At 44.9% G+C, this 72,089-nt stretch overlaps 1 protein-coding gene across 2 annotated transcripts; it reads right to left on the bottom strand.

The window, feature by feature from the left end:
- Positions 1-17,766: 17,766 nt before the first annotated feature.
- On the bottom strand, positions 17,767-61,004 carry Kdr (kinase insert domain receptor). Of its 2 annotated transcripts, XM_041671538.1 has the most exons (30): positions 60,690-61,004; positions 56,861-56,954; positions 54,795-54,991; positions 51,374-51,504; positions 50,969-51,137; positions 50,262-50,401; positions 49,398-49,575; positions 47,974-48,088; positions 47,724-47,887; positions 45,942-46,098; positions 44,887-44,998; positions 43,873-43,981; positions 42,720-43,061; positions 40,246-40,392; positions 39,526-39,657; positions 37,000-37,106; positions 36,440-36,575; positions 35,982-36,086; positions 34,836-34,949; positions 34,247-34,335; positions 33,520-33,673; positions 31,655-31,752; positions 29,146-29,268; positions 28,895-29,006; positions 28,538-28,637; positions 28,027-28,132; positions 26,536-26,687; positions 21,807-21,906; positions 21,258-21,343; positions 17,767-19,537 (listed from the first exon to the last, which is right to left on the bottom strand). In XM_041671538.1, exons 1-30 carry the CDS (start codon positions 60,754-60,756, stop codon positions 19,342-19,344), a joined length of 4,032 nt encoding a protein of 1,343 aa, XP_041527472.1. In that variant the 5' UTR covers positions 60,757-61,004; the 3' UTR covers positions 17,767-19,341. The 2 variants fall into 2 exon arrangements, with proteins under 2 accessions (XP_041527472.1, XP_041527474.1); XM_041671540.1 differs by lacking the exon at positions 21,258-21,343.
- Positions 61,005-72,089: the final 11,085 nt, after the last annotated feature.

Raw genomic sequence — 72,089 nt, 5'->3', positions numbered from 1 at the left:
CAAAATGGCAGCCTACAGAATGGGAAAAAAATCTTCACCAAGCCATGTCAGGCAGAGGACTAATCTCCAAAATATACAAAGAACTCAAGAAATTGGTCTTCAAAAGAACAAACAATCCAATAAAACAATGGGATACAGACCTAAACAGAGAACTCTCAACAGAGGAATCTAAAATGGCTGAAAGACACTTAAGAAAATATTCGACATCCTTAGCCATCAGAGAAATGCAAATCAAAACAACTCTGAGATTTCCATCTTATACCTGTAAGAATGGCCAAGACCAAAAACACTGATGACAGCTTATGCTGGACAGGTTGTAGGGTAAAGGGAACATTCCCGCATTGCTGATGGGATTGCAAGCTGGTACAGCCCCTTTGGATATCAATGTGGTGACTTCTCAGAAAATTAGGAAACAACCTTCCTCAAAACCCAGTCATACCACTTTTGGGTATATATCCAAAGGATGCTCAATCATACCACAAGGACATGGCCTCAACTATGTTCATTGCAGCTTTGTTTGTCATAGCCAGAACCTGGAAACAACCTAAATGCCCCTAGAGCAAAGAATGGATAAGGAAAATGTGGTACATTTACCCAATGGAGTACAACACAGTAGAAAAAAATAATGACGTCTTAAAATTTGCAGGCAAATAGATGAACCTAGAAAACCTAGATACTGAGTGAAGTATCCCAGACCCAGAAAGACAAATATTATTTTACTCACTCATAAGTGGCTTTTAGACATAAAGCAAAGAAAAACCAGCCTACAATTTACAATCCCAGATAACCTAGACAGCAAATAGCACCCTAAGAGAGACATACATTGATCTAACCTAAATTGGAAGTAGAAAAAGACAAGATATCCTAAGTAAATTTGGAGCACAGGGATCGTGGGAGGGGAAGGGGATAGGAAGGGGGAGGAGTAGAGAAAAATATTTAACTCAATAAAACAATTTTTTTAATAAAGAGAAGACAAATTTAGAGGTCAAACTAAGTGAGCTGGCCTAATTAGGATGCTAAAGAAGAGTAAATTAAATTCAAGATAAATAGAATAAAAGAATATAGGTGTGTGGAAATTTAAGGAGATAGAAAATAGATGTTAACATGTAAAAAAGAATTGAGAAAGTCAAGTGCTGGTTCTCCAGAAAGATTAATAAACTTTGAAAATTTTACAGCATATCATTTGGCAGAGTCAAAGCATTTCTCCTGCAGCGCATACCAAACCCCGTTCTAGACCAACTGTGGCTCTCTTTCATTTACTGAGGGAGTGGAAGTGGGACATGCAGTTTGGCTGTATTTCAGAAAGCTACGCTTGCAGTTATGCCTTACACAACAATTCAAGTTCTGAGTATTTACCCAAAGAAATGAAAACATTTATTTACTGAAGACACAGATAAGAGGGCTTGTGTGCGTTTATTTACATTAACTCCTGGATGACAGAATCTGGGTGTTCCTCAAAAGGAAAATGAATTAACAGAGTATGTCATAGTCACAATATGGAATAAGACAAGGACAATCCAAATTAACTGAAATAGTCAATGATACAGAGCAGCTCCAAATTCTTTCATTTTTTTTAAAAAATATTTATTTTATGTGTATGGGTGATTTACCTATATGTATGCACATGCATCTCACATTTTCCAGATATCCATGGAGGTCCAAAAAGGGCATCAGATCCCGTGGATCTAGATGGTTATAGTTATGGATATCTAGTTATAGATGGTTGTGAGCCACCACGTGGATGTTGAAAACCAAATACAGGGTCCTCTGCAAAAGTATCAAGTGCTCCTAACTGTCGTGCCATCCCTCCAGCGCCGCTAGAGAGAGACTTTAAAAACATAATATTTAATTTTTAACAGGCTCCATAGGGAGAGAACGTATTACAATATCACTCAGGATTACAGAACTAGGAAAACCAATCCACAGTGGAAAACGGGAATAATAAGGCTGCTTTTGGTGAGTTAGGGAACTGGCAGAGATTGATGGGGAGGGTATAAACAACTCTCCAAGCTTTGCAGGGCCACCCTGTTATCTTAAAAGTGACTTGGGTCCAAGAAGAACAAACCAGTTTATAAAGCAATGGGGAAAATGTCAGTGGATGGGTAGAGGGATGAACGCATGCATACACGGCAACAGGGAGGCACTAGGGTGGTACACAGGTGTCCAGTGAAAAAGTCTCAACTACACTGCAGCTTGAACCTTTTCATATTTAAATTTTAAAAACAGTTTTAAACCAAAGATTATCTAGGAGATAGGGGTGAGGGTAAACAGAATGGGTAGCTGGGGTCGAGGGCGGGGGGTTGTGAGGCAGATGGAATGGTAGCTGGCAGGAGCCGGGAGAGCAGCTCCCTTTTCTTCTCCGAGTCTCGCTTTATAGACAGAAGAACGTGCTTCCATAACAATTGAGTAAACACATATGCTAGGAGAGTGGAATTTACAGGATATCTATATTAAGTGGTTCCCGACCCTTCCAGAATACATCGGAAATGTCCAGGATCCTGAAGGTGCAGGAGGCTTCCTTGCCTAAATTTGCAAAAACCTGTTCACCGCTAGTGGCTTATTTAGAAGTGAACAAGAGGCACCCGCCCCTCGCCCCAAATACAGTGAGCATTCGCTTCCCAGAACACCTGAGATGGGAGCTGTCTGGAGATGACAAGGTCTGCAAATGGACCTCTGAAAGGAGCTTTCTGTTCTGAAAGAGTCCGAGCAGAGTTGCCTGCAAAGCCTAGAGGGCTCAAGGGAGCCATCCTGAACTCTAAGTTTGGTGAAGCCAGAATTCTGCCCGGGCGCTTGTGTTGGTCCCCATTTTATCTGAATGTGTAGTTCTGCGTCTAGCACAAATCAAAGCCCTTTAAAGTATTTTAGGGGGCAAATAAATAAATGTATGGTAAACCCCTCTATAAAATAAAGAGTAATTTTTAGTTACATGATCTACCCCCATCCCTTCTACTCTGGATGAATGGTAACACTTCCTTTGTAGGCTTTTATTAAATAAAGAATCTTCATTATTCCTCTAAACGGTTAGTCTTTCTTCCTACTAGGACACACAAAAAGAATAGCAACTGCTACTGCTACTGCCATTTGTCAAGGAAACACTCATCTAGGGCCAGTGCTAAGACTCTTGTCACCAATCCCTGCAATGCTCCCAAGCAGGTAAGGATAAGATGGGACAAGCAATGTTCAGCCAGGATGCTTCTTCCCCAGAGGAAGTCCTGCTGGAAACTGGTGTGTGCCGCCAACATGAAGCAGAGCAGAACGTACATTACTCCGTGGCGGGTGACACCTAATAAGTTCAGAAAAGCTGTTCTCAAGATAGGTAGCTTTTCCCCAAGTGCATATATGGTGAGGCTACTCTTGGCAGCCACCCCCTGCGCCTTGGTGTGTGAGCATGTGCAGCGACTGCCCGAACAATTACCAGGAGGAAGGAAGCACATCCTCTCTGACCCCTGGCCTCCCCCTTCCTACCCTCTTGTCAATACAAGCCCTTCCCGATCCGAAGGCCCTTTCTTCTTCCAGAAGAAATAGTGGCCCCGGGATTATTATTATTATTCTACTCAGTCAGTTTCATGGCTGTTTGTTTTTTTGCTTTATTTTGTTTAGATACCTCTACGATGAGACCATCACTGCTGGAGTTTGTTGCTCCATGCCCTTCCTCAGTGGGCTCTCCAGACTGTTCCTCTTCCCAAGGAAGTTGTTTTTAAACATTGGACATCAGTGTCCCTGCCCTGATCATGACCATCCCTAAACAACGGCCCAAGAATAACACCAATGTGAGGATATAGGGACCACAGGCCTGGGAGGAGGCTTTTCCTAAGGTTCAGGGGTGACCTGAAACCTGTCTGTAGTACAGTCCACAGTTCTCTCCCAGTGTCCCTCCTCCTCATACCAAAAACTTCCTATCCAAACTTAGATCCTTGCTTAGATCACAGCTACCATTGTGTGGGTCCGATGAAGATAAACGGTTACAGGTAGACTTTCATGCATGATAAACTAGGCTTCCCACCCAGCTGTCACAGGCCGTATCAGTACACACAATTGGTAAAAATTCCTCTGTTATGATCTTTTGCAAATGAGATATATCTTAACTTGAATAGCACATAGATCTATATGTACAGCCAAAATAACAACTACAAAGTTCATTCCCATCTTTACGCCCCAATCTCAAAAGATATTGATGGTATTTGCTCTGGTTTGGCCTTGGGGTTTTCTGGGCAGAGCTATGGACAAGGGCTCCTCCCTCCCCACCACCTCACTAGCGTTCTTTGTGGTTTGTCATCTTGAGACAGCTAATCCAAGTAGTTTTAATTTACACTTCCCTGAGGGCTGGTGATGTGGGATTTCCCTCTGTATGCTGTGGTTGCCATTGATGAATAAAGAAACTGCTTTGGGCCTATGGCAGGGCAGAACAGAGCTAGATGGGGGAAACTAAACTGAATGCTGGGAGAAAGAAGGTGTAGTCAAGAGAAGTTATGTAGCCCCACCGGAGACAGATGCCAGAGAGAACTTTACCCTGTAAGCCCCAGCCACGTGGCGATACACAGATTAATGGAGATAAGTTAGTTTAGGATATAAGAGTTAGCCAGAAATACACTTAAGCTATTGACCAAACAGTATTGCAATTAATACAGATTTTTGGGTGATTATTTTGGGAGTCTGGGCAGCTGAGAAACGAACAAGCTGACACCCCCTACAGGCTGGTGATTCGCAACATTTAAGAAAAACTGTTAACTGGCCATTTGTATTTCTTCTGAGACTTGTCTATTCATTTCATCAAGCTATTCATTGATCAGTAGTTTTATGATCTTGGTATTTGATTTTTGCAGTTTTTAATTTATTTTTGCTATCATACCCCATCTGGGGGACAGCGGGCAAAGATGCTCTCCCCCATCTGGGGGTCATTTACTCATTCCGCTGATAGTTGCCCCTATTTTGCAGGAATTTTTCAATTCAATTGTCCTGTTTATTGTTTCTTGGGACTGTGCCCCGTGCTGTTGGTGTCCTATTCAGGACTCTTGTCCTATAACCTCAGGCATACCCCTACGCTTTTGAAAGTTTTGATGTCTCTGTTTTTAGGATAACAGGTTTTATTCACTTGGAATAGCATTGCATGCAATGGCAGTCTCAATATCTATGTCGATTCTTCTGCAGCAGGGTACCTGGTTTTGCCAGCACAGTTTGTTGACTAGGCTGTCTGAGCAGTTGGAGAACACCATCTCTTTGCTGCTCCAAGAGCCCCAAATAAAAATGACAAGGTTCACACTGACCCTACCACTGTCTCCAGCCACCTCTGAAGGAGTACAGCGGGGTGGGAAGATGACCGAGCACCCTCCAGACACAAGCCCTTCCTAGCCACAGCTTTGACGACTGATACTTTCTCTCAGCTGCAAATAAAACATAACACACTGTCCCTGAAAAGTTTAAGGTTGTTGTGGGAAGGTGGCCGAGCAGCCACAATCCTGACGCCTTCTGTGCCCTTAGACAGCCAGCAAGTTAATAACTGCAATGGTTTATCTCAGCGTCCCCTGTTGCCTTGGGTGCTTAACTCCGCTGCAATGTTCATCAGCTTCTGCCAGTAGGGCAACAGGGAGCCTTTATCGGGTAATGCAAAGATCACTTGGGGACTTTGTTCTGCTGAGTGGAAAGCTACCCCTAAGTGCCTCACACAGCTTCTACGGGGACATCTCTTGAGGGCCCTGGGAATGAGTGCCATGGCATTTAGACTACTGCCCATGCCTGCTCCACTCCAAGACACGTTTTTAAAATTTTAATGCTGGGCTGTCTTAAATCACACAAAATGACAATTGATAAGATATGGAGCTAGCTGCCTTTCTCCAACACAGCCTGGCTGAGTTGGGTACCGCCTGCCCCAGCCCTGCCTGCTCTCTGCTGGGCTCTTCATTGGCTGCACCAAATGTCATCATCCTATGTGTTAGATCAAGATGGTCAAGCTGCACCTTTGTGCAGACCCAAAGCCATGATTTGGAGCCAAATTCTCACGGGTTGACAACCTCGGCAGGTTTCAGAAGCTCAGGAGCCTGGCAGGAGCTTTTAATTATCCTGTGGGAGAATCTCTGTTGTTTAAGAGAAGTCATTAAAACTGCTTCTTAGAATGATTCATGTTGTCCAAGTTTTCTGTCGCATGCCAATGACCAGAACTGGCCTCTGCAAAAGAACTGTGATGTCCCCGTTTTCATCTGCAGTCCAGGCAAGCCGAAGGTGAAGAGTGGTCCTTTTTAGGGTTCATATTTCTGATTACAGGATGCCAGAAGGGGTCCAGAAGAGGAAGAAGAAAGTGTCAGCTGGAACAAAGTTAGTGTGCTGGCCGGCCACCCGGAAACGTGCTGTGCTGTACAAGCTTGCCTGGTGAGCCTTTCTACCGACAGACATGCTGGCTCGTGCCAAAGGAAGAGCCGTCAAAAGAAGGGAGTCAAACATCCCCAGGGTTCACTTGCAACCATCTCTCTATGATTCCAGTTTAACCCTTGATAGTGACCAGAGGGAGGTTGGGAGCGAAAGGGGAATGGGAATATCATCAAACTTTGTTATATACATATATGAAAATGTCACAGTGAGGCCCATCATTTTATTAATATGTAAATACATACATTCTGTCCTGACCTGGTAAGAGAAAGGAGAGGGGGTACTTTATAAAACAAATCCAAAGATCAGATTACAAGGGGTTCTTACCGCCAGTCACCAGTTCTAGCATCAGTCATCAGTTTGCTTGTTTTTTTTATTTTGTTTTGTTTTGTTTTTCCTTTACAAACAGTTCCCAAGCAGGGTTGAAGAGATAGTTCAGCGGTTAAGAGCACTGCTGCCCTGGCAGAGGACCTGGGTTTTGTTCTCAGCAATCACATGGTGGCTCACAAACACCTGTGATCGCAGTTCTGTAGGGTCAGGCATCCTCTTCTGGCCTCCCTGGGCACTGCATGCACATGATACACAGATATACATGCAGGCAGAACACTCATACACGTGAATACAATAAAAATAAATGATTTTTAGGGTTCCCAAGCTACTTACCATTTATATATATATATATATATATATATATATATATATATATATACATACACACACACATATATATATATGTGTGTGTGTGTGTGTGTGTGTGTGTGTGTGTGTGTGTGTTTCAAAAGATCAAGCAAGAGAGTAAATAGATGAGGTTTTGGAAATCTCTGCCAAATAGTCTTCATAGTTGATTCTTGTGGATCCTGATGCCAGTGTGAGCCCGAGGAATGAGCGACGTGATTGATAAGAGCTCAGTTAGTTTGATGAGCATAAATTCTAGAATCGGCATCTAGAGTCTAAACTGAATCCAATATCTAGGAACTCCAACTTTTGATGGATAATGAACCTGCCTAAATCTCCGTTTTCCTATCTGTACATGGACAATAGCCAAGTTTATAGAGTTCTTCCATCAAAGGTCAGCTGTACTGAGCACTACCCTGGATGCTTAGTTCTGGTCCTAGGACAGAGTGATCGCTAACAATAGTGATTGTTTTTGTCCTTGTTATTAACATAAAATTAGTGGAAGCAATTTCGAAGCACCATCGGCATGTAAGATGAGGGAGGGCCTTTGAGTATCTTTCCTTCTGGCAGACTTTAATTGTCTTGTGAAACTACACCTTTCACTGACTTGCTTATCACCCACTTGGCAGTTTTTAAGAGGGAAAGCCTCCTTTATCAGAATCCCCTGGCCTCCCAGGAAACCCACATCATAATACCAAACCCTGAAGTCCACAGAAAAGACACAGAGCCCCTCACCATATTTAGGCATAATACAACCTGCCAAAGCCTCTCTCGCCATGGAAACAAAAGGGCCAAACACGCTTGGTCCTCCACAGCTGAACCCCCCACCCGCCAGTCCCTGCTTCCTTGAGAGCTCAGTGTTGCTGGAAACACTCCAGGATCCGCTGTCTAATCCATCACCGGGTGCCACTCTAACAATCTAGCAGGAAAAGATACCTGCCCTCCACTTGGTGCCCCTGGGCAGACTCACGGTAATTTATGAGGTCGCAGAACACCCCTTCCTCACGACTTAATAAGCTTAACAGCTAATTCCATCTGTGTAGGGATTACGCTTTACATTGTCCAGCTCTATGGAAACAAACCCGGGCTTCCTCAGAGTCCCCGAAATGGCTTCTTATCTTGGTGAGCGAGATTGTTATCGGCGCCATATGTTCCACGGCCTGGCCAGGTTCCCAATGACCCCAGGAAGGGCTCCTGGGGCCTAATCTGTCTCCAGACTGGAGGACCTAAACAGGGGTCCCAACCTGAAATGAGGGAAGAGGTCACAGCCAAAACTGGGGAATATTCCCTGCCTTCTGTCCGCCATAAACCTGTCAGGGCAGAGGACCACACATCAGCTCTTCCCCAAGTGGCCAGCTCTACCTGGGCCAACCTTCATCACCGTGGAGCTTCAGTCTGAAACTCCAACGGCAGTACGGCACACAGAAACGAAGTGAAGTCTTTGCTTTTCCAGGGGCTCCATGGAAGGATTTTGGTAGCCCTTGTGTTGGAAGAGGGTGGCTTTGGCTTTTTGGCACAAGTCATCTATGCCTTTCTACCCAGAAAGCCTTTATTATTATTATTATTTTATTTTGCCATGTTGGCTGGTGAACCAGCTCACCTCATACATTTTTCTCAAGGGCCGGGAGTTCCCCAGGCTTGGCAGTCACTGAAAGTCCTCTTTCCCTTGGATTCTAGCAATTCAGCCAAGAAACTAGCTTTAAGAGACTCCTGGGGTCGAGGCAGGGTGCAAAGAGCAGGAAATGTCCCCCAGTGTGAGGAGTCTGGATCCGAGGGACATGGCCACTGGGGCCTTCCAGGCTGTGTGTGACTCACAGGTCCACTTTCCTGCTCTCTGCAGACTGGATTCAGCTCTTGGCCAGGGCGTCTCAACTCCTCTTCCTGTCTCCATTCCAACCCTGACCCCCAAACAAAGCCAAAGTCTGGAGTCCACTGTGAAGACTCAAGTGCTGTGTACATAGGTGGGCGTCATGCGGGGAAACAGCTATTATGAAAACAAACCCTGACTTCCCTGCCCTCAGAAGAACTCCGTGCACTCTTACAAGTAGGCACTTTGACCATCTGAGGTGGGAATCGTGGTGATCAGGCACTGAGAGACGACAGGTAAACTTGGCACGATTCCTTTTCATTGATGTGCTCATTGAGTGCTTATGTGCTTATTAAGTATGATGCACCGTAGTAAACACTTAAATGTGTCTGTCCCTCCTTTGATCCTCACGACAGCCTCAGGAGAGGCGTGCCGCTGTTACCTCCGCTTTATGAATGAGGAAGCTGAAGCTAAGAGAATTTGCACGTGATTACACAGCTAGTAAACCATGGAGCCAGGATGCAAACACAGGTCTGTCTCCCTCAAGGCAGATTCTTTGGTCTCTGAGATGCTGCTCTAAAAGGCAGCTTGAAGGTCTCCTAATCCAACTCTTCTTCCTAACTCCTCTCCAACAGCGTTCCTGAACAGTCACCTTTTACTTCAGGGAGTGGATGACCTGGAAGGCACAAGGGAGTCATATGGCCCAGGCGCTGCCTCCGTCATAGCTTCTGTTATCTGACTTTGCCATTTGACAAGACAAAAGAGAGCTAGGAGAGTTCTATAGAAGCTCTTCATACATTAAACGAGGGTCCCTGCAGAGCCCTCCGATCTGCCCTGGTCTATTTCTAGTTTCTCAGTCATTTGTTATATTTCAAGGTCCCGCTAGCCCTTGCTGCCTTTGGACTGCAGCTTTTACTAATTCTTTAACGTGGTTACAGTTATTGAGAGTCACAGTCACAGTCCAAGTGGGTCCAATCAGCTTGGAGACAGTAGGACAGTTCCTGCCTCTCTCCACATGCCCATTGGGTGACATAGTGTGGTTTGAAGGTGACTCCCTGGGCTCTTGTGTTGGAACACGTGGTCCCAGCTGGTGGCTCTGTTTTAGAAGATTGTAGACCTTCAGAAGGTGGAGCTTAGTGGGAAGAAATAGGACCCTGGGGCGCAGCCTATCGACTTACAGCCTGGTTTTGTTTCTGCCCTTTTCTCTCCTTCCTGGTCCGCCAAGATGGGAACAAGCAACTCCATACTCTTCTGCAAGAGCATGGATTGTTTCCACTGCCATGCCTTCCCTGCAATGATGGACCTTTCATCCATGAGCACAGGTAAGTCAGCCTTCCCTTAAGTTGTCAAAGATTTTGTCATTGAAATGGGAAAAGTGACGAATACACATAGCTTAAAAATTCCCCCGCTCCCTAGGAAAAGCCATAATGACAGCCATACCCTAAACACAAGGGACAAAAACTACTCTAAAGATTTCTTGTACTTGCCAGTGCCAAGGAAAGCGTATTGAAATGACAGAAATCAATGTGATGAGGGCCAGTTGGCTCCAATTCTATTCACCAAAGGGCTGATTCTGCCACTGATTCCTGTAGATATTTGCTGGGTGCCTATTATTGTCACACACTGTGTTAGATGGCAGGGAGAAAACCCTGATCAACACAGGCAAAAGCATCCCGCTGTGGTGGAAATGCCGTAACCACTTCTGAGTACAGTGCAGTCATTCTGGCTGCTAGTTTGAATGCTTCAATGTTTGGGCACTGGGGCATTCTTTCAAGATGTGTCAGGTACCACATAGGCATCAATTTGGCATTTCTCGCAACTGGTAAAGAAAACGAAATCAACTTTAATGTTGATGTGATTAGTTTGGGTTTTTCACGGAATTTTAAAGTTAATGAAAAATATCTATTATGATATTCTCCTAAAACTGTATTTTAGTGACTCATTAAAATGATTAACTATATTTATAGGAGATGTAAATCCTTCCCTCATCCTTTGAGAAGCTGCTTCTGTCCTAAAACTGTGCTATAGAAAAGAATGAGAATTCAGTCTTTCCCAAATCTCCCTGAGGACTATGGCAGTGGCATGCAGGTCTTGGTAATAAGCAACAGCTCTCTAACTGGATCTAAGGCCCACAGAACAAGAGAGAAGCTATGGCTGGTAGTAGAAACCTAGCCAACTACTTGGGGCTAGAAAAGTCATGGGACCTTGGGAAAGAACCTGCAGCCACCTCTTTACTAAGCCATCATGATTCCTAGCTACATTCCAAATATTTATCCTTATAACCACAGGTGAGTATAGGTTTCATACCGTGTCAAAAACAAAAACAAAACCAACTTCTTTGAACAGATGACGACCGTTGCAAAAAAAACCCAATTAATCAAAATGCAGAAAACCAGTGAGTTTGGGATACCTAGCCCCAACTGATACATTTACAACACAACCCCTGCTCCTAAGGCTTGGGGATCATTTTGGAAGAGGGAACAGAAATTGAAAGAGTCTAAAGTTGGCTGTGAGATTGTATCTCCAAGAAGCCTCAGAGAAGTCCCAGCTATGAAGTCTTATCAACATGTTGTCTGAACAAGGATGACACAAACAGACATGCTGATATGGTACACAGACTTACCTGCAAGCAAAGCACCCACATATAAAAATTTAAGACAGAATAAAATATAGAAAAAGGAATACAAGAATGTCTAACGTTTCCTAGTTGGCATACAAAACAGTGGGTTTGTTATCGTGTTCATACATTCATACTGTGAACTTGGCTCATATTCTGTCCTCCCCCACTTGCCCTTGTGACATTTTGACACATACCTTTCATATGGTTAGTTGATTCATCATTATAGGGTAAATTGGCTCATCATTTTCCACTAAGAGCAAAGATCCCATCCTGGTTCTTCATGTGTCCCTGAGGTCTTCAGTAGACTGGATTCCTAGTATGGCTTTTTAGTGAGGTTTAAGTCTTAACTGTCAATCTTCACTTGTAACCTGATGATACGCATACCTAATGCAAGGGCTCATGGCCAGGATTTAATGAGCTCATGCATGAGGCTCAATTCCTGGCATATGGTCAATCATCAACATTAGTTCTCTGCCTTTGGAACACTCAAGTCTGAGTAACTGCATAACTGCTTACACGTCTATGAAATAAACAGAATGGAAGTTAAATCCATAATCTACAGTTATTCAAAAGTTCCATTACATCACAATTAAATTTTCTCTAACAGATATGCTCAGTCACAGTTAATACTAACGGACTACTGCATCTCTATTTATTTATTTATTCTCTGTGTACATGCATGTGGTCACAGGTGTGGAGGTCAGTTTGTGAGAGTCAGTTCTCTCCTTCCAACATGTGACCACAAGGATGGAATCCAAGGTCATTAGCTTCACTTGCGGGGCAATCACTGGACAACTTTGCTGTAACTTTTCATGTGAGCATTATTAACAAATTCCGTAAGGTCTTATTTAAGAATGGATTCTGGCATGACACCTTTATCTTGATCCTCTGAGCTCTTTGCTGGTACAAAAGGCGACAGTCACAGACGCTAGGCAGAGTGCTCACATCTGCTAATGAATTGTGTGACAAAATGAACATTCTCTGTCTCTCTCTCTCTCTCTCTCTCTCTCTCTCTCTCTCTCTCCCTCTCAAACAGATCCTCAAGGTAATTTGCCTGACTACACTAGACATGGCAGATGTGGTAGGATCACATTTGAACTGAAGCAAGTTCAAGTCCACTATGGACCCCCAGGTACCTACTGCCTAAAGGACTCCAAAGCAGTGTATGCAGAAATGTGCTTCATTGGGTGAAATAGATGAATGCAGAGAATGTTGCAAGCTCCCTGATAAAATACATTGAAGCAATCAAGGAGAAACTATTATTTGAGACCTTGCCCATCGAGTTCCTAGCAAAACTAATGGCAGCAGTAGAATCTATTTTCTCTGTATTCTGGGTTTTCATCTTCTGGAAAGGCTTTGAATACAGACAGTGTATAAAGGGCAGTGCTGCTTTATCCTAACATCAACAATCCCTACTGGGTTGCTACTCTGCCAACATGGAATTCTTACAGGGTCATCTTGCCTTACAAGTGTAATGCGAATTTGTAGCAGAAGGTGAACCAGGCGAGAGGAAACCCAGTTTTCTCAGCCTTCAGTGAGTGATAAATTTCTTACCTTTGTTTCCTGAGTCTAAAATCAACTCAGGGCAGCTGCAGTGACTGAATTACAGCCCTTAAGAAAACCCTGAACTCAGATTAAAATGAGAATGGAGAACGGCCGAGCCAACAATGAGACACAAGCTACACAAAGAGTTCTTGAACTAAACCGGAGTTCTCTGTGGTGCTGTTCCTAAGCCCCCTACCTGTAGAATATCTGTTTGCACACTCGGTCCTTGGTAAACACTGTGGAACCTTTCATGAGGGTCCTCTGTGTATCCTGCCCCAGCTTATCCTCCTGATCCACACTATGATGTTAGGGTACCATGATGGCTAGTCTTCTCATTGGTGGAATTTAGAATCACTTAGGAGACCAACCTCTGGGCAAGGTCTCCCTAGAGACGGACCCATCTTGCATGAGAGCAGCACCGTCCATGAGGTCCCAGACTGGACAAAAAGGAGAAAGTGGGCTGAGCACCAGCATTCACCTCTCTCTGCTTCCCAGCTGCAGAGCCAATGTGACCAGCTGCCTCTCGTTCCCCTTCCCGGTGGCTGTGTCATCAAACCCCGAACCAAATCCCACTTCCCCCCTCAACTTTCTTCTTCCCAGGTGTTTTGTCACAGCAGTGTGTAAAATAACCGATACAAGGATCTGTTACCTTAATGAGATAGCAAACTGTAGGCATTGCATAGATAGAGTTGAATATAAGCAAACCAACGAAAGATCACTCATTTAAAGTTTGATGTTAAGGGCTGAGTTTGGAGCCTTTTTATTTCAATAAGGAACCTTCTTTTTCATCAGTAGATGCTCCAGGATACTATTAACAGTATCTTTGTTATCCTGGGAAATACTGTGGGTTCTTACTGCTTCTCTTCAATCTAGCCTTGTCTCGGCTTCCCTTTGATCTAGGCTTGTACTTGAGTTTTCGTTCTCAGTTATATTTTCTCCATGCAGTGTGGGATGCCTTCAATCCCCTGTATCAGGATAAGAGATTTCAGCTTAGAGAGAGCTCCCACACAGCACCAGGATCCTATTACACTTCTGCTGCCCCTGTCGGTTCAGAGGACGCCCGAGCTGAGTTTTTGTTTCATGTTCTCTGAGCTACACGCAGTCCCAGATTAAACATTGTTGTTTGTTTGTTTGTTTGTTTGTCTTTGGATTTTTTGAGCAAGATCTCACTTAGCCTTGGTTGACCTCGAACTGGCTTTGTAGATCAGGCTATCCTTGAACTCATAGAGATTCACCGCCTCTGCCTCAGGAGTGCTGGGATTTAAGGCATGGGCCACCAGATTCAACACTGTAAGGAAATCTCCAACAGACAAATCCTGCCCACCTTCCTGGATTCATTCATTCCCCTACTATGGTTAATATAGTCTCTTTAAGCTCATGTGTTAAAAACAACGAATAAATAGCACTCAATCCCCAAAGTCAAATGGGGTGTGATAATTGGAAGGGAGCCATTCAGAGGCAATTGGAATTAGGTGGAATCATGAGATTTGGGCTACCAGGTGGATTAGCAAGAGGTGGGAGAAAGGTGTGGGCCAGCATATTTGCTTTCCCCTACCTGGGATGCATCTCCATAACCTTATCACGCAGCAACAAGGCCGTCACCAGAGGCAGCGCTTTGCTGTTAGGCTTTCCAGCCCCTGCATCATGTAAACCGTGATGTCTGTGGGACATCAGCTGTAGGAACAGAAGACAGATGGAAGGTCCTCTAACGTATCATCTACTAGAAAAAGGGAAAAGACAATAAAATCAAAGCAAACCCAGAGAGGAGGCCAGTTTTCTTGTTCTCCACCATTTATTTATTTATTTATTTGGCAAAGTGTCTAGAATTTGAGCAATCACACAAATAACGTTTAAGAGGACACTGTTACCATCAAGTTCACCCATCCGGTGCTATAAAGTACTTTTTATAAAAAAAGTAAGTTGGAATTAAACATTAAGAAACAAATTGTCTCCATATCTCCTTATATTTAAACTTCAGTAACAAAACCCAGTGACGCTGCTGAGGTTGATGCTTTGAGGTGCGAAGACGCTCAAGGTTCCACACCACAGAGAAGAATCTCAGCCATCACTCAACGTCTTCTAAGGGTATTTACTTGATGTTGCTGGCAGTTTACTGCAACCTTTGTGTTATCAGTAGTTCTGGCGTGAACACTTTCTCCTAACTCCATGCCCTTATCGCTGAGTTGGGCTCCTCCTGGGTTGGTAATTATGTGTCTACCACATCAGCTCCAGAACCTCAGGATGACTTGGTTGGGAAAGAGCTCTAGCTGCTCCTCCTGGATTCTACCACTTTCAAAAACAAACCATTTCATTTCACCTTGTTAATTGCTTTACCATGTTGTTCCTTTACATGGGAGAGATTCATTTAAAAGTGCAATTTTAGTGTGTGTATGTGTGTGTTTGTGTGTGTATGTGTGTATGTGTGACTGTGTATGCATTTGTGTGTGTTTGTGTGTGAATGCGTGTGTATGTCTGTGTGTATTTGTGTGTTTGTGTGTGAATGTGTATGTGTATTTGTGTGTGAATGTGTCTGTGTGTATTTGTGTGTTTTTGTGTGAATGTGTATGTGTATTTGTGTGTGAATGTCTGTGAATGTGTATGCATTTGTGTGTGTTTGTGTGTGTATGTGTGTTTGTGTGTGAATGTCTGTGAATGTGTATGCATTTGTGTGTGTTTGTGTGTGTATGTGTGTTTGTGTGTGAATACGTGTGTATGTCTGTCTGTATGTGTGTGTATATGTGTGTGTGTGTATGTGTGTGTTTGTGTGTGTAGGTATAGGCATATGCCGTGTGTTCAAGTGTCCTCAGAGGCCGGAAGCCATCACGTCTCTATCTGGGAGCTGAAGTTATCAGCCATGGATGCTGTGTCCTCAGACGTTGAGTCGTTTGAGAGACCAGCAGCCCTCTCAGCCACCAAGTAGGTGTCCCTCTGTTCTAAAAGCATGGTTTTATAAAAGCGGACTCTAAGCCCTTATGAGCTGTGCTAGCTGCCCATCCAAGAATGCAGACACGCCCGTTACTCATGGGTGTGGACAGCTATGTAGGGGAAGTGCCTTGTTTTCCCAAAGATTTTCTAGCTTTGCCAACATTTCACCACCAGAGGATACCTGTCTGACTTGGAGGCAGAAAGGGAGATGCTAAGAGATGGGAGAGTTGGGTTAAGTTAGCTGCTTAGAGGTCGTCAGCTATGGCTCTGACCTTTCTCTTTCCATTACAAAGGACAAAATAGTGCGTGTTGATGGGGAAGCCCAACAGGGACCAGAAATGAACCTCCCACTTTCTCTCTTCTCCTGTGATGTTGTGGAGTAGACTCGCAGCTGCAGGAGGGATACGGGCAAGAAGGGGGCTGGTGGGCAGAGGAACGGAAGCTGAGCACACAGGGAACATGGTGAGGACATGAAGGAAGGAGGGCAGAAGCCCTTGGAGGTACAGGCAGAGTCTCATTTCAACATACCAAATGTCTCCAATTAAAGTCTGGAACCTAAGACCATGTGAGAAACACTCTCAAACATGACAGCGATTTTCTTTAATAGCAGGACAGGAGAGGAGAAAGAGAGCAGCTAAGACAGAACACGCGGAAGACAGCGAGGAGGCAGAGGCCACAGCTCGCCTGCACCTAATCATCCTGCACAGGGCGGGAAAAGTGCTGTCCACAGAGTGCGGAGTTCCACTGGAATCCAAACTCCTGACATCAGACACAGTGCCAGGAGCCACCTGTGTGAAATGAAACTTCCCCCACCATAGGGAAGAAAGCCCTGTTTTTCTCTGCGGTCTCTCGGCCCTGGCTTGTCTAGGCTCTCTTTCAGTTCCTTTACTGGAAGAGGCTAGATTATGGGGAGGGAGCGAAACTCCCCACAGGGCCCTGGTGCACCGATCCCAGCCCATGTCCCTGGTTGGCAGGAGCACACACGTGCACAGCCACTTCCTTCATCCGAAAGCTGGGGAGAAAATGGTAAAGGCTGAAGGGCCATGCAATCACAATATTCCTCCAGCTTCAGGAGGTGAGGGTTATACTTCATGAAGCGCACTGCTATGCTTGACAATCTGCTTGTAAAATAACCCCAAGCTTAGACCTCGCTTCATTCCAGGTATGAAAAGAAACCTCTGGTAAATGAAAATGTAATCAATAAGGGAAAAAAACATGAATACTTTGGTGTCACTTTAGATTTGAGGAAGAGTGCTTAAGATAAAACAAACAAAAAAACCCAAAAGCCATCTAAAAAGAAGATAGCCATGTTTGATTAGATAAATATTTCAAAACCTTCTGTTTACAAAAACACATTGATAAAAATCTAGATATGGTGGTGCGTGCCCAGAATCCCAGCTCTGTGAAGGTGGAGGGGCTCGAATCATAAGTTTTAAACCATTCTTGGCTGCATAGTTAGCTGGAGGCTAGCCTGGGCTAAAGATCCTGTCACCACAAAACGCAAGCAAACAACAGCATTCAGCATTGCTGAAGGTAACTCTGGGGTGGGGATTTGCTTTGCTCTCTGAATTCAGGCAAAAGCAGTCATTGGATAATGTCAGCCACCGATCTTACACTCTTACCTTACAGCCAGCCAAGCATCTGCTCCCTGCCTCCAGCTCAGTCTCGGAATCTCTCACCCCTGAGTTCCGAGGTTCACCCGGACAGTCCATGTGTTAACAATGTTACCAGTGCCAGGGTGTGACAAGGACGAGTTTCTGTATGGAGTATGATTGTAATGAAGATGAAGAGAGGAGAGGCCGCAAAATAGCTGTGATACTAGGATGCCCCTAGATCGTTTTACTCTGAATACGTTTATTGGTTTATAAAGCATTATAAACATTTGATGAAAATAGTCATCTTTATAAGAATAGAGACCCAGGACAAGTGGAACACACTCACATTATATCTGCTGTCCCCTCCTCTGTTCAAGGTGAGGGAAATGACAGGCATAGCGCACATCCCCTGGGAAAGGATTCCTTCGAGCTTCTCGATGTTTTTAATAAAACGACATTAGCTAATGAAATAACCTTTGTCATGCTACATAATCCTGATACAAAATGCGAATAGTACAAAGTTCATTATATATAATATAAAGTTTTAATATATTACATTTGTTCTACATAACAGACTATAAATATGTGTCCATAGCATGTTCTACAGCCATTGTTCCCAGCTTTGCACACTATGGCACCAGATGGAAAGGACCAGCTTCTTTTCTGGAAAACGCCAAGCACAAGGGCAAAAGCCAGTAGACATAGCTTTCTATGTTAAAACTCTAAGTGATACAGTAGATGTTGCTATAACCTCGGCTATAAGGTAATTTTGAAATCTGGCTAGTGCTTATTTATCCGGAGAGTGAACAAGCCAGTTCAGCATGTCTGCCAGAAAGAGGCCACAAAGCTAAAATTCTGGGGTGTGAGAGTAGAGTGGGGTGGGAGGGAGAACAAGTGGCTACATCCTGCGTGAGCCTTTACCACCACAACTTGACATAGAACCCTCGGTCCTTCGCCCCAGACACTGCCACCTGGGCAGACATGTGGGTGTCCATCTAGCAGAACCCTGAGTCGCGAACCTCTCCCGAACTTCCTCTCTTTTGGTGTTCCGAATCAAGGCACAGCCTGGGAGATGAGGAGCAAGCTGCATCATTTCCTTCCTGGGGCCAGGCCAGGAGACACGTAAGAGTGCGGAAGGAACTCTCATTAGGAGGAGGAAACAGCACAGGGAACTCGCCTGTAGCCCAACTGCAGAGAGCACGCAACCTTCTAAAACCAGAACCCTTGCCGGTCGCCTTTGCATTTCCTGACAGCCCACATGTCCGCCTCTGCCAGAGCCAGCACAATGCATCTGCAGGCTCCAGCCGCTCTCCAGGCAAGCTTGCGCCTTCCTTCCTACCAGTCCACAGCCCACACTTAACACTTGGCTCCGAGCCCACATCCTCAACGAAGCCATTTAGGTAGACTCAGTCTTTTGGCGTCTCACCCATCTTCAACACACGAAGCCCTACCATTGCCCACTTCACACAGTTTTACAGAGGTGTCCGTTGCCCTGGTATGGCTACGTCTTGGAGCATAGAGCCACTGTTGGAATGTCTTTTGTTTCAGCTGATTGTGAGACCCACAGCAGGGCACATTATACACAATTTAAAAATGAATGGGAAAGAGAGTACAGTCAACACATTCTTGGGTCATGGGCCATCTTCTCCAGAGATGCCCTGAGGAACTAGCTCCTTGCAGTCTGAGGTCCTTCTTCTGTAATGAAAATCAAATGCGGCTACTTCCGGGTGGTAGAAAGAACAGCACTTGAAAATCTAAGCAGCACCTCTCACGTGATTCCCGGGAGTTGGGGAGCAGGGTGAGAGCGCCTCCTTTTAAACGGGAGGTGAGCACAACGTGGTCCCAGAGTCGGCATGGTCTGCGGCCTCCATCAGCTTTAAAAGTTCCGCCTCCTCGCTGGAGTACACAGCAGTGTCGGTGTCATCTGAGTGGTACCCAGACTGGTAGCCGCTGGTCTGGTTGGAGCCTTGCGAGGCCACAGACTCCCTGCTTTTGCTGGGCATCATCCCGCTGTGGAAGAAATGGCAACCAGATGAGATGAGAAGGAGATGGCCCCTTGGCTCTTCATCCTCACCCCGTCCCCAGCTCCAAGAAGGTGGCATCTCCTCCAGAGACACCAGCCCCTATCTCTCCTTGCCCTAATCAGACTATCAGGCTCACTCAGACAAAGTCTACTTTCAGGTACTAGCCTGAGTTAGTAGTGGCAGATAAGTCCTCTCATTCAGGTCCAAGTCTTTCAAGCCCAAGAGGAGATAAAAGGCAGTTCTGCTGAGGTATGCAGAGCCCCTAACCAGTGGAACATTTTACAGCCTTGATGATTGACAAGTTTGTATACAATGATTGGAGCCAAGGGGTCTCTTTCATGATAATGAAGAAAATTAGGATGGTCTAAAAGTTCATTTGCGGTTTTCCTATTCGGTCATTTAGGGGACTACATGGCTTATGAAAGATGTTAATAAATTTGTTGAGAAAAAAAAACCCTGAAAGACTGTGTGCAGGCAAGCCAGACATGTCAAAAACTGCTTTTTACTCATCAAAACCACATTCTTTGGACAAATTGGGGATTCAGTCACTCAGCAGCAACTGGAGAATGTTTTCAATGACACAGTAACCATGTCAAAACTAACAAATGTAGGCTGTGTGGACCGAAAAGCTCAGGGTTTGCCCTTTCAGGGGCCGTAGCCTCATTATTCATAATAAAAACCGCACAGAGAAGAGTTTATTTATTCTGTGTTAAGATATGGTTTAAAGTAGGTTCTCAAAGAGCTAGAAATACATTTTTCCCCTTTCAATCCACTCCTCCCTCCCCAGACCAAAACCAATTCGTGTTTCAAACAATGGCATGATGTTGGCCACTTAATAGTTCTGGATAAATATGGTTTGAGTCAAAGAAAGAAGCATACGATTGGTGCTCACGGTTGCTCGCTGGACTTTACAGGAAACAGCAAAATTTACTGTCACCATTGTTAGTGTTGACAAGCATAGCTCAAAAACACCTGGGGGTTCCCATCTCACACAGCCGTTCCGTCCTAAGTGGAGCACATCTTTTGTATTCCTACCCAGAATGAACCTCCCGGCAAATAAATAACTACTATTATCCCATTATTCTTTTCACTATAGAATTTCATAAATTTTTATGTTGAAATCAGGTATATTTATTCAAAGCAACTATACGTTGCTGCTGAGCCATGAGAGATGAATGACTCAAGATCACATTTAATACTTTCCCACAATTGAGAAGGATTCAAAGGATAATATTTAAATACACTAAATCAGTGACTTTGTATTTGTTTACATAGCATCTTTCTTAATTACAGATAAAGTTAATTAGGAACAGGTTTGGCAATTTTTCAGACTGTAAACTTGTAACTCTTCATGATCATGGCGTCTGCTGATGTCATTGCTGTTTGGCCAGGGCCACATACACATACATCGGTGGATCACAGTCGATATGCCGACCTATATCACATGCTCAGACGCTCCAGAGCCTTCAAAAGTTGGGTCATTAGAAATTGACCAAACCCTCTAACTCACTTCAGATTCTTTTTTCAGACCTATCAATTTCAGTGTTGGGTTTATGTCAGTTCTTAATCAAATTGCTTATTTGGGATATTAATGTCATCAACCTTCAAATGCCCTGAAAAGTACAACTTTATCTACACTGAATGTCTTTATTAGGTCCTTTCAAAAATTTCCGTTGAAAGGTCTTTCTTATTTGATTGAGTCTTACCTAAAAGATGGAGATAATTTATTCCTGTCTTCCAGGGTTTTCAGCTCTTCTGATGCCAGGACCATGCCACTGTCTGTCTGGCTGTCCTTTTTAGGAGACAATGAGAGGACAGTGAGTCTGCACAGGGCCAGCTCCCTTAAACCCATTTCCAGTCCACCTAGCAGACAATACGTTTCAGTATCATGCCAAGGCGGGTAAGGGCATGGCAGCCAGAGACTGTGCAAGTCACAAGGGAAGCAAATGCTCCCAGGAAGTAGACTTAGGCCAGGGAGACACGACCGAGGACACTGGGGTCTCCTGCTCTCTGCACAGTGACACTGTGGGCCCTTGAGTGAAACCGAGCACACAGTTGGACTATCTTGACCCTTGGTCCAGGTGCCTTTCCTACGGCAAAACCAAAGACCCATCTCTGTAATGACCCCATGGCACATACCCTCAAGGAGAACCTTCATGAGGTTCCAAGACTCAAACGCTTGAGCTAATATTTATCTAGCTAGCATTTCAGCCTGAGAATTTATTTCTACAACTGTTTATAAAAGATGGACTTACATCTGGGATTACTTTTACTTCTGGTTCTTCCAGTGGAATATCTTCAAATGTTTTCACACTCACTGGCCGGCTCTTTCGCTTGCTGTTCTGCAGATACTGACTGCAAGAGAACAAACATTTATCTGCGTTGGAGTGGTTGGTATAGTTGACCGCAGATGCTTCAAGTGATACCCACGTCCATTATCTTTCAACCACAAGTTTAATAGCAACCTTCAAAACAGCCTTTGGGGCGGGGGGAAGAAAAAGAAAAACAAAGTCTTCCTTTACTAGCACACACAGAAGGTTTAATTTCCTGTGGAAGTCCATTTAAAAGTAAAATATAACTGAAAAGAGTAAGGGAGACCCTGTGCCTTTGACTCATGCTTCTGAGGCCCGGGGCTGAACCCAGGTCAATGGAAGCTGACTCAACAGCAGCTGCCTTCTGATGGGCCCTGCCTGCCTGCAAGGGATTCCTCCAGTGAGCTCCGGATATAGAGCCATGGGCTTTCTATTTTTCTAGCCCATAGAAAAGGTGTCCCCCACAGTATTGACAGTCTGGGCAGAGGAAACGCCTTTGGTTTCTCTAAAGGATACTGTGCTAGGCAGTGATCTCAAGTCAACTTCTTCCTTCACCATGAAATACGGATCTAGGGCACAGAGGGAGGTGGGCTGCGTCTTACTCAGCCATGCTTCAGAGTCTCAAGACACTGCCTAATTTTGAGTCTAACATTGACTGTAGAAATGGGAGCACGGCTCTGTTGCTCCATTTTAAACAGGCATAGGTAATAGCTATTCTTTCTAGCTTGCAAGGTCGTCAGGAAGGTGAATAGCACAGCAAATGTCAAGTTTGGTGTTCTGAGGATGCACAAAACTCTATCTTTTATTTTCCTCTTTTGGATTCCAAAGACCTTCAAAGAGTGAGACTTGACAGACAACGCATCACTTGTCCCTGGACGTTGCTCTTCCTTGCCACTTGCCCCTGGGGGAGTCCAAAATATCCTATCCAAACCTCTTACAGCCCAAAGGGAGATAAGAGAAGGTCCATGGAGACAATAAGAGTATTCTTCACTCTTGTTCCACGACAAGCAGACTGCTGGCATAGGGCATTGTCGGGTCAGAGTTGAAGACTAGAAGCTGAGTGCCTCTTCTCTTCTCCAAGAGGTCGTTTCCTCCCCACATAGAGGACAGAATGAGGTTCCCAGTGACACCCTCCCTCAGGAGACTTCACAGGAAAGAGGACATGCAATTCAGGGGACAAGCAAAGCCCATTTCCTGCTGACTCTGGTCCTTCCTTGAAAGTCGTGACTGTCAGCGAAGGCTGGGATCATGGCTATCCGCTCAGTCAGGAAGACCTTTGGGGTTCTACCGCAGGTCAGGAATTGAGCCGAATGCTCTTCAGACATCGCCTCACGGTGTCTTCATGGTAACCTCTCCAAAATCCACTGGTCCAAAATCACACAACTAGAATCTCAGACTACAGTTGTGAGGGCTACTGAAAGTTTCAAACATAGGATTGGCATGACCAGATAGACTTTTTAGAGAGTTGGCTGTGATTGAGAAGGAGAAGGCCAGAGGCAATAATACAGCCAGTTAGGAGACTTCACACTTATCTAGCGGGAAGGCAGGGAATCTGATTAAAGAAGGGGGATGTGCAGGAGGTTTGAAGCAGTGCCTGCATTCCACATAACCCAGCAGAGTGAGGAGGCATGGATAGCACATAGCCACCTCCAGAGACTCAGATCCTTGACTTCTGATTTCAAAATGGTATGACCCTTCGCAAATGACAAAGCATTTTCCAAGGTCTCCTTGCATCTGCTCCCTACCATCTCCCAAACAGATCTCTCATTATTTCCCATTGGAGATGAAGAAGCCAAGGCTCAATGAGAAAATGGCAGAGTAAGGGTAGAACCAGGACTCTCACTCGTGTTTGGAGGCATCAAAGCCCACATGGGGTTGTTTTTTCTCACCCCATGGGTAGCAGGATGGAAAAGATGCAAGAAAGCCACAGACATCTTGCTTGGGTCTTTATTAAGCACCTACTATGACCACAGCCTTGCTCTGGCTCCCATGTGTGCACGGACCCTGTGATGAGTCGGTGGGTTGGGTTGTCACTAGGGATCGTTATGTAGATGGAAGGTGGAGAAAGAAGAGCCCCATTTCAAGCAGTGATGGCTAAACCAAGACGAAGCTAGGAAGCTAGCAGGCTCTCTCAGGGACCAACCCACCCTGGATGTTTAATTACTCGCAATTAATCAGAATGGGAAGAAGAGTGTGTACCGAAGCCTTGCTCTGGGGGAGAGGACTGCAAAGACATCTCTGCTAAACTGCTGGGAATGGGAAGCGGAACTACCAGGGAAAATGACAAAGCAGCCACAGATGGTCCACACGCTGCCCTCCAAGAGAAACAAGACCAGCGAATATGGGGTTTCTTAGGGGAAGCATACACACTCGGGGCCACAGAGGATCCATGGGGAAAACTGGAGAGAAAGCTAAGTCTAGACATAAGTGGCCCTCCCTGCCCCCATCCCTCTGCTTCTTCTCCACAGAACTGTTGAACAAATATTTTAAAAATAGTTTAAAGGGGCAGCAGATCAAGAGGCTGTCTCCCACAGTGATGCTCATGCCCAGCTCTATTTATAACGCAATGGGGTTGAAACATATAAGGAGGAAGCAAAGCTAGAAAGACTCAGCATTTCTCCTTGCCTGGAAGCATGAGAATAGATAGAACATGCCTGGGGAGGTGCCTTAGCCTCAGCGCATTCCCCCAGAGAAGCTGAACCATGCAAGACTCCTACACTATTGAGGGCACTGTGCTCCCACCTCTAATCCACATTGCCTTCATTTACATCACTGTAAGGTGATGGAGGGCTTTGTTGTTTATAAAAAGAAAAATAGTGGAGCTCAGAGGGGATGTAAAGAAAAAGCTTCCAATTTCTGTTTTATTTTTCAGTTTGTGGATAGCTAAAAGAGAACCTAGTCTGGGAAGGCTCCTTCAAAACTCAGAGGCAGAAAATATGAGCCAAGCCTAGCTGGGCTGAAAAGCATGGTGTCGCATTTGTCCCCACTCCTGGGGATAAATGTTAGCGAGTCCTCTTTTAGCCCCAGCCTCATGTTGGCATGCTTATCTCCCAAATACAGCTCCATCTCCTGCTTAGCACCACATTCCAGGAACCCAGCAAGCCAAATGGCCCAGCTCTGAACTCTCCTCTGTCTTGTCACAGGACATGACGAAGACAGTGAGCCATCAGATGGATCTTGGACTGAGGAGAAGGCAAGACAGCCTGGCAAGAACAATGGTAAAGCCAGAATGGACTAGGACTTTGCATCCATGCGAGTTTCTCTTTATGACTCTTCTCTCTGAGAACCTCTCCTTGGAAGGAGGGAAAATGGCCCTCCGGCTGGATTCAGAATAGATACATTCTTCTCTGGGGGCAGGATGGGAAGCCACTCTCTTAGCAGCTGTCCTTTATGAAGTCCCTCAAAGTGCCAGGCACTTAGAAATACATTATAGCCATGACAGTGTGCAATCCTCCAAGTGGCCATTCGCAAACAACAGTGACCCTGCCTTCCCTCACACAGAGACTGGGCTGGGGGAGGGGCGAACAATATGGGACTTGTTTCAGGGCTACTAAAAGGCAGACCCAGGCATCGCACCTGGTTCTACCAAGCTCTCATGTCTACATCTTTATTCATGATATTTTTGCACTGCTTCATGTAGTAGAGCTAAGACCCGTGCCTAGATGATACTTGCCGTCTGGTCTAAATCTAGAGTTCTCGCATAGTCAGAAATCTGATACTATACAGAAAAAAAAATTCTTCAGGGAAAACTGACTGCTCTTGTTATAAAAGCAATGGTAGCGTGTTGGTTGATATCTAACTCTCCCTCCCCCCCACTCCCTTCCCCCACTCAGGATTCCTCAGGGCCAAACAACATTTCTAGGCCTCCTTAACCTCCTTGCAGCATGGCCATGGGAGGCAGCTGCCCAATTCCTTCTACAGCTTGGATTCACTCAGGAAGACAAGCAACACCCATGTTTTCAGGGGGTCTGCTCGTAGAAGCACAATAATACCCAAAGCAAAGTCAAGTTGTCTTGGGCTTAGGGAAGGCGATGCTAAGGTCATATTGTGGAAAGCCCCACCAGCATTTTCCCCATGCACAGGTATTACCTGAGCCCACCAAAAGCTGCCTGCAGAACCCTGCACAGACCAAGACTGGACTACATGGCATTTGTTTTGAATAAATTTGGGCGCCCCAGCAGGTAAATCGAATGCTGAAACTCAGCCTGTGGTGTGCCGTCTCCTCACCCCAGAGCCCTCGGTATGTTTCAGATTTGCACAGAATCCTTCCTTCCTGAGTCTTTCCTAAGCCATTTAATTCACCTTAATAAAAGTGTACACGGGGACGATTTTAATACAGATGTCTCCTTACCATGGCTCGTTCTCTCTCTCTCTCTCTCTCTCTCTCTCTCTCTCTCTCTCTTTTCCTGGAGATTAACAAACTGTGGTATTTTAGCTATTTGCTCCCACAAGGCTTAGAATTCTTAACGGCAGAGTTGTGCCAGCAATATGGGCCGCAGATGGGGGCCGTTCAACTCTCCAGATCTCCTTTGGAGAGCACGGCCCTTGTGAATGTCAGAACTCCAGTTAGCTAGAAGTAGTGAGTGACAGACAGGCTGAACAAATGTCTTCCTCCCACCCCCACCTCCTGAGCTGCCCTTGAAGCCCCCCTGAGGGGATGCTGGCCATATACCTGATTCCTGCTGTGTTGTCATAATGGAATTTGGGGTCGCACACTTCCTCTTCCTCCATACAGGAAACAGGTGAGGTGGGCAGGGAGAGTCCAGAGTCCTCTTCCATGCTCAGTGTCTCTGACATGGGAAGAACAATGTAGTCTTTGCCATCCTGAAACAATAAACACAGCATGCTATTGTTATGGCTGCTATCCTTCAAGGGCCTTTTCATGAGAAACAAAGGGGAGGGGGGCGTCTTGGCTGTGCGCGCCGCTTTCATATCTGAACCCAAGACTTCAAGACTGTATTGGAAAAGGGTTGACAGAAACAAAAGGCCACTTGAAAGGGGTGTGTGGAAGAAGGTTGCTAAAAGGGACTAAGGAAAAACTGGATTAGTGAAGGGACAAGAGGCCATGGTTGCCATGAAGACAAAGCCAGCAATGGCTGTGGAGGAGATGGGTGAGCAAGGAGCCTAGGAATCAATTCTCCACAAAGACCTCCACAGGAGTCTGACCTTCAAAGTGAACAGCCTCAAGTCGAGCCTCTACATCCCAAGGCAATGGAAAATCCAAAGGCAGGGAAGAGAAAGGCCTCAGCAGGAGCAGAGGAATTCCTGATAGTGCAATCTGCTGTTAGTTCTCAAGAGGCAGAAAAGACAAGGTGATCCAATACATTGAAATGTTTGGAAGGTTTCTTTGGTGAAAATAGACGTGGCCCTCAAGTGTTCAGAAGGAAAAAGGAAGCAACTGGCTCCCACTGGAATAGGGGACACCGAGCAGCAACAAACTCTCTAACAACAACAAAAAAGGGGGCCCAATCCCATTTTGGAACTGCCATGACAGCCTGACATTTCACCAAGAGGGGCCAGAGTCCTGCCTTGGCATGATTTGCATGTTTCTTTTGTTTTGGCCTTGCCTGCAGAATTTACTAAAAATGACTTGAAATTCCTTCCATTTCTGATAATCAGTAAGTCAATCAAATTTTGATTTTGTTTGTTTGTTTGTTTTGTTTTTTGAGGGAGTCTTGCTATGCTGCCCAAGCAGGCCTCAAACTTGTCATTCTCTTGTTCCAGCCTTAAGAATTCTGGGATTACAGACATGCACTATCAGACTCAGCAGACTTTTTTTTTTTTTTTTTTAGAAGAACATTTGAAGACATAACACAAAAACAAGTAGGTGCGGACCAGCAAGATGACTCAAAGGGTAACAGCATCTTCAGCCAAGCCTCATGACTTGAGTTTGAGTTCTTGGACCCACATGATAGAGGAAGAGAATAGTTCCTGCAACTTATGACTAGCCCAGAGTTGCCTATTCTCAAGGTATGAATTAGGGTCCTATCAGTCTAAAGAGCAATTGTTGCTTTAAGAAATCATTACTGCTCAAAACTGGAAGACAGAGGCTCCTTTTTCAGTGACCCAGAGAACCACATGGTGCCTCGTGACTGACTGTTAGATCATAGACCCTCCACCTGAAGGCTCTTTGTGGAAGCTTCTGGAGCAGAGGGTTACAAACCTGCTGAGCATTCGCTTGCAGGAGATTTCCCAAGTGTTCCACCAACTCTGAAAACGAGGGTCTCTGATTGGGGTCCTCATGCCAGCAGTCCAGCATGGTCTGGTACCTAGACAAGCAAGTCACTGGTTTCATTAAAGCATGTCATTCTTCCAACAATAAAAGTCAAAATCGTACTCAAATGGGGGAAGTGTTTGTAAAGAGCCTATCAAGAACTGAGATACTAACTAGAGATACGAAACTATAGGAGACACAGATGTCAGCACTCACATGTCCAACTGTCTATAAAAGGGTCTTCTTTAACACACATCTTTATCAACCTTTAATAAAAGCTCTCTGGTATAGATAATACAGTAACGTGATGACGGTGCTTGAGGTAACCAAGGAAGGCATCAGAGAAAGGGCCAAACACAAACTAGGCCATGACGTCAATGCTCACAATGGAAGGCCTTCTCGCCTTCTTAGCGGGGAGAATTTGTGTGAAAAGCAAGAAGGGTGCTTTCCAGAGTCTTACATTTCTGGGGTGGTGTAGTCAGGAGCCCGCATTCTAGTTCCCTCTTTCAGTCTCCTACAGAAGTCTTCATCAATCTTGACCCCAGGATATGGGGAAGCACCTAGAGTAAGACAGGACAGGAGCACTGTGAGCTTTGCAATCACCGTAAAAAGCCCGTAATCCTGGTTCTTTCACATCCTTATGGCCTACAGAGCTTTTTTTTTGTTTGTTTTTATTCTTCTTGATTTTACCATTTAAATCTTCTAAGAAATTCTATTTGACAGAAGGTAAAATACAGAGGAGAAAAGGACTTATTGGGCTCATCCACTATTATCACCTCCTCTGCTCCCAGGAGAGGGTCAAAGAGAAGTGACTCACCTAAGGAAAAGATTTCCCAGAGCAAAACGCCGAAAGACCACACATCGCTCTGAATTGTGTACACTCTGTCAAAAATCGTTTCTGGGGCCATCCACTTCAAAGGGAGTCGGGCCTAAATGGTTGATAGCAAGACATCAGAACCCAAGTTAGCAGATTTCTAAGGAAAATACTTTCTTCACTTCCCAACACAGATCCACAAAGTTTGAATTTTGCGCTCGAATGGACCACCAGGTTCATCTTTCGATACTTACATCTCCCTTCCTGACATAATCTGGGTCTTTATAAATATCCCGGGCCAGGCCAAAGTCACAGATCTTCACCACATTCTTCTCTGAGAGGAGAATATTCCGCGCTGCCAGGTCCCGGTGGATACACTGTGAAAAGAACAGGATCGTGCTAAGTCTCCACAGAGCTAATCTCTTTTACATCTGTTGTGACCTCATGCTTAAAAAAAATCCGACATCAGAGAACCATCTGATTAGCAAGAAGTGGGGTAGAGTTTTAGAGCAACCGGTCAGGAAAGGGGCCCGTGTGTTTCGCTGAGACACATCTGCTTATTCCATAAACAGGCCTGTCCTTTGGCGTTACATGATCTGGTTACAGTCTGATGATGGACACGGTTTTAAAATGTGTCTCAGATCACATCCACACATCCTTTCTCTTGGCAGCCTCTGTGCCTTGAACTGGGTTATTCTAAGGGGATCCCAGAATAGATTTGCTTTGAATGGCTGTGAGGAAAGGAGAAGTGAGGATTCTCATTGGTTGGGTGTGCTCGGTTGGCTTTCTATTTCATTTGGTACTGAAGCTGGACTAGATCCGGAGGCAGTACACAGCGGTACTCATCCTGCTTCAAAGTGTTCGATATGACAGAAAAGGTCAACCCCGGCAAGGCTGGCCAGCGTGAGTGGACTGGACTCTGTAGAAAGTTCCCCAGAGCTCAGCTTTAAGCCTCGGGATTTGCAGTTCCTACACTGGTCTCTCCTTTCTGTCTTCCAACTTGATCTGACTTTCAGCTATTAAGTGGCCCTGTCACTCGATGCTCACAGCCCTCAGCAAGCACCTAAGCACCAACTGAGAGGGAAGAAGAGCCTCAAAAAACTTTAGACATGAATGAAAGGCTTGCATAAGAGACCCAATCAGCACAGGGGTGACCGTGGGAGCTGGAAACTACTGCCTCTCCCCTGCCCAGCACCCCAGGTCAATAAGGGCAGTCTCCCTTGCACCAGAATACTCAGGAGAGCATTGTCTAGAGTGAGACAGTAAAACTGGAAAGGCCACATAGCAGATGGCATCTCTACCTGCTCTCAACCAAAGAGCGTCCTTTTTCAGTTACATATATATCTCAAACCAACAAACCAACAAAACCACCTCGTGGTTACAAGGGAAAATAAAGGATTCTGGCTCCCCACTCACCAATCACTATATCAACTCTTCCTTCTAGTTGACAAAAGAAATTACTTGGCTCAAGAGTGAGTTCTGGCCTTTACAAAAATAATAACCCTTGAAAAAGACTCAAAGTCCTTCCCTTTGGGACGATCCTGTAGGACCCTGGTTCTCTCCCTTCTTGTTGGGAAATAGAGTACAAGAAATATTCGGCAGAACTATCTAAGATTCCGAGGTTCTAGACGCTGTCAAGAAACTTTAAACTTCAGTGGGGCAAGGGGCAAGGGACCTTATAACGATAAAGAAAACAAACGAATTATTAAGGCCTTCTGTTCCCTCGGGAACCTGCAGCAAATACACTTCACCCACAGAGAGCTTTTCCTGAATATAATGTGAACCTTTCTTACTTATCGCCCCCTTCCCAAGGTCACCAGTGACTTCCACCAACCTCTCTCCCACCTCAGTGTTGTTTACAACCTTTGGAATGTTTGTCCCCTGTCACGTCCCACCTCAGCCTTTGTTTGGCCTACTTTCTAATTTTAGCTGCTTTAATCGTCTGCATCTGATGCCTGGCCTTCCTGGCTTCTAATTATACAAATAACAAATAACTTTTTGATGGATGGTGGTGAATGTAAAATAAATTAAAAATAGACCTCTCTACACCAAGATACCTACAGGGCTCTACTCCCTGCCTCTTCTAGCTGCACAGATCACATCCTTAGTAAAGAGTTCCTCCTTTAGCTTGCATAACGTTGAAGTTCATGCGTGTTAGCATGTGCGCACGCACACACATAGCATTTTCATATATTCTGTAAGCTTCTTCCCGCTTTGCTTCCTCTCACAATATCTGTTCCTAACCTTCCTCTTGTGCTGCTTGGTTATTGGTTGTTCCATCAGCTACAAGTGTTGAAACCTCGGGAAGAGCTGTCTTGGTTGATTCACTACGGTGGCACTTAGAAGTCTATGTAGTCAGCCAGGAGGTGTTGGCGCACACCTCTAATCTCAGCACTCGGGAGGCAGAGGCAGGCAGATCTCTGTGAGTTCCAGCCAGCCTGGTTACTAGAGGAAGTTCCAGGACAGCCAGTGCTACACAGAGAAACACTTTCTTGAAGAAAGCAAAACAAAACAAATTACCATCCCCCAAAAAAGATTAAAAACAAAACCTGACACTTAGTAATTGGTCAATGAGTATTACTGATATGAATGAATTTCATGAATGCTCTAGCCACCTTTTATTCACAGAAAAAGGGCCTCCCCAGAGGAACAAATTTAAGAATCCTAAAAGTGATGTATGACTTTCCAACCAGAGCAAGCGCTGTCTCATTCCCAAGCCTGTGATCTGAACACAAAGCTTACTGTCCCCTTGACCTGCCATACCTTCCTTGATGCCAGGAACTCCATGCCCTTAGCCACTTGGAAGCTGTAGCAGATGAGATGCTCCAAGGTCAGGAAGTCCTTGTACAAGTCTTCAGAAGCTGTGGGAAGAGCAAGAGGACACAGCTGAGTGTTCCCATCAGTTAGTAGCCCTGTGATCTCAAGATTCGAGAGTCAGTTTCAGGAGACAGAAGCAGAAGACCTGCCCATTTGCGAAACCCCAAATCATTAGCCTTCATCATACTCCCTGGGGAAAAGAATGCTTTCTCCATTTTGGTCAAACTGAGTCACTAAATCCAGAAGGGAGAAGAGAGATGAAAAGAGATAACAAGAAGAGAAAAAGGACCTTTTAAAGTCTGCTATCTCAAGCTGTTTTTGTTTTCCCATGAATTCAGAGGGGAAAACAATAGCTCCTATGAAGAAACTCTAAAAATAAAAGAACAATATTGAGGGTCATCAAATCTTTTTTCTCCGGGCTTTTGTCTCCTGGGACAAAGACCAAAGTTCAAACTGCAGTCCACAACAGATAACTAAAAATAACAGAAAGAGATTTATTTCTCTCACTTTCAAACTTAAGACGAGAAGCAAACATATTAAGTCTGTCCTGGAAAGGAGACTTTCCTCCACGGAGAGGACCACAGGCGTGGAAGAAAGATGGATTTGCATAAGCTGATACACATAAACACTGAGGCACTCCTGGATGTTTTGAAATGCTCTCCTAACTTATCAGATAAGATATGGCTACTGCCTCTTTCCTGGACACAAGACCAGAGTAAATACAAACTCAATTGCCATAACAGACTTGTTAGTATTGAGAAAGCTGAGACTTCTTTCTTGATGACTTCTTATGCTAATGGCTAGGAACAGTGAAACTCTCTTCATTCTCCAGATAAAGAAATAGAGGCAAAGTCCTGGCCTGCAATTCCAAGCCATTTACACCTCAGCCCTCCACCCCTAACTCCTTGCATTTCCAACTGGCTACCAACTGTGAGCAAGAGGGTGCTCGACCCACTTACTGGTAGACCTCATGAGGAGAGGCCTAACAGCTTCCCCATGCCCTCTAGCCCAAGTCCTAACCACCAGCTGCCTATATGGTTTCCAAGAGAAAGAAACTGGATCCAGTTCTATCAGTCAGCCTGTGGCAGGGGAAACAGAAGTGGGGTTGGGTTTGTCTACACTCACATCCCAAGACCACCAGGCATCAGGCATCCTTGTCTCTTTCATCACACAGCGGTGCCTGCTACTTCTCATGAAGGCAGACCTACAGTGTGTTCTGGCGCTGACTGAAGTAGTGGAGAGGCCAAGGTCCAGCTCCACCCATACGTACCACTAAAGCATCATTGGGATCACAACCAAGTGAGGCAAGACTAAGGCATGTGACTGGAGATGGAGAAGCTAGCTGGGGTGGAGTGAAGACAATGGCCATGTCCTCACCCATCTTGGAGAAGGTTGGGAAGAGATGCCCAAGGGCTTCTGTGTGCTGCTAACGCATGTTACCTATTGGATCTGAGCCACCTACGGCAACGAAGACTAGCCAGACCCCAGAAAGCTCCCTTGCCCTTTCCAAACACGGCACTGAACCTTTACTTCCAATAAATTCTCATTCAGTATTGGACCAGAGTGTTGATTTGATTGCTAGTGACAGCTTAGCCCACTGAGCTATCTAGACTTCTCAGGATAACCCTGCTTTCACTCCCAGTAGAGTTCACTGTCTGTTTGGGGCTTCCATACTTTCGTTAAGTTTGACTGGATGCTACCTAGGAATTTAGATTTCTTTCGAACGTGAAGCTTTCCCCCATGGCTGAATATCTTGTCACCATCCCTTTCAACAAGAGTGTGCTTTAGGGACAGGCTGCAAGGGCAGGTACCTTCTTCTTCCTCCACATCACTGAGGGATTTCTCTTCAACAAATCCAGAGCTGGCAGAGCTCTGGCTGCTGGTGATGCTGTCCAAGCGACGCTTCAGATCCACAGAGAGCTCCCCGACATAGTCTTTCCCCTGGCGGAACCGGGCGCCTTTGCTCTGGAAAAGAAAGGACTGTGCAAATTCCTCGAATACAAGATGGGTCTCTCATGCATGGCGAGGTTACACCCAGTTGAGACTATTAAAAGCAAAAAAGAGAGACAAGTCTAGAATCCTACAGAGATGAAACGCAGGGCAAGTTTTACCAGTGTTCCTTCTCCAACGCCCATGCTCCTTCTCTTTGGTGTCAAGTGGTAAGTGCTACATTTCCAAACATACTCAGACACACTGTCATTAGTGCCCCCTTAACAGGGGGACGCACCCTCCATGGCGCCAAATATGGCTGAGGTGACAGACTATCATTCAGAGCCAATGTTCCGTCTGCCCTACCCTTTCTTTAATCAAATCTAGCACCATCATAATGGGTCAGGAGATTAAAGTCCTAAAAATAAAATATGAGAAGCACACAATCCCCTTAAGTGGATGCTAAGATAACCAGGGAAACATGCAAAGAATTTCAACGAAAAGATACATGTGAAGCTGCTTTAAGTTTTTCTCTGCTTTCATGTATGGCCATGCTCAGGTAGATAGAGATATACATGTGTGACCATGCTCAGGTAGATGGCAACATACCTTATAAGGAACAAATTCATTTCTCTTGCCCCGTAAGTAAGTTGATAGGTTTCCAAACTTGCAGAATTCCACAATCACCATGAGAGGCCCTGCAAATGATACCGCCAGTTACGACAGGAAAATGCACTTCACGAACACGTCTCGCTAAGAACTTAGCATACTGATAAGCTCAAAACTGCCTTGGAAGAAGTCATATATGGGAACTTTCTCATGGGAACAGAAATCAGCTGACCCCAATCCCTCCTGTTGTAACTTTTCTTTTTCAAGCTGATTCTACAGGCATAATCGAAACATCAGCAATCAGCTGAGATGTTACAGTGGGAAAAAAGGGAGCTGACTCGAGGTTCTTTTCTTTCGAGGTCTGGGCTGTTCATCTTGCCCATCAAACGCTCACTGTATAAGTAGCAAACATCTCCCTGTGAGGAGAACATTCTTCAATTCAAAGGATGCTGCAGAATCCTTTGATTAGAGAGTCCACTGAATCTCTCTGGAGCCTAGCACATCTGGGGCTCTGCAAAGGATTGCTCCCTGGAACACCACCAGCACTGTTAGTCCCACGCAGGTGGGCGGAGCCACAGCAGTTACTCACCTCCTGGCTTGGTGCAGGCGCCTAGAAGGTTGACCACATTGAGATGGTGGCCAATGTGGATGAGGATCTTGAGTTCAGACATGAGGGCTCGGTGCTCGCTGTGTGTTGCTCCTTCTATGAATTCAGAACAAAGACAGACACCATTAGGTGTGGCCGTTGCTGCACGGTGACGGACGCACTTAACTGTGTGACTGGCACTCCCGGCGGAGCTCAGTTACAGCTAACGGGGCAACTGTCAAGTGCAAACTCTGTTTTCTAATTAGAAAGCAAGGCTTTACTTTAAGCAAACCCTGAATGATTGGTATTTAAAGAAATCTAAGGCGAGGTTTCTTGTAAAGTTAGGAACATATCTGCAACAGAATCACATTTAGATTCTCTTTCTGTACAAAACTGGAATTTTCTATTTCAGCTTTAGTAGGCTGCTTAGGGCCTGGTCATTTCAATACCTCCTCATAGGGAAGCACATTAAATATTCTCAGATCTAGGGACCAGTGAGTTGGCTGGGTGGACACACACACACATACACACACACCCTAAGCCTCTAGATAAAAAATGCAAATGGAGGAAGCGGCCTTTGAAAGGCACAAGAACCTTCTAGCAAACCTCCACCGAAACAGTCACAAATTGAGCAGAGGCTTCCCTCCCCTCCCCTCCCCTCATCAGAATGTCCAGGCGGCAGGTCCTTTACTGTGGAAAGATGCTGGTGTCTAAAAGAACACCCACGTACTCCTCTGTCTGAACAGCCACTCTTACTTTGCAGTGCACTTTCAGAAAATTCTTTGGAATGTTCTAATTCTAAAAGAACATGATGGTTTTGCATTATACCATTTTTAACTGATTATAAAGGGTTTATAATCAGTTTGCATCATAATACTTTGAGGAACAATTTTAATAGAACCAGATAGTTTTCCCTCACAAAACCAGGACCACTAAACAGAATTGTGTAAGTTGATCCTTGCTCCCCCCTAGTCATGTGGCCTTGCATGAGGCTCCAAAGGAGGAACCTGTCTCTATTTGTGCAAAGGCACTATTAGCCAGGGGCTTCCTGTCCCACCTATCCACAGAGCCAGCAATGCAAGCCTCATACCATGCTTAACGAAGGGCAAAATAAAGAGAACCACATCACAATGTCATTGTGCTTTTTACCTTTCAACATTTTGACAGCCACTGTTTTGCAGGTCGCTGTCTTGTCAATTCCAAAGGCGTCTGCCTCAATCACTTGGCCAAAGGCACCACGGCCGAGAGGCTTCCCTGGAACCGATGACAATGGCAATTACAAAATCTGGTTGTCTCGACACACTACCAGAGGGTTATGTGAAGATTCTGATTGGTTAAAGGGATGTTGTATTCTGTTTAGACCCACATTCCGCTTTACTCCCTCAGCCCGCTTTCCCCTGCACCTTCCAAAGTGCCCTGCTTTGGATGGCTATACAGGTTCCTCATCACCAAAAGGCTATCAGGGTGATTACCCAAAATCAGGAGATACAATTAATATTTACAAATAAGAATACATCATTTGAATAATCTAGACAGGTCATTGCCTTAAAGGAGAGTTAGGTGGGCTGGTAAAACCAATGTCAAGTTAATAGCAGTTGACAACTCACCTAGTTTCAGCCGGTCCCTGGGGAATTCCCATTTGCTGGCATCGTAAGGCAAGCGTTCACAGCGCTCATCCAAGGGCAGCTCATCTGGATCCATGACAATGGACAAGTAGCCCGTCTTCAGTTCCCCTTCATTGGCCTGGAAAGCATAAAGTCTCCCAGTTACACAATCCTGTTGTTTGCTTGTTGTTTTGTGTACTTGCTGCTGTTTAATAGGGGACCCATTCAGAGTGTCTCATTCCCCAATAATACTCCCAAAGTTCAAGAGAAGTCCTATTATAGCCCTCCTTTTAGTGCCTCGTTAGTTTCCAAAATGAGTTCAGAATAAAGTTTCTAAATCTTAATTACAGTGGACAGCCCAAACCCCTGACCCCTCTAGTGGCTTCCATCAATTAATGCCCGTAGCTCAGCCAAAGAAAATGGACAAGAATGTTATTGTGCTGAAGTGAAAATGTGCCCACTGAGCCACTAACAATGGGAAGAAGCGGCTGAAAGAAGACCAGTCAGGTTCCATTAATCACAAAACCAATACGCAAGGGGCAGGAGGGACATCGTGTTGTTACCCGCTTAACGGTCCGCAGAACAATGACAAGAAGCAGCCAGAAGAACATGGCAATCACTGCAGTGCCCACAAGAATGATGACTTCCAGGTTGGTCTTTTCCTGGGCACCTGGAAGACACAGGCGCGTGATCACCAGCTGGGAACCCACAGCCTTTGGTAGAAGGCGCCCAGTGTGACATGCAAGGCAAGACCCCAGGCTCATCCGCTTTCAAGACTCCGAGGGCTCAACAACCACAGACTCCATCAGTTTGACAGAGTCCACCACACTCTTAAAGGACAACAGCAGCATACCAGTCAGGGAAGCATCCAGGAATAAGATTCCCAAACAACGAACCATAGGTGTAAGTGTCTTCAGAGATGCTTACAGGATGTGTTTGGTGAGAGACCTCTTTTGAGAAAAAAAAAAGTTCTTTCTATTTGTGGGTAATATCATCTGATTTTGTGTGTGTGGCGTGATTTAGGAAACTACACAAGGAAAGAAGGGAAGCCCTTTGCCCAGGCAGCAACTTGTGACCACACACCTACTATGAACTTGTTGCTTTAAATATGTCACCCTCCTTCACTGTTTCAGTAAGTTTTCAGTTTTCAGCTAGAAGAAAGATTTGAAAAATTGAGCTACTTGTCTGAGAAACACAGGAAGTCGGTGGGTTGTTCAAGGGTTATACCGGGTCTGTGCAAATAAAGCTGACCAATACTTCATCCTGTCCCTGTGTGGCAGAAGCCTGAAAGAGGAGAAGAAAGGAGGGAGAGAGAGAAAGAGAGAGAGAGAGAGAGAGAGAGAGAGAGAGAGAGAGAGAGCGTGCACTGGCTGTGAAAGGAGGAGAGAGGAAAGACAGCGCTAAGCAGGGCAAGGAAAGTCGAGGACTCCTCTCCCGGGTGTGTTCCAAGTGGAGAATTACAGGCAGAAGGCTCTCAGCACCAAGTGATTAGGGGGGAGGAGATTAGGATACAATTATCACTTGAGGTCTCTGTCTCTCCACTCATATGGTTTAGTGTGAGTTGAAAGAAGCCCCGAGCTGGGGGGATGACCCAGAAGCCAGAAGACAAGCAGTCCATTAGCTGGCAAAATAGGAGTTACCAGTTGGGAGACAAGCTCTGAGTGTGTCTGTAAGAGGATTCAGTTTCTCTGCTATTCCCAGAGAAGCAATTCTCCCTCTATTTTAATGTAAAGATCTAAAATCTTACCCACATATACAGAAAAAAGGTAAAGGTTCAACTGCCTCTATCAGTTTATATATGAATATTCTCATAGGAACATCTGAGAGTTGAACATGGCGCTACTGTCCCCAGGAAAATCTCCACGATACCCATGCCACTGTACCCACTTAGGCTGGGTAACCGAATGCAGAAGGCTAATGAAGGGAGCTGAAGGGAGCATCCTCCCTGGATCGGCACTAAGACATGATGCCTTTGGAAGAGACAGAACCACCATGCCCTCTGGCATCTTCACTAGCCGCTGAAGTTTACGGAACCCTAACATTCTTACAGATGCTAGTAGTTCCAGAGGCAGTATTCGATGATGTGAGTTGACTAATTAAAGGAACCCACATCTGCACCGTGAGACATTAGAGATCTGCCAAACCCGTCTCTAACCTCTCTCAGTCACCCCCTGCACACCACACCTTCAGTCACACAATAGCCTTCTTCTCTTAGTGGGTTACAAAAGAAGATCAAAAAATTAATCAGACATGTTCTTCCTAAGTTGAAATAGTCTGTCATAGATTGCTGACTGAAAAATAGGTGGATTTCACATCAATCCAGTGCTCACACACAGATAGATAGATAGATAGATAGATAGATAGATAGATAGATAGATAGACAGAGTAGAGGGAAAGAGGTTTCCTTTCATTTTTCAATAATAATCCTCAATTGTTACAAAAGCAATCGTCTTTTGTTTATGAGTGAATCCTGTCTTGGCTCTAGCGAAAATTCTGAACCCGTGTCACTAACTGAATAGCAATGTCAACACCAAATATAATTTTTTTCCCAAGTAGATATTGGAATGCCATTTCTGTAAGTTAACTTGGCCATTAAAACAAAATGAAAACCAAAAGATACACATTGCTCCTGGCTAAACGTTTTCTCACAGTGAGAAGCATGTGGATAGGAAATACTCTACAGGCAGAAGCACACCGCTAACTTTGCTTTCTGGTTAAAAGAACACATGCCCATTGACGACAGATTATGAAGAACAGGTGGAGAATTCCTAACTCAGAATTCCCAGAGGACCATGATCTGAAACTTTCTGAGTGCTCATCCCTTCCCTCAAGTGACAAGCCACAGGCAAAGGGTAGGTGCACTGAAAATATTGCATGAAATTACCTTTAGATTATGTGTATAGGTTTATATAATGCCTAAATAAGTTTTATGTTTAGATGTAGATCTTTTCCTTAAAATACCTACTAAACTTGTGAAAATATTCTAAACTCTGGACTACATCTATTCCCAATAATTGACATCTGAGACAATTGACCATCCCGAAGAGCATAGCCACCCACACGCCATGGTTCCATGATGTCACTCTGACCTTCTATGATGAAGAGTGTCTCCGCTCTGGCACAACCTAGGACATTGCAGGCCTGGCAGGTGTAGAGGCCTTCATCCTCCTTCCTCACCCTTCGGATGGTGAGGTTCCGGTTCCCATCTTTCAGTACAATGCCTACAAGTGGAAGGAAATGTTTGCTTTATTTCTGATGATGCGATCTGAGCTTTATCCAAGAAAATGTTTAGAAGAGTTGCTGCCCTTCATCGTGGACTAGGATCCAACTCTAAAGAGGTGGATGGCTCATTTCGGAGCCAGATAGCTCCTGTACCTAAATACTGCTTTGTGTGTTCATGTAGGGGAGGAGGCATGCATAGAAGTCAGAGGTCAATGTTGGGTGTCTTCTTTATTCTTTTCCACCTCATTCTTTTGAGACAGGGTCTCTCCCTGAATCTGGAGGTCAATGATCCAGCTAGACAGGCAGCCAAATGGTTACAAGCATGCACTTGTCCTCCATCCCCCCAACACCCCCTCCCCTTAGCACTGGCATTACAGAAGGATGCTGATCCTAGCTTCCCACATGGGTTCTAGGGATGTGAGCACAGGTCCTGAGACTTGTTGGCAAGCATTTCACTGACTGAGCTGTCTCATAAATACTGCTTTCTGTCTACTTTGAAATAAACCAAGAAATGACATAGCGGTCTTACATAGCATTCTTGAAAAAACAAAAATCTGCCACTAGAGAAATAGACAAGTTTCACTCACCTGAATCTTCCACGAGTGTCTCATTGTCTTTGAACCATGTAATGTGTGGTGTAGGGTTTCCAGATGCTAGGCACGCAACTTCAATAGTCTCACCAATCATCGTCGTCTGATTCTCCAGATTTCCCAGGATCATGGGTGCCATGCGCTCTACACACATACAAAGAAAGCCATAGAGCCCACGGTTCCAACTACGTGAACAGCTTTGGTGTCCTGTCACTACTGGACAGTCTAAACTTAAGAAGCAGTAGCCCATTGATGAGTGGACTGAAACCCAATGCTGGTGGATGCATTGGGTGAACTAAGGAGGGACAGTTCTGACAGACCATGGCAGCCTTTCCATGTCCACATTAGCCACCCTACATACAAGTCACAAAATAAAGATTTGGGACTCTTGGGAGATGGCGCTTTTCAGGTTATAGTATTTCCCCCCTCTAATCACACAAGGCTTTCCCAAAGGGTAACTCCTTCTCAGCAAAGTGGGAGGCACTAAAAGTACAGTTTCATCATGTGTTCCCCTGGGAAGGGCAAAGATTCAGAAGAAGTACATAGGGAGTGACTTATATTTTTTTGATAACTTTATATCATTTCTAATACTTACTATCCATCATATACGATGAGGGCCAGACCATTCGCCTTATTTTTAGGTGAGGTGATCGCATCTCAGGGGTTTAAGTATCTCACCCAAATCCCTATAACTAAGCCAGTGGTTGTGCTATTAAAAGAAATGGTGAGTCTGAAAGTCGGTGTAATTCCCGCTAAAGCACAAACAAGCCAAACACAAAACCCATGGGCATTTGTTTACATGCACAGCATAATACCAGCTTTACCCTCCTCTTGCAGGTAATCTATCTGCTGCGGAAAGACCTTTTCCAAATCAAATGGGCATCGAAAGAATCCACATTAACACTTAGAAACTGCAAGTGTCTCTACAATGCATTACGTTGGAGTTTCAACAAAGGTACTGGACTCTGGTCAGTTTCTAAGAACAGATTTCAGGGAAACAGCAGCAGCATCCTTATAGAGCCACACCCACTCACTGTGATCTTGCTCTTCCTGCATGGCTAAGCCAGGAGCCTCCTTCACATCTCTTTCTAAACTCTTCCACCTCTGGACCAGCTACTAATGTTCACATCATACAGCTGCTCCTATGTGCTGTGTGATCTCCAGGGTCTTGGGAATGCCTTGGCTCAAAAGCATCTGTCTTTCTGTTCCCATGTCTTCAGAACAGAAAACCTTACACAGGTGCCTATTTCTAAATTAAGCCAAAACACTAAAAAAAAAAAAAAAAGTTATTCGTGTAAAATTTTGGTGTAGATAAGTTAACCTAGGAAGTTTCTCTTTCTTGTTCTATAAAACAAAAAAGATACACAGCACAAAAAAAAAAAAATAAACCTTGAAGGGCACACAGCTGGTCCTATTTGCGGTGTGATTTCCAGGGTCTTGGGTATGACTTGGCTCAAAAGCATCTGTCTTTCTGTTCCCATGTCTTCAGAACATAAACCTTACACAGGTGCCTATTTCTAAATTAAGCCAAACCACTCAAAAAATGTTATTCATGTAAAATTTTGGTGTAGATAAGTTAACCTAGGAAGTTTCTCTTCCTTGTTCTATAAAACAGAAAAGATACACATCGCAAAAATCTTGAAGGGCACAGCAAAGAAAGGAGGAAATGAAGGGAAAGGAAGAGATACTCCCTAACTTCACCAGATCTCCTTAGAGATAGAGTAGAGATTTCCCTGGTTTTGTGCAAAGTACAAGTTTAGACAGGACATAGAAAACATCCCCATAGGGAATGTGAAAGGCTTGCTAATCACAAGTTTATCTCTCCAAACTTCACCTACCGTAGACCACATGAGATATCACAGACATACAGGCAACGAGTGTATCACCCTTTCTAGAATCTTCTAGAATCTAGAATCTTCCGGATCTTAAATTCATCCCTCGCCTCACTGTTTGTGAAGCAGGTATCACACTGAGCAACTAGGATATCCCACTGTGTTCTATGGCTAGAGTTACAACCTAGTGTATACCACTGTGTTCTATGGTTAATGTTACAACAACAAACAAACAGAGACCAATTTTTATCCTTATGATTTGGAGCTCTCACAATGGTATGACCACCTAGTGTTTGCCCATGGTCTCATCCTGTCCTTCTAGGTCCATGCTATGAGCTTCTGGCATGCTCTTTGCTCACAGTATTACACAAACATCCTGATTTTAATCATTGAATGCCCAAAGATGCCATAGGAAGTTTCCTAGTCTGAACTAATCTCTTGCTGGTAGTGACTTCATCAAAAGGCTAGAAAGAGCCAAGCTGTCTTCTAATTTTAATGCATCACCTCACCATTATTAGCTTTGTTCTGGGAGTGAGCCCGTCTACTACAAAAGTTCCCAGAATCTGGCACTCTCAACACAACACCCAAATACATTGTGTTTAAGGCATTGCAACTCATCGTCCAGGAATGCCTACATACCTAGAATGACGAGCTGTTTGACTAGGCAATGTCTTTTCTTGGTCTTCCTGTCTTGAGCAGAGCAGACATAGTCTCCTTGGTCCTGCAGGGATACATTCTGGAATGCTACAATCAAGATGTCACTTGTGCTATTAGAAAACATGGTGGCATTCATTTTCCAAAGAGCATCCAAGTTCTTGCAAACTGGTGTGAGTGGTTCGCCCATGTGGACCGATGTTGTCTGTGAGCCAAGCTTGTACCATGTGAGGTTCTCAAACGTATTTCTATCTGCAGTGCACCACAGAGACACATTCTCCTGCTCGGTTGGCTGGGAAGCAGGTTGCACAGTAATTTCTGGACCCTCTGAAATGCAAAGCCATAATTAGAAGGTGGTGACTTAAGTTGGTACATGACATCACTGTCTTCTTGCTGCTGTGAGGAACTTAGGGACAGGTCTTGCACGGCCCAGCCATTTCTACAAGGTCAGAGCCAAGCAAGACAATTTAGTTCCCAAAGTTTATTCACTGGAAATGAGAAATAACTTTCCCCAGGTTTTTACTGCACTCCACTTTGAGTTCTGGATATGGTCTCCAAGTTGAAAAAAATAAAAACCCAAGGCAAAGCATTTAATCATCATGAAGAAACTTTAACGATGCCCTCTTATTAACACATGGCAATAAAACTACATTTATTATGACTAATTATCTCACACTAAAATATTTAAGCCAGCACAATCAGCTCAAGTTTACCCACAAAACCAGGCTACACAGACAAAACCAGGATCACTGGAAGGCAGAGGACAGTGCTCTCACGCTGTTCCACTCCCTCCAGAAGGCTCAGCCCCGCTGCTGTTCTCTAACAAACCCACAGATAACATCACGAACTCCAGTGAGTCATAAGTCACCCTAACTGGGGAACAGGACAAGTCCCACACAGCATCGCTCTAGAGACTTAAAGCACGTGGAAGGATTTCACTCTCAGGCCAGAAGAGGCACGTGAACTCTGATGCAAGCCCGGAGGCCACCTGAGCAGTCTTCACTTCTGTCTCCTTCAAGTCTTAACTACACACCACGCTCCTCACACAAACCCCAAGGACAACAGAGGCCTCCACAGCACAGCACCCACTTCCCGAGGGACTCCGCTCCCCCGACTGCCCTCCAAAGGGTCTACTCACTGATCACATGGAAGGAGATCACTCTCTCTCCTCGCCCAGCTCTGTTGACAGCTTCACATTTGTACAGCGCTGACACGTTGGCGGCTTGGATGACCAGAGTACTGACAGTCTGTGGACATACGAGTCCCAAGCCATGAACAACGCAGGCTGAATATGCACACACACACACACACACACACACACACACACACACACACCCAGACACACCCAGCCCGGATCTGTCAGCCCCCAACCACTAAGACCTGCCTTTGCCTTTCACGCTGCACACCACCCCCCTTCCGAGGTAAGCAGCTCTAACTTGGCAGTTGCACATAGGATGCAGACATGCTTTGGAAACCCTCAAGGATTCGCTTTAATGCGTGTTATGCACACATTTCATTTTTCCCTTGTACAGAATCAGAATTACCTTTCAATGGGTGTGTACACTGGATGGCACTGTGTGCTTTGTTTCTCTTCAATAAACTGTGGGTAAGCTATGAGTACTATGTTCTTTTTTTTTCTTTTTTTTTTTAAAATTAGTAGATATCAGTTGTAGAAAGTAACAGGCTTCATCATGACATTTTTGTACAGGTACATAGCATAGAATATAATTTCTCCCAATTACTTTCTCTGGTCCCCCTCCTCAGTACAAATAAGCCCTCTCCTCTTCCCAATAGTACTTTCTACCTTTGTGTCTTTTTTCATCTTGATTTATATGAAAGAAAACATATTTGTACTTCTAAGTCTGACTTATTTTGCTTAATGTGATGATCTCTGTCTTTCTGCAAATGGCATTATTTGTTCTGTGGTTTGTGTGTGTGTGCGTGTGTGTGTGTGTGTGTGTGCGTGTGTGTGTGTAAAACTCACACCTTCTTTATCTACCAGGCTGATTCTATAACTTCCCTCTTGTAGATGGTATCACACAGACTATTTGATTAATAACCTCCAACACAGCTTTGCATGTTGTTGTACCACCTCCTATTCAAAATGAGAACTAGAAAGAAAGATATTCAAAACCAAGAAGATCAAACTCACTTTGTTTTTTCCTTCAATTAGGGCATACTGGTTTTTGGTGACTTCGATCTTATTTCCACCCTGGAAATCCTTCACGTGTCTCCATTCTTTACAAGTGTATGAGTTTGTTTGGCTGTATGAGGGAGAAAGCATAGCGTGTCAGGATTTGGCTTCTCTTCCATTTGAATCAATAGTACCAGAAAGGGTCAGACCTTGGTTATCATGTTCTCAGCGATAACTTTCGATACAGGCTAACGCTTTACAGGGCTTGGCGCCAATTAAAATTAGATGCCACCGACAGTGGAAAGGCCCAAGGTAGCTGGTCGACTGAGGATACAGGAGGGAAGCAGCTATTTTGGGATCAAGTCCCCATTCATAAATCGGATCGACGATTCAGGTCTCCATTCATAAATCGGATCAACAGGATAATTCAAGTTAATTCAGTTCAAAGGAAGGTAAGGAAACTTGGAAGCCACTGGGCTCCTGACAGCCATCTCTCTGGGGCTCGGGCTTTTGTTTAGGAAATGGCCAGCAGCTGAGGAAGAAACTAGTGCTTGCTCTTTCAAAAACAACAACAGGAAGGAGAATGCTTGGGGTGGTAGGTCGAAGGTGCTGGCTGTTGTTTTCCCTAAGGATGTCTGCACTTGTGGGAGAACTTGATAAGCTGGGCCTGAGGCTCTTGAGGCCTGGGCTAGGTTTATCACTGCCTCCCATCCATCGGCACTTCCTCTGAGAGATGGACCTTCCCACAGATAAGGATGAGTAACGTGGTAACCCCAGCTCACAGAGAGAAGAAGATCCAAAGACTGGTAATTAGCAAATGAAGCAAACACTACTCATCGGGAGAGGCCAACATCAGGGCTAAGAAGAAAGCTGACTCACACAGGGGGATGCCCCAAGCCAAGGTGTCTATTAAAACTCAAGACCCAGAGGAAAACGGGAGGAGAATCCAAGCACCGTTTTAAGGGTGATGTCCTGGGAGATATAGCCTTGTAGATTTAGATGGAATCATGGCATAGATTGGCCAGAAGGGAATGCAAGACGGGAAGTAAAATGGAGCACATGGCTCTGCTCACCTGGGCTTGTAGGAGCACTCTTCTTCTAGCTGCCAGTACCAGTGGATGTGGTGCAGGGGAGGGTTGGCATACACTGTACACGTCAGAGTCTGCATGGTACCATACTGGTAGAAATCCGTAGGAGAGATCAAGGCTTTCTCTCCGATCTGGGGTGGGACTGGACACAGAAAAGACAACCCGTAAATTGCCTGATTGCTATGAGGAACAAGGAGAGGACTTCAGCGTCCAGCTCTGCCCTTTGTACTCAGATGATTTCACCTCTGCCTGTTTTCCAAAGGAACATCTACACTTGGAGACAGAGAACCTGAATTCTTATGCTATCATAAAACTAACCGCTGATAAGCTGAGTGAGTTCAGGCAGGCTCCCCACACCCATGCCGCACTCGCTCGCTCTGCGTGAACGATATAACTCTCCACGTCCTCCAGCCTAGCAAGAATAAGGTGAGGCTACAGAGAGAAAACCACCAGGGTAACGTTTCTTGTGCACCACGTCTTGCTGAGGTGATTTCCAATGACTGCCAGTTCTTATAACCATGACTCTGGCTCTCATTCCACACGTGAGAAGAAATGAGGTAAACATTGAAAGACTTGCCCAAGGGCATCAGTTAATCAATGGCAAAATCCAGGACAAAGGTAGACATGCTGGCTTCTAAACAGAAGCCAGACTTCACGACTGTGTTTACTGCACACAGCAAGGGACACGCTAAGGTTCGTTGCGTGTGTGACCTCACAAAGCAAGCGATTGGGTTGCGCTCCATCTGTCTCTCTGTCTTTGTGGTCTGATTATTTTCTTCTTGTTGTACTTATCACATTTTGTCTTCCTCCCCTCTCGCAAATCCCCTCTAAGCAACTATCCCAGAGCCTGCTATCTTTTAAATACTCCCTAAAGAAAAAAGAGAAACAAAGCCATGCCCGACAGACACCCAGAGGAGGACAAGACACGTGGGAAGTACATTACTGTTATGAGACAATATCTTGACGTTTTAATGTCTGGTGCCAGTAGGGAACACAAAGAATGACCCTAGAAGCATTTCTCCAACTGGGCTTGAAGCAAAATATTAATGTGTTTCCTGAGGGAGGAAGAGTGCTCTAGTCACATAAGCTAGTTAAACCCTCAGGATTCTCCCTCTCCCACTGGAGAAGGCCATATTCGTGAGCATAGTGATGACTCTAAGAAGCTTTATAAGAAAAAAGCAAGTCGGCAGATAGCATGGTACCTTCTGCATTCACCCGGCCATGGTACCATTCTGTCCCCAGCCCCAAATATCCTTTACTTTTGGAAAGTAAAGATGAAATCATCCTTAAGTCAAAAGTTTATAATCTTTTCTGGACAGACCCAAAGTATGTCCTCCGACCAGACAGCAGGCCAGCCAACGACGCTAGCCTCCCCAGGTTTCCTGTGTGGCTGCCACATATTAGGAGCAAAGAAGCTGAACCTTCAGATGAAAACATCACAAAGGAGAGTCTTCTAAATCCTTGCTCAGTGTGTCGTTTTGTGGGCAGGAGCAATGGGAGCTCACAAAGCTTAGGGTCTAGAGGGTACCATCAACTTTGACCTTGCATGCGGCCACCAACAGCACATTCACATGACTCATCAAGGAGGCATGGTCAGGGCATGCTATGCCACATCTCATTCTAAATCCACCTCCCTGGGTCGTTTTTCATTTTTCATGCATTGGCCCAGTTACTGATGAGGATGATGCAATAGGAGAGAGATGGAGAAAGACCCATCCTCTCCCTTCCTAGTCAACTGTGGGCAGAGGAGGCACTGAATGGACTCACCATTCACGACCAGAGAAACCACGTGACTCTGTTTTTCCATTGAAATGGGGTTGGTGAGGACGATAGTGTAGTTTCCCGCATCTCGTTCGCTCACTTCCATGATCGTGAGTTCGTCGCCCACTGTCATTGTGTAATTGGATTCAATGGGTCTTCCGTTTCTGTACCTACGGAAGAGAGTCCCCGGAATTACTACAACATAGGGATTTTATTTCGAGCAGACCAATGTTAGGCTTTGATTCGCAGTTGTTACCATTTGATATCAGGAGCCGGGTAACTAAGATGCTTGACAGGGATTCGGACTTGGCTGCCCACTGTGACTTCCACCACAGATTCCATACTGCTATCAAAAGCAATAAAAGGTTTTGCTAGAAGAAAATGAAAGCAACAGTTCTCATAAATGCCAAGTTACTCTCTTGGTTTGAATTTTTAATCAAGTGAAAATTAGACATCGAGGTTAATGGATATACCGCCATTCTGAGAGTCCAACACTGTCTCTCCTGTAGCCCTAGTCAGAACTCTCTCCTCACTCGTCCTCTCTCATGAACCTTGAGCATCCATTCCTCCACACAACCTCCTCTAAATCCCCCAGTGAGCAGCAGACACACCTTATCCCCTGCTCCTGTGACACCCTCCCGCACACTCTATGAGTTGGCCATCCCAGCACTCCTCAGACCTCTTCTCTTTACCTGTCCCCCCTTCTATCTAGTCTCCGATTCAAAACATCTACCATACATACAAATTTTCCACCTCCGCCCTGACTGCTCTGGGTTCCAAGTCTCCATATCAAACATCTCCCCCGGGATGTTTAATGGGCATCTCCAAAGGAACTCAACACCATTCTCCAAACCCCATACCACCCGGTCCTCTTCACTTAGAGACGTCACTGCTTCATTGCTTATAGTAAGCACAAGCCATCCTTTTGTATTGAAAGCTCAAGTCGTTATCACCGCCAACAAATCAACCAGCAAGTCACGCTATGTCTTAGGAATAGATCCAGGATCTCATCTCTTCTTCTTCCTCCACAGATATCCTAGCCCGAGTCCTCTACCATCTCTCACCTGGATTTGAACAATCAGCCTCCTAAGTGTCCCACCCCCCTTCTGCCTTCGCTTCCTTTAAAGGACGTAATGCGAGATCACTTGCCTAGCACCTGCAAGCCCCTGATGTCACAAACAAACTATTCCCAGTAAGCTGCAAAGTAAGCCTGCAAAAGCATAAGCGAGAGCTCTAGTATCATAAGTGATCTAAACTGAGAGAGCTATATAAATACGAGGGCACAATCGAAAACTCGGGTGATTTACCTAAAACCACAGAGAAAGCAACTGAATCTGGATTTCCCCAGTTGGAGAAGTGCATGCTTCTTAACCTTCCTTGCAGTAAACTGAAATCTTTGACATCATTTGACCATCATTCATACTAACACTCTACATACAATAACAATCGCAGCAACTGCTATAACGAGCAATGCCTAGTGAGCACGTATCATGGGTCATTTCAAAGTTGAGGTTTTGAACCCAAGTCCCTGACTCCAAAGCTAAGTTGTTGACCTCTAGGTCTTGTGCCCTCATTAACAAGGACTCAAAAGTATCTTGTGAATGAACGAGGTAACCTAGATTGATATAAGTCATCTGACTCTCCCAGGTACGGTGTATTAGCAAGAGAACGGTCGCTTACTATGAACTTGGACAAATGTGCTGTTTTTCTTCGTCATCCGCCCACTGGATGCTATGCAGGTGTATAGCCCTTGGTCATTCCTGGTCACACTATCTATTATCAAGGTGCTCAAAAATTTCTTCCACTCAGTCCCAGGAAGGGGCTTCACGTCCCTGTTTATAATCTTGTTATGGTGATGCTGGAAAACAAAGAGATTTTAGTAAAAGTTCACAGCCCAGTAGAACACTAACTCTCCAGTAGCTCCTAGAGAGTCGCAGAATCCAGTCCTGACCCTTGGTGGAGCCCACTATTGATGATTTAAACACCACATCAACATATAGTTGGGGATTCAGGAGAAATGAGTGGAAGCTGAAATTCAGGGAACTGAGCGAGGATTTTGAAGCCTTCTTCACCTAATGAGAATGAGATGTGTGTCAAGTGTAGATACAAATAGGGCTGCCTAAAGAGAAACGGAACTCAGCTCACCTCTTAAAGGGACAAACAGATCGAGGACTTTAGAGAACAGAGAAATACCGTAATGTCAAAAGATTAATAACTTAGTGGAGACCAATCTGCACAGCCCAGCTGCAGAAGGGTTGGGATTCCTAGTAAGGTGTCTTTTCATGGTTGCTATGTATTCTGCCAGGCTCCTTATATTAAAGTCTGGGTTCATTAGTGCGTGTGTGTGTGTGTGTGTGTGTGTGTGTGTGTGAGAGAGAGAGAGAGAGAGAGAGAGAGAGAGAGAGCCCACATGCACACATGCACATGTGTTTTAAAGCCTTTATAATTTATCTGACCAGAAGGGATCCTATATCTCTTAAGCAAACTTCATTAGGGTTTATAATCAAAGTATTCAGAGGTCTGGCTTTGGGCGGTTTGTGTTACCTTCAAAGAAGGGACCTGCCAGTTGAAATGAAGCCCCACGTTGAGCTCAGTTCTTGCGGTACAATTTAAGACAAGCTTCTCTCCCGCAGATAGCTCGATTCTATGAGGGGGGCTCAGCGTCACATCATAAATCCTATGTCCTGGAGCAAGGAAATGATAAAAACAGAAAGTGAGATGGAAAAGACATTGAGGGCTCAGCATATATCTTTAAAGTGGTGCGGGCGAGTGACATCACTTCTCTTTGGGGGACTCGCCGCTGCTGGATGGCTTTAAGGAAGAGGGTTTATGGTGACTCACAAATCACTATCTCCAGTGTTTTCGCCAATGGAACCTGACGAATAATAAAGTCTAGGCCAATGGGGCCCACTTGAGTAAATTTTTGAACTTTCCATTAAATGGATACAATTAAAAGAACTGGTGGAGAGCAGTGATCTGAATATTGCATTTTTCATAAAATGAGCTTTGGTGGTGATTTTTTTATTCTTGGCCTTGGCAGGAAAGGAGGACTACCCTCTGTCCCCCTGCTGCAATGGTTTGTCTGGTAGGGAAGGGCATTTGTAAGGAGTTGACCAGCACCATATCCTGAGCTAACATCTTCTTCCATATACCTTGCCCTTCGCCCTACACCTTCCTCTCCAGGATCTTCATGAAGAAAGCCACTCTTTATTAGTTGGCACTAATGGAACAGAAGGGAAATGCCCACTTACCTACAACCACAACTATGTACATGATAGACTGATAGGTCTCATCATTGATCTTTGCCTCGCAGAAGACCATGCCAGCATAGCCGATCATGTAACTGGGGATAGTAAAGCCTGTCTCACTGTCCCAGGTGATTCTGTTTCCATCCGGGACAAACCTCCTTTCTGGATACCTCTGCATAACAACAAAGAAACAACGAACATTTACCCAGTGCTGTCCGAACTTAAAGACCCCTGAAGGATCCGTCTTACTTTCGAGAAGGTAAATTGGTTTTGTTTGTGGTGGGGTTGACCCGCTCTACGGGGTCGTTGCAGTTCCCTGTTGACATACATTGGAAGCAGGAAGGGCATCGGCAAAGAGGCTTAACAACCGTGGAAACGTAGGAGGTGACTGAAAAGGAGGCAACTCACTGCACAGAGCGACACGTTGAGGTTTGAAATGGACCCTCGGCACGGAACCACCACGGATTTATTTTTGTTGTCGGTGATGTACACGATGTCATGCTGGTCACTGACAGAGGCGATGAATGGTGATCTGTAATCTGGAAGAAAAGTGAATTCTCCCAGTGAGGTGTTAGCAGGACAGTTGGAATTCCTGTGTCCATGAACCCTAACCGAATGACTGAATGATTGTCATTGACAGCTGGCATGAGCAAAGATGCCCGTACCTTTGACTAGAGTCTGCGTGGAGATATCTGGCTTCAAAGCGATGGTCAAGGAAGGGGAAAGAAACATATACACACAGACACACATGCAGAGAGAGAGACAGACAGACAGAGAAAGAGACAGAGAGAGACAGATAGACAGAGAGAGGAGAGAGGAAAATCTAAATGTAAACTCCAACAATGATCTTAACTTCCCCACGTGGAGCATTAATAACAGTAGAATTAATTAATAGTAGAATCTATTTTAGAAATTCCATGCTTTAAAATAAATTATTATAATTTTTATAAAATAAACATTTCAAATTTAAATTCATACACTGAAACTATGAGTTTTATGATGCTAAAAATTCGTTTCTTTCAGTAGGCAAATAATATAAATGACCTGAAAAGAAACTGGAATCTTTAAGCTAAGAGAAAAGAGCAATTCCAGCGATTCAAAAGAATGATTTCTGTAACACCTAGAGACTGCGGGCTCCAAAGAGTCACCATGCGCCAATGTTTAATAGCCACTGCATTTAGTTCAAGACTTAGAACTTACGAATATCTCTGACAATGAATATTTGGGAGACCACAATGCCAAAAGATTAAGCCAAAAGCCAGAGTGACTTGCTATCCTTCAGAGACTATTCACACAGAGTCAGTACATGGCTGGGAATTTTCTCCACCCCCCCCCCCAGAGACAGGGTACCTGGCCTGGTGTCATCACTTCAAATCTCAGAGATAACATCTCAGTTCCTACCTCCCACACATCTGATCAAGCCTTTTCAGAGGCGAAGAAAGAGTTAATGAAACCAAAAGGCAGAAGAGTAGCTAAGTCCTTTCAACAGCAAAGGTCTGATTTTCTCCCCAGCTGGAGAGCATAGACCACTCCCCCCCATGTCATAGCCATTATGGTATGAGGACAAGGCCAACCTCCTGGCTCCATCCACCGCTAGGTGGGTCAGAGGACGGAGGAAGTGAAGTGGGGATCAGAGGGGCACATTAAGGACCTGTCCATAGGGAATAATACATTCAATGCTTTCTTTCCTGTTGTTAAACTTCATGACCAAACTTTTGGATAACCCAACACAGAAGGCTAAGCTGAGGCGGGAGCAGAATTTCACAGTGTATCCAATAGCACTGAGAACACAGACAATTAGTGCTAGAGACCACCACTGTTGCTATTGCCCCCCCCCCCCCCCCCCCCCCCGTGCACATGTTAACAGACAGACTATTTCATGACTTGTTTCATTCGGGGCAAGCCTGGAGAATCTAAACTAATCTCTTGACTTAAGGCTAAAGTTATTTGGTGGCTCAATTCTATTTCAGTAGCCCTAAAGGGGAAATAAACAAAGGAACACTAAACAACCACACATCCTCTCAAAATAAAATATTTACTGTAACCCACAAAATGACTTTTTGCATGTCTCCAGGTTTCCTGACTCGGGGAGAAGGAAGTAACGAGATATTGTGGGAGAGGCTCATCTTGTAGCGTTTCCAGACAGGCCGAGAGCAGGAAATCCTTGCAGTCTTCTGAGAGAGCCACATCTCCCAAGACTGTCAGATCAAAAGGAGCCAGACATTCCCCCAAGGTCCAAGCCTTGTCTCCCTCAGCTCTGTGGAGTGAGGAGGAGGGCACAGAACTCCATTTTAGACTTTCCTCACCCTAGGCAAAAAGAATACCCAACCACTGAGCATCCCCAGGGCACCCTGGGTCACTGGGCTGTGGTCTTCCATAGACTGTCCCTACTGGAATGGAAGGGCAGATCTGCAAGGGTGCTGCCCTGATGAAGAGCCTTCCTGTCTGGTAATAGTGGCTTCTAGAAAAAAATTTAAAAGTAATTTTCACCTGTCTCAGGTCCTCCAGGATGGGAGGTTGCATACAGATGAACAAATAAAATCCTTTGAAGATTCATTCTTCTCTGCAAGAAACACAGTGCAAGATACCCATGCCAAACACAATGCAACCCAGGCTTGGAGAGATGGCCCAGCAGTTAGGTGCCCTGGCTGCTCCTGTGGAGGATTTGCATTCAGTTCCCAGCACCCATGGTGGCTCACAGCCATCTGTAACTCAAGTTCCAGTGGAGTCCAATGCCCTCCTCTGACTCCCACAGACAGCAGGCACCCACACAGTACACATACATACGTGCACCACTCTCATCCACACAAAAATCAAAAAACAAATATTATATAATGCAACCTTTATATTCCTGAGAAGTGCATGCTATTACAGGCATCCCATAAGTGAAGGCAGGTTTTTCACAAGAAAAGGTGGTGTGCCATTTTTAAAAATATAAAAGAGATCATGGTTCATGCTCTAAACATTGAATACATATTACACTGTAGTTCTCCTTATAAAGATGTTAAGTTACACAACTTGCTCACAGAGCTAAACTAACCCTTTGATGTGAGGCAAAAGCTAAGTTAATCCTTTGACATAAAACGAGGGCTTTTATAAATCAATCCCAAATCATTAGCCCTCAAAGGTGAAGTGTACAAAAAAAAAAGCCCACACGGATATTCATCCTCTCAAAATAAAACACATGCTCTAACTATGAAGTGACTTTCCTATGACTCTCTTTGCATCTCCCTGGAGCTGAGTCTAAAAGCCAAGTCCTCTCAGATCACACAAGCAAAAACATGACATGCAGTACTTGAGGGTTCTTCTGAGGGGGGTTGGGCTTTGCACATGGGTGTGTTAATTTTTTTTCTATAAAGTGTGGGTCTGGAAAGGAAAGATCTTATGGGGGAGGGTAAAGGAAAACAGCCTCCAGAGCCCTCTGCTGTTGCGCTATGCATTCCTGCAGAAAGCTCCTCCCTGCTACAGATAACCTATCTCACCACAGAAACCTTGCCATAATTCACCTCCCATCTCCCTCCATCACTAAGATCCCAGGGGCTCAAACAGCTGAAGGCATTTTACGAGTCCCTATAGCCCACGGAGGCTCACAGAGAACCTCAAGCACCACAGAAAAGGGACCTAACTGAAGAAGAGAAACGCAGCTCAGACCGAAGCTCAGACTGTCATAGAGTTCTTTCTCAGAGGAAGCCTGGGAGAGAAGCTTTTATATTCCTTCTTGGCAAGCAGCCTTTCAACAAGCCTCCTGTTGGATTCAACTTTTCTTGGGCCTCTTGTGTTGTAGACCTGGTGAGTGGATGTGGAAAGTACATTCCAGCCCACTGCTTACCTTGAACGTAGACGTAAACGACGGAGGCCATGTCGACGTCCCGGTAGAAGCACTTGTAGGCTCCGGTATCGTTTCCGATCACTTTTGGAACTCTGAGTGTCTTGCAGAAGACACCGTCGGGGCACTCAGTCACCAACACCCTTTCCCCAGAACCAAGCTGCTTGTTGGGCCAAAGCCAATCCAGGTCCCTCTCTCCCCTGAGAAAAATATCCCAGGGAAGTATTAATGTGACACTCCGTGGCACGAGGTTATGATGAAGAGAACGGGAGGTTTGGTTCTCACATGTATATAAACGCTCAGCAGACACTCTCAAGTTGACAGACACCGATTACAGTCTGCATGGACATGCCACCGAAGACCACACACTCCATCTCAGAAGTCACCCACACGGTCATGTGTTTTCTGTTAGTTGACACATTTATCTTTCAGTAAATATTTTTAAGGCATATATGGTGGCTGAGCACCATTAAGGACAAAAAAACCGATGCTTTAAGGGACCAGACATATAATGCTCTGTGCTAGAACACTTGCCCAGTGCACACCAAGAAGAAATAAGTCAATTCCTTTATGGGAGAAAGACGACGAGAGAGCACAGGTGCTTGTATAAAGGGTGGTGATTTAGGGCTTGAAGAAGAGTATGAAAGAAGCAAAGACCAGGGAGGAACTTGGCCAAGCTGGCCCTACGCACATCAGGAGGTACTGCATTTCAAGCAGAACAGTAAGTGCGATGGACAGGGACCAGTGCACATCGGGCATGTTGGGGACACAGCAGAGAAGCCAGAGTCATCATGGAGGTATGGGGGCGATGGAGCAAAGAGGGCACAGAGAGAAGAGACTCGTGGTACCTCGCAAGGGTCACATTAGATAGACAATACTTGTATTGCTTTGGAGTCAATATGAATAAAACAGTGTGACCCACTGAGCCTTCCTTCAAAGAGCTTGAAACTCTCATGATGTCACCTGTTCACTCTAGGGTTTGCCAAGAACATAAGAAGTGTTTCTGCCATTTCTAAAGGGAGGTGGGAACCTTTGCAGATCTTAAGTAACCTTTGTGTCTGAGAATAGGTAGAGGGAAATCTCTGGAAATGCCATGATTTATTGATGATAAACAGCTCCTGTTACAGCTTTCTGTTTCTGTTTTACCCCCAAAGGCGGGGTATTGCTGGTGACTTTGCAGACCTTAGATAAGAGGCCTAGGCCACATGCAACAACCTAAATCAGACCTGAGTTATTCTGTGGACCACTTGGTATTCTTCAGATATAAAGCAATGGCTACAAGCTGCGAGGGCTCTTTGCGGCACCAAGCACTCTTCTTAGATGCCTGGATCTATCACCATCTCCACCAAAACCAGGCAGCTCTGCAGAGACCTCCAGGTCTCTCATGACCACATCCACCTACACTTCCTCTAGGTTTCCTTTCTTGCCTCTTGGTTGAAACACAAATTTCAAAGGCCTCTTGTCAAAGAGTGCTGTTGCCCTGCTTATCCAGATGAACAGCATGGCTTCTTGCTGGCAAGCGGAAAAGAGGCCCCGAACATCAAGGCAGAGTATGAGGCTCATGTTTTCAACAGGACATATGGTCAGTAATAGTATTGGCTAGAGACTAAATTGCTGCTATAGACAGAATTTCATTTGTAGAATACAGTTCTTATAAAGGGCTAAAAAGTTGTCTAAAAGCCATTCTAACTGACATGAACATGGCTCAAACTTCAACTCTATGTCATAACAATATGTCCTTAACTTGACTGACTTATCAATAGGCATAAATGTCTGTCACATGTCAGTTTGGCATACATTTACATGTGTGCATGCTTGTGTGTACGTGTGTGTGTGTGTTGCATTTGTGTAAAAATGCTTGTACGTGTTGAAAAGGCCCAGCAAAATAGTACAAAAGTTTGAAAAGACCTTTCTCATTGTTTCATTATTACATGAGTTCTTAGAAGTCTCATGACTTATAAACAATTACAACAATACTATTATAATTCTTGAGTAATGGAAATTGTTGTGACCTCAGTAAACAATGCATCCTTTCACACAGGAAATCTGAATCTAAAGTGGATCCTTACCTGCAAGAAATCTGAAGGGTTCTATTTGCCAAGATTGTAAGTACGTCCGTTTGTGTGCTGAGCTTCGGCGGATGGAGGGAATCGCCCGGCAAAACTAGAAACAAATTAGATAAGAGTCGGACCCAATAGGAAACACCTTCCATAAACAATGCACACTCTAAATTTTAAATGGCCTCTTCAGCAATTCATTGTATAAAAGTGGAATTTGCTGCATGCCCCATTCCCAGTAAAAGTTCACAAGCTCTGTCATAACAGGAAGAATGGGCAGATGGTCACAAACCAACACAACAGTTCTGCAGTGCATGGCGCTAGGGTGGAGTTCCTGTTTTCCCTCCCTGCCAACTTCAAGGTCTTACAAAAGGATATGGGACATTGAAACCCGGTGAACCCCCATCTGATGATCTCAGGCCCTTGGGAAAGGACTCACTGACATTTCTTGTAAAGCATAGGATATACACATCTGACTAAACTGCTGATTAATGCAAACTCCCCAGAGAGATCTCTATACAGCTCATCCCCATACCCCGCCCCCACACAGAAGGACAGGAGCCACTGTGACCTTGTCCCATTGTCTTTTATCATGTTGTGTAGCAGATTTCCTTTGGTGACTGAGCTGCAAACGCTGAGGTAGTGGCTCCTAGAGACAGCACATTTAGATGAAGGAAAATAAACTGAGGAAGAGAAACGTTTCTCAAGTTCATGTATGCATGCATATTAATATAATTTTTCTCTGAGCAGAACTATAAATAGTGTAGCTCTAATGAGCTACAATGGGGGGGCGGTGCTCTCAACTCCTTAATCAAAGCTCTGAGCTCATCCCAACACAAAGCTCCAGACACAAGATGCATGCTACCTACAGATGACATTGCAGAAAGACATCATGAGAGATACACATCACAGCAAGATAACTAGTTTTCAGGCACCTAAATGTAAAGTGTCGTCAGGCACGTTAAAAACATGATTAAAAGCAAAGTTGCCCACCACGCCAAGGGATATCAACATCTTCCAGCTCTCAGCGTGAAAAGCAACTGACCTGCCTAGCCTGGTGGTGAACACCTAGAAGGCCAGCTTTCAGAGGAACGAAACATGAGGGTCCTAAGTTTGAGGCTAGCCTGGGCCACATAGTGCGACTTGTCTCAAAGGAAAAAATAACTAATTAATACCAGGCAGCCGTCCAGGCTTTCTAATTCACACCAACCAAGAGCAGATGACTCTTAGGGCCTCAGCTGGCCTTGACATTGTTGGGCAAATAAGAGCCCGTGAACAAATACGAGGCCGTGTGAATAGAGAGAGCACGGGCAAATAGCCGGTGCCATGACGCCTTGGCCGCTATGTGGACAACTGGAGGCAGGCGGTTAACCGACAGCACGGCTTCTCGCACACCTACACAGATGTGCGAAACAATCCATAGCCAAAGCACCCCGAACACACCCAACCTAATCTGATGTACACACGCTGCGGATAGAACTTTAGATGGGCTGATTGATGACATATTTGGAAACACTGGAAATGAAGTGACATGAATAAATCTCAGAAGGTAGTTGACAGTGTTAACGACGTGCATTTGGGCAATGGTTCTGAACTTTATGCAGCGTTTGGATGTTCCTAGATCTGCGAACGTGCATTTTAAATGCTGTTTAACATGACTGTGTCACGGGTGCTCTGTGGAGCACCCTGAGGCAACTGCAGAACTGGGTAGTCACACTCAACCCATCCATGTGACACTTTTCAGTCCGGAAGATGTCATCGCCCTCCACCTAGGCAAGCAATTAAAATGTTCATAAACCAGTCTTCCAATGATGGAACACTACTTTGTTTGAGAAGCAGAAAATAAAAACAGCTTATTTGGTAAATAGATTTTAAACGTGACTGAGAAACCTTAGCCCCAAAACAATAACTGAATACAGCTCTCATAATGAGCAAATGAAAAAGAACCCGTCAGTTGGGCAGATGCGTGAGGGAAAACGTGTAGTAAATACCTAGCCATTCAATAATATGTATCCACCCACCTCTGTAGTCAAAGACTTCTATTCTTCAGCGCTGGGAAGCAAACCCAGACCGTGAGCGTTATATCACTGATCTACATGCCCCAGCCATGAGAGCCTCTTGACTGTCTCTATAGTAAAGTGCACCCAGAGATTATCTTAGACTGCGGGCATATTAGCTATGTTCATCTTTAAAAGACATCCCATTCATAAGAATCCAAAGGCAACACCACGCTATTCTAGGGATTGATCCACAATCACAGCTAGTCAGCAGGGTTATCGATAATAATTGGAGAGTTACATCAATGACTAATACCCCCCCCCCATTGGAGCTCATTCATTTTCATTGGCAAGTTTGGCTTCTCTCCCCTAGAAAGTTCATTCTGACTGGAAGAGGTACATATGCAACTGCACAATAAAAGCCCTTTTATGTTCGAAGCCCATAACCAGCATTAATTAATTTGTGCACTGTTATCCTTCCCGCTCGACGACGAGAAGGAAAAACAACAGCAGCTCTGTCTCTGGAATTCGATGGCACCAATTATAGTCCAATCCAATTAAGCAAGTCACACACTCCGAAAGGGCAGCCTCCGTTTTATTCAGGGAGCCGGGCTGCTGTTAAACTGCTGCACTAGGAACACCCCAGGCTTCAAAGCAGCTCACTTCTTTGTGGGACGCAGGGCAAGCACATGTTCCAGACTGTCTTTCTCTTCCCAGAAAGGGGGAGAGTGGGGGGTTTGTCAGGGACAAATGAGCACCCATGATAGAACCGGCCTGATGAACTGAGTCATTATGAAGAAAATTCAGTAACTGTGGCCAGATGATCTTGGTACTGTACATCAGCGCCAGTGTTTTTAAGGCGCGCAATTCTCTTCTGGGGCAAGGGATGTTTGTACAGAATTGAGTTTTTACTTTCTGACCCTCTGTTCTCCAATGGGTGAGACTGGGAAAAGTGCAGACTGAGGCTACAAGAAGGAAATGAGACAGAAATAGAGGAAGAAGAGTGGGAAGGAAGGGAATGGGAAGGGAGGGAAAAGGAGGGGAGGGAAGGGAACGGATGGGAAGGGAAGTTGTACCAAGAACCCAATAGCATGACTGCTACTAACCTTGAAGCAGATGGCAAGATTAAGCGACATGAAAAGTGGCGCTATAACTCAGTGCCAAACCCAAGAGATTTCTGAAATTCGGTTTCTGACTCTGAGTTTACCCCGGGACCAAACGCTTTGGGGTATTAAGTAGATAGTTACTTTAAGAGACCCGGAGTAACTGTCACAAAAGAGGGGGCCGCCTCTTGTTCCTGCGAGGAAAGTAGTGTTCTGCACAAAAGAAAGCTGGGGGAGGAAAGTTTCGCCCTATGAAGAGACCTCGTCTCACTTAGTCGGTGCGCTCAAGCGCGGGAGCTAAAGCCCAGAAAGCAGGGGGTGGGTTCCCTGATCCACTCCGTGGAGGCTCGGCCGGGCCCGGAGTGCAGAATGCCACGCAGGGCGCCCTTTTGCGCTCGCTTGTAGGCATTTCACTGCCTGTTCTTGCCTGTGGGGGCATCTCTTGCCCCTGCTCAGAGCGCCTTCCCACTCCAGCCTCCCCAGCGCCCTAGGCTGTGTCGGCTCTGCACCACAGGTCCCACCAAAACCCTGGGGAGATTAGAGTTCGGGCTAGAGCTCTGGAGACCATCCACTGGCTGGGTCGTTTCGGGTCAGTCTTTGAACCTGTTTTCCCGTTGATAATGAAAAGACACCAAAGGGCAGCTCCCTAGTTCTCTCCGAGTTAGATCCTCTTCTCTCACATACCCGCTCTCCGCCCGCACCCTGCTTCGCCGCCTTACTTTCAGAGAGTAAGCTCCTTACCCACAGAGGCGGCCTGGGTCTCCACGCAGAGCCACAGAGCGACAGCTAGCAGCGCTTTGCTCTCCATCCTGCACCTCGCGCTGGGCACAGAGCCCAGTTCTCAGGCACGGACTCTTTTCTCGGTCCCTGGACCCGCAAAGAAGTCACAGAAGCGCGCCCCCCACAGCGCAGGACCGGGGAGAGCGCGGGGCAGAGGCGCCCTGGCTCCGGCCACAACTGCAGAGGTATCAGCAGACACTGGCCAGCCAGGTTATCCCGACTTCGGGACGCAATCTGAGCTTTCTGTTCTGCCAGGTAGCGTCCCGCGCGACCTACACTCTCTTGGGGTCCCGAGGACTCAGGGTAGAGCGCGAGCGCCCGCTAAACTCTAGAGCACAGGGGCGGGGTCACTGCTGGGAGGGGCGGGGACTCCTCGCGTCCGGCAACACCCCTCCCTGGATACCAGGTTTGGATTTCCCGGTTTCCCACGCCCACTCCCCAACTAGCCCGGAACTGTGCCCGTCGGCAAGTCGCCCTTGGGAGAAAAACTGGACGCAGCTCCGTTTCTGGTGGAAGTAAATTGTAGCCAGGAACGGGTTTTTGAGACTCTTGCTGTCCCCAGGAACCTGGAAAACATCACGGAAGCACAAGGCCACTGCGCCCTTCTTAGGCGCCTCCAAGTGCAGAACTCAGTTGGCTGCAGTAGCTGAGCGTCTCAAGAGACCCAGAATCCGACGCAGGTTGGAGCATAGGAACACTGGACCTAGAAGTATTTAGGGCACCAACTTGGCAGTGAGTTGGCCAAAACTTGGGAGTTTTGTTTTTATGGTCCTTTGGCCAGCTGAGCCATAGTTTTAAATTTCCCGTCGGATGCCTTAATTAGATAGGTGCTTATACAGGTTGCCAATGCCCCTACCGTTTTCTCATCCATCGAGCAACTTCAAATCTGAAGTTACCTGCTTAGCTCTAGAAGACATTTCGACTGGGGACTCCCGGGGCAGTTGCAGAGCAATGAGCGCTGGTCCTATTTCTGCAGCAACTAGAATACTTTGTTTGGTCCACCCGGTTCCATGACCACGGTCCCCTAGGGGACCTTTGGCCGAGCCTTTTTCAGAGCTGATCTTTCAGTCAAGATACTCTTCAGCGGAAGAGAAACAGGCATTTCTCTGCTGGAGTGTCACTGCAGTACCGAAGGGGCAGGCGGTCTCTGGGAGAACAAACCTACTCTCTCCATCTATGTAGACTTCAAGTAGCGATTGTAGAGGAGCTGCGGCTCCTTCATGACCACTTTCATTCCTAGATTTCTTTTCATTCCTTCCACACCTCTGAAGTGACAACAAATATTCTGTAACATCTTTCATTCCCGACTATAACTGAATCCTTTTATGAGAGGCTAAAGGACAGTCCTTCGGCAGGATAAAGAGATAAGGTTATTATTTCTGTATCTAATCCAAGCTACATTAATGTAACATTAATGCGCATTAATGCACAAAAATGCAATGAATGTAACATGATGCTTTTCTTTTTTAAAGAGGGGAGAAACAGTTGCCCCTTTATATGAATGTGTATTAGCCTGAAGTATTGTGCTAGAAGCAGGTGCCAAGACCGGGAGATTTTGTTGTTGTTTCTTTGTTTCCCATGTTCACAGTGGAAAAAAAATGTTTCAACACACAGTTAATTCTTCATGGTGGAATTATGCTAGAAAAACATGATGATGCTTGGTATGGGCATCTTCCTTCAGTGGAGACACGCAAATTCTGTGCACGTTTAGTTTGCTATGTATTGCATTCTTTGTTCACGAAGGGAAACTCCACATGAAGGCTGTTTGGAGCCTTCCCTGTTTTCCCTGTACAGTGCACCCACAGAGAACATTTTCAAGGCTCTGGCCCTTTCTTCTTAGTGGTGTTCTGCTGTGTGTGCAGGTGTGCTTTTATTTGAGACATGTTTATTGTGAACAAGGTAGAACACTGAAGGGAACTTCCCTTCCTGGACAGTAAAGCAAAGGAACTAAAACACACCTCAGAAAATGATCAAGGAATGGCTGTGTCAGCTCTGGGTAAAGGAGGTGAAGGTGGATTCTGGCTTGGACAAGGTAGGTTTTCTCCGTCACGGTCCCCAAACAAGACTTCTCTTGAAACCTTATTTGCTATTCTGGATACTTCCTCGTCCATGTTTTACATAAGAAGACAGTGTCTTCTCTTAATACAAACCAGAACCCGCAGGCCCAAGGTAATAGCCCCCTTTAGAAGTCTTAGAGGAAATGAGGCATCTTTGATGGCTACGGGACCCAAATTTGACAGAACCTTAGTGAAATCAGTCCACCATATTCCCTCCCTCACACACTGAGAAATGTTTTGTGTCCATTAGAAGAAAAGAAAGTGAGGAACAAGTTCTGTTTGAAAAGGAAGAAGGAAAGAAAGGGGGAAACACAGAGGGAATGATAGGGGAATGGTTCGTTTCTGGAGTTGTTGTGCATGCATAAAACCCCAAGTTTGAGCTTCCAGACTCATGTTTAAAAAGGCAGGCGTGGTGCCAGGCTTGTTATCCCAGTGCCTAGGAAACAGGGATACAAGGAGCCCCGGTTCCCCTTCTCATCCCCCACCCTAAGACTAGATGAGTTAGCTGATGACCCTCAAGCCAGTGGGAGACACTGTCTCAAAGCAAAAACTCTTGAGAAATGATAGTCAAAGCTTCCCTCTGGCAGGATGAGCCACCTCCATCAACACTGGGTCTCCACACGTCATGAGTCGGTACACACGTGCACGTGCACACGCGTGTACACACATATACACACACACAATTGTCCAATAACACTCCCTATTTGGATACACAATAGGAAACGTCATTAAGCAGTACCCAGAAAAATCACACTGTACAAATTCCAACATTTAGAAAGTGCTTGCCGCAAAGGTAGGTGGGAGAGAAGAAATATTTGCTTGTTATATATTTTTCCAAGAAATCTTTTCCACGACTGAATGTGACAAGCTATTTTTTTTCTTGTGTCTGCTGTGGTTTCAAGCATTATCATTAGTCAGTTACATATTTGCATGACACTTCCTTATGTTTACTTCGTTTAATTGCTTTCCCATGTTTTCAAGTGCTGGGACTGAAGGGAGCATAGGACTACCTTGCCAGCTGTCGGCTGGGTTTATAGCCCATCGACGCTTGCAGCTGTTGCACTCTGCAAGTTCTTGAGCACTGTTTTCTTCTCACTATCAGACTTCTGCTTCTCCCCAAACTGAGTTTACTCCCTGTGCGGCTTCCACTTTTCACTTAAAGCATACACTTTATGTTCGAGGAAAGGAAGACTCAGCTAAGTTTCATCAGAGCTCAGTTCTACTCGTAATATCTTACAGTGTAATAAGCATTTTAAGGACATGCCATCCTTGTGAGACAGACACAATGTCTCTTCATCACTTGCTACCTGTAAAGGAAAAATGTTGGCACTAGGGACATAGGCACCCATGTGCCTACCACCAAACACTTTCCTATAGTTACTTGGAACTTTTTCAAAACCAAAACAGATAAATTAGACATTTTAAAGTAAAGATGGAGAGCTGGCTCAGCATTCAGGGTGCTTGCTGCTCTTCTACGAGACCCTGGTTCTGTTCCCAGCATCCACACCAGGGAGCTCACAGCCCAGGTGTAACTACAACTCCAGGGAATTTGTTGCTCTGGTTTCCATGAAAAAACACATACATGCCCCCCACACGCACATATACAAATACAAATAATAAAATAAATGTTTCTTTAACAATGCATATAAAAGATACGGGGAGCTTAAACAACTGAAAATGCACATAGCACCAGATAAAGATGCCAGAAAATGTAAAGGTAGCCAGCGTTTGGACAGACATAGTTCTGAAAGCTGAGCTTCATTCTTGCCTCATCCTTAAGACAGTCCACAAGGGTAGTAAACACTATGAGCAATCGTGGAGGGAAAGAAAAAGTTATTCTCGATGTAAGAACATGTCCCCCTTCCTTCTCAGTGCTGTGCAAAAGAAAGAAGTGCCACACCAGTTTTTTAACATCAAGTATATATTTTTTCAAATAACTGTTTTAGATTGATTTTTTTATGTGTGTATTTTGCCTTCACGTACATATGTGACTGGTGTTCTCAGAGGTCAGAAGAGGGTGTCGGAGCCCCTAGAACTAGAGCTACAGATGTGAGCTGCCATGTGCGTGGTCCTGGAAACTGAACCCAGGACTTCTGTAAGGAAAAGTGTCCTTAACAACTGAACCATCTACCCGGCTCCGTCAAGCATCTTTTCTCGCTATCAGAACAATGAAAGTCAAGACACTGTGCGTTTAAAATTAATATCAAAATAAATGCATTTAGGAACAGTCTTTACATGACAGGCATTTTTCTTCATTGATCTTATTTACTGCTCAAACTAACCGAATAGAAAATGCACTGTATAATCTCATAGAATGGGGGAAGGCATTTAGAAAGCCTAAGTAGCTTTCTAATATCCCACCGTTCTAAGTTGCTGAATAAGATTTTTAAAATAGATGTTAAGCATTCAAGACCTTTAAGCTCATAGTTTCTTACAGGTGACTGACCTCACATAAGGATAAGGCCAAGCGAATTGAATCGGTGCCTCTGACTTCCTCTTGCCTGCCTGTAAGCTTTTCTGTTGTTGCAATAAAGCACCATGACTAAGGGAACCTGCAGAAAAGACTTTGAGTTTACTGTTCCAGAGGGTTGAGAATCTACTAGGGTGGCCAGGCCTGATGTCAGGAGCAGGAATCTGAGGGCTCACCAGGTCAAACACAAGCAGGAAGCAGAGGGAGAATGAGGTAGTAGGTGAAGCTTTATAATCATCAAGCCCCACCCTGGTAACACTTCCTCGAGCAAAACTGCACTCCTAACCTCCTCCCTCCACCCACTGTGGACTAAGCATCCAGCTATCTGAGCCTATGGGGGCGTTCATGTCCAAACCACTACATTTTCCTTAAACGATCCATTTTCCTAGAAAGATAGTGGGCTGGGAGTGACTTAGGGGAGGGACTCTGAGATGCTGGACCCAGAAAGAAAGGCGAGTCATCAGGCTGCCTCCACCAGGGAGCTCACGTCAGCTCTTCCTCTCCTACTTAGCCTTCAAATCACCAGTCTTCTCCAGCAACAGAAGAGCAATCTCTAGCAAACTTTGTGTGTTTCTTTTCTGCAAAAACAAACAAAACAAAAACAACAACAACAAAAACGTCATTTGTCCTCCCGGATATCTTTTAACATCCAGCTGAAATGTGAGACTCAAGTAATGTCTTGCCTTTTCTTTTCTTCTTTTTTTTTTCTTCTCTTCTTTTTTTATTTCTTCTCTTTCTCTCCCTATTTTCTCTTTCTTTCCATTATTCCCTCCTCTCTCCTTCTTCTCTTTTTTCTTTTACACTTTATTATCTTACTTCATATGTGGATCAATCACTCACCTGCATGTACGTCTGTGGACCAAATGGGTTCTTGGTGCTCACAGAGGTCAGAAGACATCACCAGATCCCTTGGAACCGGAGTTACAGATGGTTGTGAGGCACCATGTAACTGCCAGGAACTGAATCTAGGCACTCTGGAAGAACAGTCATTGCTCTTAGCAGCTGAACCATCTCTCCAGAGATCTTCCTGGAACTCTCCCATAAAAATCAGCCAGGGAAGTAATTAAATTTAAAAGGATGATTATTAATATATAGTAAAAAATGGTAAAGGGCATAATAATGAATGTTAATAAAATCTACCTTTATATGTTATAAAACCTATGATGAATGTCTAATTAAACAGAGGTATAAAGATACTATGGAATTTGGGCTAGCATGATGGCTCCACAAATAAAGGCACTTGCCATTACGCCTGGCAGCTTGAGTTGGATCCCAGAGATCCACAAGGCAGAAGAAGGGAACTGACTCTTACAATCTGTGCCTGACCTCCACGTATGTACGGGGTCATGCATGCATGGACACGCGAATAAAATACAAAAGTGGGAGAGGTGGCTGATGCGATGTCTCAGCAGTTAAGAACACTTGTTGCTCATGAGAGGACCCAAGTTCAGTTCCCAGCATCCACAAGCTGGCTCACAACTCCAAGGTCCCCTTCTGATCTCTGTGGGCACCAGACGCGCATGTGATGAACTACATACATTTAGACAAAGCACCCACGCATAAAATAAAATAAATAAACCTTAAACATGCTTCTTGGAAAAGTTTTGAAAATAAATAGAATAAGTAAATGTGCAAAGGAAAAAATGAAGATATTGTGGATCTAAAATCATATGTTCCAGCTATATAAAAATGTACTTCATATAGTGACCTTTGCATTCACGTTTAGAAGATAGTCGTGCATAACCAATTATGTACTGAGTTTCCACTTTATCTTAAACACCTTGATATAGACCATTTTATTAGTCACAGAACCAGGGGATGGCTGTCCCTTTCCTACACACCCAGCACTTGTACGATATGTGGTAATGCAACTGTAGGTTTCAGGAAATTTTCTCTCTCAATAGCAGAGATTAGGCTAGGTCCGTTCCACATTCCTCTTGATGCGTTAGTTAGGACTGTGTTTGTTCTCGCGTTCATTTCTGCTGCCCCCTGATTCTCCTCCATCTCCTACCACTCACAATCACACGGCTCTGGAGCCCCTCGCAGTTGTCTCTGATGACAACAGCCTGCTGATGGATGTGAAGCTATTCAATGTCAACCAAGATAAAGAGCCTTTGTAACTAGTAGTAAGGGGAGATTGAAATGCCTTTTTATTTTAAGTGAGAAAAACCAGCGTTATAGTATTCATATGAACTATATAAGAAGTACGATTTGTATCTCAGGTCTCTGCCATTTGCAGACTGCAACCATTTTCCAGTGTATTACCCATCGTCCTTCTTAAAGCTATCAGGTCTTCAAAGGACTAAACATACCCAGAGATAACTTCTATATTCTAAGCAGCAACCAGTTATTAATCTCTGCCCAGAGTGTCCTCAGCATCCTCCATCTCACCGTTACCTGTAAGGACAGGGTTTGCCACATCCATCTTGCTCACATCCCTTATAAGCCGGCATACACACTCAGAGATTAATTGCATGCTGTGAGTTGAATATGAAATGTCCCCTCTGAGGCTCAAGTGTTTGAACACTTGGTCCTAAGCTGGTGGCACTATTTGGGAACACTGTAGAGTCTGTAGGAGGTGGAGTCTCACTAGAGAAAGTAGATCACTAGCTGTGAGCCTTGAGAGCTCAACCTGGCCCCACTTCCTATTCTTTTCTTCCTGATGCAATGTATGCAGCCAGGGTCATGCTCCTGCTGCCATGCACCCCTTGCTATGAAGGACTATATCTCCTCCGCACTGTCAGCCATAATAAACCTTTTCTCCCATAGTTCATGCAGGGGTGTGCAAAAACGTCAGGTAAAGGACACACAGCAATGTTGAAAGCAACAAAGACACTCTGTTATCCTGCAATAGTATTTACGTTTCTACAGAATAAAGATGATGTTCTGCAGTGACGTTGCTCCCCCTGCATTGTTACTCAGTGGCGGCAGAAAGTTTTATGTTCCTTGTCTCTGAATTCACTTACTCTCCAGAATTTCCAAAATGTTGGCGCACGGTCCCTCGAGGCACATATAAAACTTCTCTTTGCGCAGTGTCTCTGATTCATTGCTAACGTCTCACTGCCTTCGTGCACATGATGAGCCAATCGACTCATTGGGGAAATGCCTCCCAGAGAGACATGCTCGAAAGTGAAAAACACGGCTCTGGATGTAGCTGATAATCAGCCAGAAGTAGGTCAGGCTGGGTCTAGGCAGATGAAAAGCCCCAGGGAGTCGTTTCACGCGTCTGACTCCATAACATAAATAGAAGTTCCAGATGCAGCATGCACAAGCCTAGTAGGAAAATGCTGCATCAAAAGTTTTGGACGGGGAAAATGGCCTTTTGCATGTACGTTTCACTCCTCCTAACAAAACTGGACTTGCTTCTCCAGAAAGCTTCCTACTGCCTGGGGAAGGTTTCTGAAGGAGAAGAGGTCATCCTTCAGCCTCTTTCCTCAAATGTAGCTGCCTCTTCTCAATCTTCACACCACCCAGTGTGTCCTCAGCATTCATCACGCTGTCTATCGGCCTTGGAATTGCACCTTAGTTGAGGTGTGTGCAAGAAAAAGCCCCGGTCAGTCGTCCTCATCAGCTTAGACCGTAAAACCCAATATGGACAAGTTCAACAGAACCACCGTATATGGGCTGCCCATGCATGCTTCAGCTTTGCCAGGGCATAAATTTCATTTTTTTTAAGTGTATGTACCCATCCAGCCAGTGTCCCTTGCTGGCTTTGACTCTAGAGTTCAACCATAAGGATGGGATTCACCAGATACGTCTTGCTCATCCACCTTAGGCTTTGCAACTTCTTCAGGGACCACATTTCCGTGTCTTTGTCTTCAGTATGCAGATAGCCTGTAAGCAAAGCTGGCCAACTCTGGAGTCCTCCCACAGCTCCAAGTTCTAACCTCTGATCCTTTCTGGACATCCTTGTGGGTGATTCTCTCCGGTTGCTTAAACCCAGAATGTCCAAAGCAGAGTTCTTTGGCTCTTTCCACCTTCACTTTTCCTTCACCCTTCTCCAGCTCAGTGTTCTTCTCGAGCGCCAGGCTTGCTGAGGAAGCGACTTTCCCTACAGAGTGGTCACACCATGCCCTAACTTACTTTTTGTTCTTGTTTTGAGACAGAGTCTCACTATGTAGTTTTGGCTGTTCTGGAACTCGCTCTGTAGACCAGGATGGCCTTGAACTCACAAAGATCTGCCCGCCTCTGCCTCCAGTGCTGGGACTAAAGGCATAGGTCACCACACCCAGCCCTACTTTACTTTTTTTTTTTAAAGATTATTTATTATGTATACCTGCGTGCCAGAAGAGGGCGCCATATCTCATTACAGATGGTTGTGAGCCACCATGTGGTTGCTGGGAATTGAACTCAGAACCTCTGGAAGAGCAGCCAGTGCTCTTAACCACTGAGCCATCTCTCCAGCCCCGCCTACTTTACTTTTTAACAGCAAGATACTAGAGATTTATCTACACAAACACCAGAAATTTGGGCTTTAAAAGTCATACTCAGGCACTAGATACACTATTACTCATTTTATATTAGTTCATTAGATAGCTGTTGTGTTGTTGTATTTTAAATGTATTCAATTATTTATGATTTATTGGATGATCTATTTATTAATGTTAATTCAAAGCTTCCTTATTCTGGCTACATGTCAAGATTTCTTAGGCTGTAGAACTTTTTTTAAAACACCTGTTCCTGTTACCTTTCTACATTTAAATTAAAATCTCCGGGAAGAAAGCCTGCTCAAGAGGTTTGTTTGTGCCTTTGCTTTCTAACGTGGCTCTATGACATCACATAAAATTCTCATTCCCGGGATGATCCTTCTAAAACTTGGGTGTGGAAACACAAGCCTTCCAGGATTGTTTTATTCATTGGTGCTAGAAGCTCAGAGAACATTCTAATAAGTACTTTTAAAAAAATGAGATGTTTTTCAAATGTAACTCTTATGAACAAAATCATTTATTCTTTGAGTCAGGCAAAATTATTGATTCTTTTAAATAGTGTCCACCCCCTGAAAATCTATTTGATTGGATGTGAGCCCCGAGTGGATCTGAATGTGTCTGCCGGGCTTCAGGATAGCTCTCCAGCAAAACTCACTGCAGTCGGATCGGAAAGCATCTTCAAATGCTTCGCATTCCTGCTCAGCATCTGACAGCACAGAATGTTCCCAGTCCCCACTAAAAAAATGCTAAGGAAGTACAAGTTGGAAATCAACAGTCTGGAAACACTAATACATTCTTGATAGAAAATTACAGCTTCCCTCACACAGGAGATAAGACTTCGGTGGTTATAAAAGTAACTCCTCTGCTTTTTTTTTTCCCCTGCTATGTTTCTTATTAAATTCTGTTATGACAGAAAGAACTGCTTGAGAGACGGCGTGGGAGGAAGACACTAAAACTGAGTCTTGGGAAAGATAAATCATGGAAATTGGTTTCTCTGATCCGCAGACAGGGCTGAGCACAGTGTAAGATGTGCGTGTCCCGCCCTCTCTGGCTTTTAACCTCCAGAGTCAAATGCCAATCAAGTGGGGGCAGTAGGCAGAGGCAGCACTCACAGGTAGTTAAGATTCTTCAGGGTCTATGATAAAGACTCCAAACTATCACCCTCTCTAAAATGAGCTTGCATTTGAAAAGATTAAAATCGTCCATGTTTGCATGCATATAGACTACACACTAAACATTTACCCATCCCAATCTAACAGTGAAAAAAAATATTGACAGCTTAAAGTTTTCGCAAGAATCACTCACTATGTTCAATACATGTAAGAATAGAAAGAAAATCTTAACAAACATGAAACATAATTGCTTGTAAAAACCAGGATAGGAGATGAGAAAGTAGAAAGGATTTTGTTTAATTATTTATACTATTTTATATTTTTAAAGTATTTTCATTGATAATTTAAAATGTATTAAACTTGTAAGGATAAACCTTGAATTTTTAAAAAGGCACAAAAACCCATCTGCTTCCCTCTGGAGGTGTCTTTGTGAACCTTTCATTTGCACAAGGGGCTGAGGGGGTGTGAAGTGACGAGCTTGCCTGTCCTCTTCAGGTGTGTTTGGCCAACCCACTCACAGATCACATGTATCCACACGTAGCCAATAAAAAAAAAATCATAAACTTTGCTCATAAGCAACACTATGAGGTTTTTTTTTTCTTTTTGCAGTTTCACTGTAACTAGAAAATTACATTGTTCTCCAGAAGAACTTTCTGGATGACTCACGTCATGTAGCAGTGCTAAAAGGCTAGACTAGACACAGCATCAAAGGGTCTAGACGTGGTTCTGGTGCATGGTTTTGGTTTTCCCATAGATTTAATGGCGCTGACAAAGCACAGCGACCACCACAAAGAAGTCCCCACTCCCAACCCCCTTTCTTTTTCTTTCTTCCTTCTTTTCTTCTTTCCTTTCTCTCTCTCTCTGTGTCTCTCTCCGTCTCTGTCTCTCTCTCAGACAGTGTCTTCCAATGTTACCTTGGCTAGCCTAGAATGCTTGGTGAAGATCCTCCTGTTGCTGCTTCCCAAGTGCTGGGATGAAAGGCATGCATCAGCTCACCGGGCCCACACTAATGAATCTCTAAAGCCAGAACACGATGCTCCTGTGGTACAAACTCATTTCTTATATATTTTTTATTTCTCCTCACAAGAGCACTGTGGGGCTCAGAAACTTCAAGCATCCTTGACAGGAAGCTTTGCTAGCAGGCGGAAGAGCCAGAATCGCAGCCCACATTTTCTTGCATTCATAAGCCCAAGCCTTAAGTGGAAATAAAATGCATCGAGCGACTAAGATAACCGAACACTGACTGGCTATCCGTCAGAGCTGGTGATATTTCTGCCTACACCATCCTTTGCAAA

This window comes from Microtus oregoni, unplaced genomic scaffold (genome assembly GCF_018167655.1).
Source record: "Microtus oregoni isolate MIOR12 unplaced genomic scaffold, Mior012 000021F_ref0000039, whole genome shotgun sequence".
NCBI lineage: Eukaryota > Metazoa > Chordata > Mammalia > Rodentia > Cricetidae > Microtus > Microtus oregoni.
This window is presented reverse-complemented; position numbering and strand designations above follow the sequence as displayed.

Coding starts and splice junctions, on each gene's coding strand:
- Kdr (XM_041671538.1), bottom strand. CDS start 60,756: ATGGAGAGCAAAGCGCTGCTAGCTGTCGCTCTGTGGCTCTGCGTGGAG. Junction 50,402..50,968: donor GTACATAGTTGTGGTTGTAG/GTAAGTGGGCAT, acceptor TCCTTGCTCCAG/GACATAGGATTTATGATGTG. Junction 34,336..34,835: donor CGCCTGCACCAAGCCAGGAG/GTGAGTAACTGC, acceptor TATCATTTGCAG/GGCCTCTCATGGTGATTGTG.